Here is a 72,089-nt window from a genome sequence, read left to right as displayed (position 1 = left end):
GCTGTCTTTCACTTTGAGTCAGTGATTCAAAGAGCAATTTTGAACACGTTGAAAAAAGAGGCTGAAGCTTAAAATGTTTAACAGCAATATCAAAACTAATAACTGAATTCAGAATTGTCTGATTTATGAAAATTTGAAATCATAATCATGTTAGTATTAATGTATGACAAAAAATCTGAGTTCAAAATTGGAGAAAATATCTAACTATACTTTTTTTTTTAGAAAAAAGAAATACAAATAGCCAATAAATAAATTTTAAAATGTTCAGTATCACTAATCCTCAGGGAAATAAAAATCAAATCTACAATGTGATATAATCTTGCTTCAATTTGAATAAATTGCTATCATTGAAAAGACAAAAAAAAGTGCTGGTGAGGTTCCAGAGAACACTAAACTGTTAGATGCTGTTGGTGGGAAGGAAAATTACTGCAGCCACTATAGAAAACAACATGAGGTTTCCTCAAAATATTAATAATGGAACTGCCTAGGGATCCAGCAACCCCACTACTGGGTATTCAGGCAATAGAAAAGAAAACAGTAGATCACAAGGATACCTGTCCTCATAGGTTTATTGTAGCACTATTCACAATAGCTAATGTATGGAATCAACCTACATGTCCATCACCAAATGAACAGACAAAAAATTGTGGTACACATACACAATGGAATACCATTCACCGTATAAAGGAAATAAATCCTGTTATTCGTGGCCACATGGATCAGTCTGGAGGATCTTAAGTGCAGACACAGAAAGATAAATACTGCACACTTTCACTCCTGTGTGGGAGCTAAAGGAAAACTGAGGGCTGGGCAACATAGCTGATGCCTGTAATTTTCTAGCACTTTGAAAGACCAAGGCAGGAGAATCACTTGAGGCCAAAAGTTCCAGAGCACCTGGGCAACATAGGGAGATATCTCTACAAAGTCAAAATTCAGACAGGTGCAATGGGTGCATGCCCATAATCCTAGCTGCTCAGTAGGCAGAGGTGCGAGGATCACATGAGCCCAAGAGTTTGAGGCTGCAGTGAACTATGATCAAACCACTGTCTCCAGTCCGGGTGACAACAGTTGCCCAGAGCCCAGACTACACTAGCAAGATCCTGTCTCTTAAGAACAACACAAAAGCTCAAAGAACTAGGGGAAGGTAGTTTGGTTAATGGATCTAGAATTACAGTTAGATAAGAGGAATGAGTTCTGGTGTTCTGCGGCATTGTAGGGTGAATATGGTTAACTATGATTTATTGTATATTTTTTAAAAGCCAGAAGATTTTGAATGTTCACAAATCAAAGAAATGAAAATGGCTGAAGTAGTAAATGTGCTAGTTAGCTTGATCATTACACCCTATATACGTGTATCAAAATATCACTAACCCATAATTATGGATATATGCGTCAATTAAAACAAAAGAGAAGCTCTATTCATCCGATTTAAAAAACAGAATATGGGCCAACCTTACTGACTTCCTCCTAATGAAGAGAATGCAGTAAAAGGGATACCATGTGGCTTCTCTATCCCAGACTGCTTTCCCTTAGAACTCAGCCCCCTGATTGTGAGAGCGCTCAGGCCACAAAGAGAACCTGGCAGTGCCAGTGTCAGTGTTCGTGCTGCCTGCCCAAACCAAGGTTCCAGCCAATGGCCAGCATCAATCATCAAACATATGGGTGAGCAAAGCTTCAGATAATTCCATTTCCCCAACTGATCAGCTGTTCCTAGGGAAGCTGAGGGGAGCAGAGACAAGCTGCCCTGGCCAAACTTTTTCCAAACCACAGGTTCATTAACAAAATACATGTTTTCTTGTAGGCCACAAAACCGTGGGAAATTGTTAGAAAAATAAGTTTTAAAAAGAGACAACAGGAAACATAACATGCAGCAGAAAAGAGTCTCCTTTAAAGTAGGATCTAATAATGTTGAGGTTAATTTATTGATGGCAAACATTACTGAGAAGCAGCAGATAACCAGGAGAGAGACATAAGCTGCTGAGGAGGAACTTGTCCTAAAACTCCTTCATTTATGAACTCTGATAACAAGGCAAGGGTATCTCCTTACAAATTCCCCTCAAGTTAGGAAATAAGACTGGGAAGCAAGAAGACATGTGATTTGAAAAACAACTAGAAATACTTGGTTACATAATCAAAATCAGACAGTGACCTAATTTCAATTAACTAAAATTCTAAAAGATAAGCTTTGAGTATTTACTAATCAATCTAGTATTTAATTTTTATTTTCCTTTTTTCAATAAGGAAATAAGGAGAACATTATGGAATGATTTTTAGTCTTCGCAGAAGTAAAATAAACATAGTGTGCTTTGAGTGTTAAGAAATCAAATGCAATTTCTCCTTTACCTTACTCCAAGCTTGTTTGTATGGAGAAGACCATCCCATCTCTAGGTTATACCACAAGGCTTCTCTATAGCACACAACCTGGCTCTGAAATTTTGAAAGTCAAAATACTAATCTACTATGTGTCTCTGATAAACTGCCTGAACATTTACCTGATTTTTAACTGCTGGACTCCTAAGACTTTTTCTTGGAATCAGTTAAACTTTATATTCTAAGAATCCTCTACTGAGCTAGAAAGCAGAGCTGTGCATCTCTGTTTCAGTAAAAGGAGCTCAACACAGGGAACTGTGGTTTCTGAAAATGCAAGATCTGCACCAAGAAAAGGATTAGCCACACAGTGCTACACAAGAGAACCAGCTACCAGGTGGAAAGAGGATCTGCAAACTGAAAGATGATGACTTCACTGGATTTCCACTGAGGAAAGCTGGCAGCTTGGATTTAAACTTCTCCTTCCTGGATGGTAAATATCTATGGAAGATTCTATGAATTATAATGAGTTAGCAAAACATAATGCACTAAATATTAGACTGTGTCAGCAGATCCTGTGACCAAAACTTAATGAAAATAAAATGATAGCAGGAGGCAATGGAAAAGATACTAAAGGATTGAATGGAGAAAAAAAGAAATGAAGTATGTCTTGCAGGCCTGGCTTCCCATCACATCTTAGAATAAGTAAGGTATAAGCTGGCCAAAGACTCCTCTGACACACAAAAGGTGAAGTTAAAGATATTCCACTAAATTTAATTTTTATTATGACATGAGACAACTGGTAATTGCAACATGATTGAAAAAACTTCTCAGTAAATTCAATTTGACCTTGGCATAAGAATAGACATAAACAAACTAAGAGCTGATGATCTAAAAATAAACCTGCACATTTACAATCAGTTGATTTTATATAAGGTTAACAAAAGAACAAAATGGGAAAAGAATAGTCTTTTCAACAAATGGTGCTGGAACAACTGGGTATCCATATGCAAAAAATAAATAAATTTGGACAAAATATCTTGTTTAAAAATTAACTCAAAATAAAGCAGTTAACTGTACCAGCGAAAACTATAAAACCCTCAGAAGAAAACACTGGCATAAATCTTTGTGACTGCATTTGCCAGTGTTTTCTTACCTATGACTCCAAAGGAAAAATGGATTCAATGGACTTCAAAATTGAAAACTGCTGTGCCTGAGAAGACAGTATCAAGAAGTGAAAAGGCAAGACACTAAGTAGAAGAAAGTATTTGAAAAACATATATCTGATAAGTGACTTACATATATAAGACATGTAAAGAATCTTTGCAATTCATAAGTAACAAGATAACTCAATTTAAACAATGGGCAAAGATTTTGAACAGATACACCTGCAAAGAAGATACAAAGATGGATGATGAGCACCTTAATAGAGGCTTGATGTAATTAGTCTTTAGGAAAATGTAAATCAAAACCACATGTGGTATCACTTCACATCACAGGATAAAAATCTTTGTTCAATAAAATAAGAAAATAACTGTTAGGAACAACAGAAAGAAATTAAAACCCTTATCCAATGCTGCTGGGAATGTAAAGTGGTGCACCCACTTTGGAAAACAAACTGGTAGCTCCTCAAAAAGTTACGTGTGAAGTCACATATGACCCAGAAATTCCAGTCATAAGAATATGCTCCAGGAAAATAAAAACATATGCAAGCACAAAAACTCATACATAAATGTTTACAGCAGCATTATTCATAGCAGTCAAAAAGTGGAAAGAACGAAAACATCCATCACCTTTGGGTGGGAAAGAACCCAAAAGTCCATCACCTGGCGAATGGATAAATAAAATGTTTGATGTATCCATACAGTGGAATATTACTCAGCAATAAGAAGAAATTAAGTACTGATACTGTATTAGAAGGAGACAGCAAAATATCTAGGCAGATACGGAAGGGTCACCAGAGAATCTCCAACCAGCCCGTAAGTGTTTACACCAGATGTTATGTGCAGATAAGGGAACCTGGACTTATCTTGCCTATACATGCCGGCAGCGGACTGGAGGCCCACATGCATTGGGGGGATGGGGTGTAGCCACCAGGAATTCACGTCTTATGCAGGGGAGGAGCCTGGGCACTTCAGCTCATGTGCTCCTGGTATTCAATTGTGAGGTCGAAACCTGTTGGCAGGAACCCTCTCTTTGCTGAGAGCTTTCCTTTCACATAATAAATTCTGTCCTCCTCACCCTTCAGTGTGTCTGCATGCTTAATTTTTCCTGGTCATGAGAGAAGAACCCAGATTTAGCTGAACTAAGGAGAAAAACCCTGCATCAATACCTGCTACAACACAGATGCAGCATAAAAAATTATGCTAAGTGAAGTAAGCCAGTCACAGTAGACCACTTGCTTTTTATTTCAGAGGCTTATAGGCAAATCTATACAAAGAAGGTGGGTGGTTCCCTAGGGCTGTGGGAGGAAGGGAAAACTAGTGAAGATGGCTAAATGACGTGGGGTTTATTTTTAGGGTGATGAAAATGTTCTAAAATTGATTGTAATGATGACTGCATACCTGTCTGAAAATACTAAAATCAATGACTTTTAAATGAGTAAATTGCATGGTGTGCTCAATATTTCTCAATAAACCTGTTATGCACCACCCCCCTCCCACACAAATTAATTTGGTACTAGTGATCTGGAGACAGGTACTGCTTCGTTTCAGATCACTTGCCACAATTCAAGACATAAGAGAATCAACAGCATGTCCTTTTTATAGAAAAAAAAATTTGTATTTTAAAAACTATCCTTTTTATTAGTATCAAGTCTGTAAAATTAAATGAAAAATCTTTCTTTCACTGCTTAAAGCACTGAGAGATTTATATCGAGGAATAAGACCTTGTTTCCTTTGGCCCCAATTTCTATCTAAAGGGTCTAGGAATCACATGCTTCAAACTATAAAATCTCATCAGATGGTTTTATTAACTCTTATAATGTGGCTTACTTTCTAACCTGATTCTGGTACAGCATCACAGAGAGAAGCTGCTGAAGGAAATAAAGATATTTAACTCCAAATATATTTTTTTACATATTTTGAAATGGCTGCTGCAGGGCCAAAAGATTGAAATGGCCCTCATTAATGTAACCCAGTCTCTCCCCTTCTAGGTCTTCCCAGATATGGGGAAGATTAAGAGCCTGATGCATTTAAAGTCTGAAAAGATATATTTACCCTCTATTTTCTCAACATATTTGGGCAGAATTTGGGTTTTTCCATTACTAATATTTTCCCAAATTACGTGACTTTTAAGCCCAAAACTGATTTAAAATTACCGTACGTTGGAATATAAATTTTTCTATTACAAAGATACATGCGTTTGTATGTTCATTGCAGCACTATTCTCAATAGTCAAGACATGGAATCAACCCAGATGTCTATCAGTGACACATGGGATCAAGAAAATGTGACATAGATATACCATGGAGTCATAAACATGAATGAGATCATGCTCTTTGCAGGGACGTGGATGAACTCAAAGCTGTTATCCTCAGCAAACTAATGCAGGAACGAAAAACCAAACGCTACATTTTCTCACTTTTAAGTGGGAGCTGAACGACGAGAACACGTAGACTTGGGGAGGGGAACGACAAACACTGGGGCCTGTTGGGGTCAGGAGGGAGAGCATCGAGATCAATAGCTAATGCCTGCAGGGCTTAATATCTAGGTGATGGAATGATAGGTGCAGCAAAACATCATGGCACACGTTTACTTATGTAACAAACCTGCACATCTCACACACGTAATCTAGACCTTAAGATGAAATAAATTTTTTTTAAAAATTACCTTATGTTTTAGCTTCTTAATCAGAATATCCATTTTCAGTTGATCTGTTTTTAAGTCTCAATGGCAACCGAAGTCTTCGTTTCCAAATGCACTTAACATATTTATTGCCATTTCCAGAAGTTTCTTATATCTGCAGAAATGCACAGAATTAGTAAGTCAAGTATTTTTAAGAGTAAATATTTAATAATTGTTTAAACAGATATTATGTTATGGCATATCAAATAAACAAATCTATAAACTATAATCCTTTCAGTTTCAACTTAGCATAGTTTGGAAGCATTCTACATGAAATTATGATCTTAGATACATAATATGAAGAACGATTTTATGGCATATATGGCAGGTAAAGTGGTATTATAACCATACAGTTTTTTGTTTTTTGTTTTTTTGAGATGGAATTTCACTCTTGTTGGCCAGGCTGAAATGCAATGGTGTGATCTCAGCTCACTGCAACCTCTGCCTACTGGATCCAAATGATTCTCCTGCCTCAGCCTCCCAGGTAGCTGGGATTATAGGCATGTACCACACCTGGCTCATTTTGTATTTTTAGTAGAAATGGGGTTTCACCATGTTGGTCAGACTAGTCTTGACCGCCTGACCTCAAATGATCCACCCACCTTGGCCTCCCAAAATACTGGAATTACAAGTGTGAGCCACCACACCCGGCCTAACCATCTACTTTTTGTAAATAAACTGTTCATATCCATGTTGGTATGCTAAGATAAGATAATCTATTACTAAATATAAGCCATAACCCAGAGATTAGTGACCAAGATAATAAAGTAAAACACATAACGTTTGAAAAAGACACAAAAATAAATTTTGATACCCACTGACCACATTCCATAAGAAGAAAAAAACTACACACAAAAAGCTTCAAGGACATTATTCAATGTAGAAAAAGAGAAGTAAGAAAACATCTTTAATATCTGAGTTAAGGAGAAAAAGGAAACTGGCAGTTTTAGAAAAAAGGAAAGAGGCAGAGAGATGTGTGATGATTTAAAGACTTTGAAGAAGAGATCCAGAGATATTTGCTGACATCATGTCAACAAAATGAAAGAGATACAAAACCATATAGAGAAAGGCAATGACAGAAAAATGTAGATTAGAATCAGAAAACCAACTTAAGTGCTCAGTAAATAAACAGAAAAGTAGCTGTGTTCAGGGATTCAAAGACACATTCCATTTAAAAAATAATCTGCAATCAAAATATGAATGCTCATTTTACTTTTAAGTTATACATATATTTGTATACATATGAAATTCATTTCCATAAAACAGAAGTTTAATAACACATATACTTCATGTATAGAATGGAGGTATCTGTGTAAAATGAGTAAATTTCCATTGTTTTATATCTAAAAGAAAAAGAAGCAGAACAAAATATAAGTTACATATCAAGATAAATTTTGATGTTAAAGAACAACACAAATAGGTCTTCTTTAAAGATTTTGAATGCAGCAGAGGATACTACAAAAGGAAGAAAAGATGACCACAGACAGCAAAAGTATCTTCAGAAATAAAAATTCAAACTAGATAATGAAGAGTGCACTTGACGTTGTCCAAGGCTTTGTCATTGTTTTCAAAATCATTAAAGAATAAGTGGCCAGGCACGGTGGCTCATGCCACTTTGGGAGGCTGAGGCAGGCAGATAATAAGGTCAGGAGTTCAAGACCAGCCTGACCAGCTTGGCAAAACCCCGTCTCTACTAAAAATACAAAAATTAGCCAGGCGTGGTGGCACATGCCTGTAATCCCAGCTACTCAGGAGGCTGAGGCAGGAGAATTGCTTGGAGGCGTGGGTTGCAGTGAGCCGAGATGGCGTCATTGCAGTCTAGCCTGGGAGACAGAGCCACACTGTGTCTCAAATAAAAATAAAAATAAAAATAAAATAAGTATAATATTTTGGCATTCTAAAAAAATTTCAGATGTTTTTTCTCTTATATGGGTATTTTTAATATAAATTTTTTCATCCCAACCTTGCCCCAACAGCTCAGCTAACTCCCGCCCCCATGAGGCACATGCCTATAAAGTTGTGTTGTGAGTTTCTGAAATACATTTTAAAATAGAATTCGTTTAATTATGAAAATGCAGACATAAAATGAATTTGTATCTCGATTAGAGTCAAGTAAAATTATAGTTAAATCAATTAATAAAGGATTAACAAGTTCTACAATATTAAAATCAAACCCAGTTGCCTCTTCTTTTAATTCATGATTTTTCTTTCTTATTTGATTCACATTATACTCCAGTGATGATACTAACTCAAAAAGTTTCCTTAATCTTCATTTTTTCCTTCAGGCTTAAAAAAAGTGTTTAAAATTATTTTTGTAAAATCCAGAGACCCTCTTTTATCTTAAAAATATTATTTCTCATAAGTTGATGAGTAATATGTATTTAGGCAGGGCTATAAAGTGCATTTTATAAACCTGATGCCAATAAGGGCAGATTTCAAAACTAGTCACTTTTCTTAAAATGCTAAAAATGATTCATACTTTTGTCATTATCTTTTCTGAAATTTAAACTGCCAAAAATGTTTGTTACAAATGAGGGGTTTTACACACAAAATACTAAGAGTTAGTTAAAAAAAAAAAAAAAAAAGAGTAGTTATATTTACATTTTAGTTTTTAAAGATGTTCTAGAAACATTTTCATTACTAGTTTAAGATATTCCAACTTTTCTTAAATTACGTCTTACTAAGACGATTTTTAGAAAACTCTTGTCTAGTTCCCATTACATTTTTGGTCCTCATCTGTCTTCAGGTTGAGCTAAATACTGTCATTCTCTGTAAGTATTCACCCATAGGTTTCAGTTTTTCCCTTTCTCTTAACCATTTCTCTTTAAATAAAGTTTTTTTTTCTATAATAAACAAAAACACAACTTTTGTCTACTTTTTGCGGCTTTTCTATTATCCTGTTTCTCCCCTTCCATTGGACTCTATGACACATGGTCTCATCCAGAAATCTATTTTTCATCACTAATTGTTTTTAACACTGAAATATAATTTTAATAATTCCAATAAAAAAGTCCAAGGGTCATGAAGGACTTTATCCCGCTTTACTCAGCAGCAACCGTGAGCAGTGACCAAATGCTCCCTCTGCTCCTCTGACCCCACTTCATTTCTAAATGCAACAGCCTCTGTTGTTCGGCCCTGTTGTTGTTGTTGTTGTTGTTGTTTTTGAGATGGAGTCTCCCACTGTCACCCAGGCTGGAGTGCAGTGGCATGATCTCGGCTCAACACAACCTCTGCCTCCTGGGTTCAAGCAATTCTCCTGCCTCACCCTCCCAAGAAGATAGGATTACAGGTGTGTGCTACCATGCCTGGCAAATTTTTCATATCTTTAGTAGAGACAGGGTTTCACTATGTTGGCCAGACTGATCTTGAACTCCTAACCTCATGATCTGCCTGCCTTAGCCTCCCAAAGTGCTAGGATTACAGGACTGAGCCACCACGCCCAGCTACTATTCCACTTTTTAAATTCTCTCAGGACTCCTAAAATCTCAAAACTTTGACCTAGATTCTCTCATCTACATTTCCAGCTCTGACCTTTTTCTTGAGGCCTCTTCCTTCTAGTACACATATTATAGACAATATTCTCAACCACACACTCATACATTGCTACTTTGTGCAGACTACTTTTGCAGATAGTGAATCTTGTATATTCTATTCTTGTCTATTCTGTTGGTTCTTATTGATATTGCTTTGAGTATACTGTTATTTTCTAATCTCAAAGGGGGACAGTCTCACTGTTATGATATTGACCTTTTATGATATTGACTTTGTCCTTTTTTTCTTTCTTCTTTTTTGGACCAGTATACTTTGTCCCTTTTTTTCCCTTTTTTGAGATGGAGTCACACTGTGTCATCCAGGCTGGAGTGCAGTGGTGCCATCTCAGCTCACTGCAACTTCCACCTCCTGGGTTCAAGTGATTCTCCTGCCTCGGTCTCCCAAGTAGCTGGGACTACAGGTGCACACCACCAAGCCTGGCTAATTTTTATATTTTCAGTAGAGACAGGGTTTCACCATGTTGGCCAGGCTGTTTTTGAACTTCTGACCTCAGGTAATCCACCCACCTCAGCCTCCCAAAATATGGGGACTACAGCGCCCAGCCCTTTTTTTCCATCAGATTATCACTTGTTTGCCTTTGCTTTCTTTTAAAGAGTTTCCTTTTCCATAGAGATATAGCGTGATGAAAGTCTTGTTCTAAAGTTTCTTTCGGGGGACACTCAACTATATCATTGGGAAGCTCCAGTCAAGTAGAGGTCTCCCTTTCTCCTAATCAAGATACTTCATCTCAAAATGGTGTCCACCAAATGTCTTAATCCAGGTAGTCTCTTGCTTAGAAACTCATGAAATAAGAACCTTCTCAAGAAGTTAGAGGCTATTGATTGAGATGGTTTAATATTGTCCCTTATTATATGTTTTACTCCCAAGGCAGACAACAAAGTGGCTAATAACTCTAAGCCTGATGTCTAACTCACCTATATGGGAATCTATACAAAACCTTTTATTTGTGAGACAGAGTCTCGCTCTGTTTCCCAGGCTGGAGTGCACTGGCTTCATCACCACTCACTGCAGCCTCAATATTCCAAGCTCAAGTGACCCTCCTACCACAGCCTCCCAATGTAGCTGGGGCTACAGGCATGCACCACCATGCCTCAGCTAAGTGTTTAAATTTTTGTTTTTTTAGAGACAGGGTCTCACTATATTGCTCTGGCTGGTCTCAAACTCCTGGGCTCAAGCGATTCTCCCGCCTCAGCCTTCCAAAATGCTAGGATTACTGGCATGAGTCACCTCCCCCAACCAGGTGTTTAACTGGGCACTAACATGAAGCACTTAGAAGAGTACATGGAACATAGTGAGCTACAAAAATATTTCCTACTAGCATAATTATTTAATTGTATATCTGAACAAAAGTGTGTATGCTAGGCAGGTGGCATGCCAATGGAAGTGGTCTCCTATAACTGCATGCAATCTTCTTCTCCCCACTGAGAGTTGCAGCAAATCGGGGCATATAATTTATAACTTACTTTTCTCTCTGTGTGACTCAGTAGACAATGACTATGCATGTACTACAATGTAAGTAGCACCTCCTGGATTGAATAGTACATAACTGACATAACCAGCAGAGACAGGCTAAAGACACTGAGCCGAAAACCCTGGACGCTACTGCTAAATTGAAGTTCCTGAATCAGTTCCCTCTGAGCAACTGTTGCTGTGGTGCTGCCTTCATAAGCACTCTGCTGAGCACTCAGATTGAGGGGCTGTGCTATCATTCATCAGACAAGCTGCAGCCAGAACTGTTCAGCTGACAAACTGGTGGCAGTCCAGAAAGACAGTTCTGACTGCATAGTGAAAAAAGGCCAATTTAGATTCTTTCTCATAGTGAGAAAAACATAAACATGTGATTGACCGATTCTCCTCTATTAGACTAATTGGTTTAGATTTGATAGTTAATTGCTAAAAATACATTTAGAATATAAACTTTACTGTGTCGAGGTCTCAAACAAGAAATAATTGGTATGTTATAAAGTATTTAATTGTATGCTAAAAACTTCTAAGCTAAAATATTTTCAATTTATGCAAGGATAGGGGGCATACATATTATATATTATTCCCTGTTGAGCAAATTTATAATGAGAGAAAATTATCTTCCATTAAAAAAAAATGCCATGTAAAATTAAGGACTAAGTTCTTCTGCACAGACTAGACAACAACTGCTAACACATAAGGTCAACGAGAGTCAGAACGGTCAGAGAAAGCTTCAGGAAAACAAAAAAATTGTCTGCCAGGTCTGAATGAATGAGGCTAGATAAACAGAAACTAAGAAGGCAGAAAGGCTAGCATGAGCAAGACAAGTGCTGATATCTGCCCAATTAACTCTGAGGATAAAGTCCAATCAGCAGGGAAATAAAAACACATGTCCATATGGTATAGTAGCCTGTAAGTGAATGTTCGCAGCAGCATTTTTCATAATAGCTAGAAAGTGGAAACTAACCTAAAGGTCCATCAGCTGATGAATGAATGGAAAACAAGTATAGCCATGCAATACAATATCATTTAACTATAAGAAGAAATAAACTATCAATGTGTGCTAGAACATGCATGAATTCTGGAAACATTATGCTAAGTGAAAAAGCCAGTCACAAAGGACGACATATTGTAGAACTCTATGTATGTGAAATATGCAAAACAGGCAAACGTATGGAGATAAAAGTAGATGGCGGTTGCCTACAACAGGGGTAGGTGAAGGGACATGGAGGAAGGTTGCAGTCATGCCTAGGAGATGTGGGGTTGCTTTTCAGGGTGACAAAAATGCTGTGAATATACTAATAGATACTGAGTTGCACATTTTAAATGGCTGAACTGTCTGATATGTGAATTATATCTCAGTGAAACTGTTTTTAAAATCCAATGGCAGGATCAAGATAATTTTCTCAGCTCTCAATTTTTGATGTACATACTATATCAGATCTAAATATTTCTACATTTTTATAGTATATTTTAAATAAAAGATAAATAAAGAGAATGCCTAACTTTTCAAATAGTTTGTAAATTAACATAAAACATGTACATTTCAAAGAATAGTATAATGGCCTTTCTCTACAAGTTAACCTAGAATTTGTGAAATAGACACAAATCCTGTGTCCATTCACAAAAGTGAAGAAATAAGACAATCTTCTGGAACATTCCATTAAACATTCCCCTCTGATTTAATCTAGCCTGCCTCATCAGAGCAATACAAAAATTACTTGAAAATATGTTTAACAGGAAAAAAGTCAATTTTCTGTGAGGAAAGATTTATAATTCTTAATTTTTCCAAGGGTACATACTGTAAGAGAAAAGCTATGCAATGATTTTTCAAAATGGTAGAATGAAAGCCACAGTATAAAAAAAAGTACAGTATAAAGCTAGTAAAATGGAAATAATTAAAATGAAAATACAAAATCAAGCTTCTGCCAAAATTAGTATCCTAAAACATGTTATATAATTCAACCAGCTACAGAATAACTGTTGACATGTTAAATTCCATACATACTTGACTTTCCACTTGAAATAATTTTCTTTGAGGCCTGTGTCTTATCCAAATTAATGTGACAATGTGATGTACCTTCCAGTGGAGACTCTAACGTAGTTGATTTTTTAAGGGGATCAGCCATTTCTCATTGAAGTTGCCTCACAACCACCTGATAAAATATTTTTGTTACTGATTTTATAAATTGTCTTATTATGTTAATAATATTTAACTCTAATATACCTACTTTGAAAATTATCACCACACACATCAATTCACTTTCTTTTCATCACATGTACACACTTTTATTTATTACTGAATTCAGCGAGGGAGGCAGAATGTGTTACTTCCTGCCAAATTGGTATTCTCTTACTTAACACAACAGAGTCATCCCACCATTCGATCATCTTAGAAGCTCAACTCAACCTCAAAGTTCCTAACATATTCAATCACCTGTTCAAATCCTTCCAACAGATTCCTATCTCAGAATAAAAGTAAAATTCCAATGGCCTTTGAGGCCCCCGGTAAACAGGCCTCTACCTCCCTCTCTGACTTCAAGCTCCTACAACTCCCTCCTGTGCTCACTCAATTCCCACTGTACATAAGCCTGCCACCCCTCTTTAGTCTGAAAATGGGGATCTAATGCCTAACTCATAAATCACAGGCAGCTACAGTATCTTTGTACTGGACAAAGTTATATTCAAATGATAGTCATTGAGTCTTGAAATAAAAATTATGAGCTAATTATTAATACAAATATTCAAAGTCAATTATAAATACCAGTGGGAAGACCAAATCAAATATGGTTTTGCTAAAATCTACCACATTTATCCTAAATTATAATTTTATAACAAGTAGGTGCCTTTAAAACATTATGTGGTCATAAAAATACGTAATTTGAGACTGACATTTTCAGATTTAAGTTAAATTAATATGATAATAACAAAGCTATACCAACTAAAATACATAAAAAGCTACTTAAAGGAAGGTATTACAAGACACAGCGATACACTTCAGTTCATCTGGGGAATCTAGAATTAAGTGACGAAGCAAATCACTTAATTAAATTTTAATTTGAAAATACTTATTTCAGGTGTAAACATTTCCATTTATACCTTCATCATGGTCTTCACATGTGGCAACATAAAGACATTAAAATTACTGCGTCAGCAACACAGGCCTATCTACCTTAAAATATGACTCTGTGCCTAATAAAATTTCATAGGTGACACAATGTCTTTTCTCAAAGTAAATCATCTCTCAGCTCTACCTTTTATTTCCTGGAAGCAAGGTATGTTTCTAAGCTGATATAATAAACACATTTTTCCTTTTTTTAATTAGGCTTTGTTGAAATATAATTTACATACTATAGAATTTGTTTTAACATAAAGTTAAAAGATTTTTAGTAAATTTACTGACTTGTGCAGCCATCTCTACAACCCAACTTTCGAGCATTTCCATCACTGCACGATCCCTCATACCCATTAGCAGTCACTACCAGCTTTCAGCCCCACCCAGTTGTAAACATTAATCTACTTTCTGTTCCTATACATTTATCTTTTCTGATGTTTCATGTAAATGGAATTATACAGTATGGTAAACACACTTTTTATCTATTGATTTTTATATTCAACTGGGTTTGACATGTATCCAGAACCAAATGTTTAAATTATCTTTCCAGAAGTTTGAAAATATTTATCTTCCTTGACACTTACTACTCTTTGTTTTCTCTTTCTCATATTGAAAGACATTTTCTTTTAAATGATTACATTCATTCATTTGCTTATTTTTCTCTTGTAGCAGGAGGTCTTTCTTTCCACTCTCAATAGAGCCTCTATGGATATTAATCACTATCTCTTGATCACCCTCTTTCTGATGAACATCATCTAGTTGCTGTTCAAGCCACGGATTTTCACGTTGGAGTTGACATATCCTCTCTTCTACACAGTTCCACTTTCCAGTGGATTTACTCACTTTAGCTTCTGCATTTTGATACATCTCTTTCATTTCCTTTATGTGCTGCTGTGTTGGGCTTAGGTTGTTTTGTACAGTTTCTAAAGCCAATGACTTTTTTCTGAGAGTATCTCTTGTCTTACGGAACTTATCTTTTAAGGTAATTAATTTAATTTGCATTTTAGAAAGTTCAGTAAGAAACTCATTCTCATCTTCTACTTCAGAAATATCAGAAGTCATTTTTACTTGTAGAGAAACGTCTTGTGTTCTCTCTAAAGCAAGTCTTAGGTTTCTTTCTGTTTTCACACTTTCACTGTGTTTACTTATAGCAGCAGCCAGTCTAGCCTGATACGATTCAATTTCAGCTTCCAGTCTTGCCTTGCTTTCTTTTTCCTTCAACAGTTTGGAATTGAGTCCTGTATTCTCCGCCTTGAGATCATGAAGCTCTTGTTCATACTGGAATGTCGTTTTCGTTATTGTTTCCTCATTGAGTTTTACACTCTTTTCAAGGTAAGCATTTATTTCTTTAACAATTTTAATGTCAGTAAGACATTTATTTTCTTTTTCCAGGTTGTCACGTTTCATTGTACATATTTCCTGTCTGAGTATAGCAACACCTGTCTTTAAAATGCAATTTTCATCCATCAGATCTTTCATTTCTTCATGATTACGAAAATCCTAAATAAAACAAAAAAAAGTTTTAGCTAGTACTCAATAAAATAACGTATCATGATTATGATTACCTCTGAAGTGAATGAATAACCTGGACATTCATACACTAACAAGGTTACTGTAAGTGGATGTCCAACTGGAGAAAAAGTTGAAGCAAAACTGAACCTTATAGAGCATAAATTCCCAAAAGTTCAGAAATGTATTTAAAGTCAATGAATTTATAAAAGTAAACACACACACACACACACACATGCACACCAGAGAATTTTTAAGAATATCAGAATTGGAAGAGCCTTTCCCTGAATTACCACAAACCCAAAAGCAAAATTAATGCATTAACAAATTTGACTAAATTAAAATATATCCAAAAAATTGCATTTACACTTTGATATCTAACCCATTCACCACCCTATAGTAAGAACCTTAGTTCACATGGATTTGGACAGATAAAATTTCCCAAAGTTATTACAGTTCTGTTTCACTGACAATATTCTATTGCAATTTGACTCTTTTAACACTTTTAGAGTCAGTTGTAAGAATTACATTTACTAAATCATAAATCTAGACATTATACTAGTCACTCCTATATACATTCATTGATGAGCTCATCTAGTTACCACAATTTTGAAAAAGAAAGGTTAAAAATATAAGCAAGCTACAGGATTTTCCCCAGGACTTCTGACTCTACTTCTAGTTCTCCAACAGATCACAGTTACTTCTGCGATGTAAATATATCAATACAAAACTTTTATTTCAAAACACCAATAGTAAATAAGATAAAATGTATAGAACTCTTCTTAGACTATTATGAGATTATTTGTGATTGCAATAATTTCTGTTCCTTCTTTATAATATTAGGTACAGTAACCAGTATGAAATAGGGGAAAGAAAAAGGAACAATTTTACTGGGAACAAAATTTTTATCAATACGTTATCACTAAGTGCATATTATGGTATATAATTGTTTTCAAAAGCTCTTTGTAATAAAATAATATTCTATGTGGATGCCCAGATTTATAATAAATATTAATAATTGTACCTGTAAGTGTCATCATTCATTTTTAAAAATGAGATAACATTTCTGGTTTGTTTTAGACCTAAATAATATATATTAAATCAAGGGGATATTATAAGTAACATTGCTAAAATAAAGTTTAAAATACAGAATTTTTACCAAAGAGTGATTTACCTGATTTGGAGTATTTCTTACAGTCTTTGGTTTCATCTCTAGTGATTGAACAGTCGGTTCAAGTTGTTTGCTTCACCTTCTTTCTTACTTCTTCTTTCTTACAACTTCTTTCTTCAACTTCTTTCCTTTCTAATTCTTCTCTATTTTTTTTTTGTACAGCATATTAACATTTGCTTTTTCTTCATTTTCTTGTTTTAAGGTGTATCTGCAGATAAAGACATTTATCTTAAAATTCATTTATTATAAAATTCATTTTGTTAAAAAATAAAAAGTTCATCTTCTGATCTACCTCTTCATATGTTACTATCCTAACAAAATTTCTATGTTCTGGATTATTTTTCCTTTCTAGTTCTCAGATATTTAATTTCTCACTTCAACATCTTCAAAAGAATGCATATACTTGAAAAGTAGTAAGGAAAGAATATTCTGCTAAAGTTTGTGTTCCTAGTCCCTCTAGTATATATTATAAAAAAGGATACTGGAGATTATTCAGTAAACTTACAAGTTCAAAATTACCTTTTTAAATCACACAGTCATAATTACTCCCTAATTTAAAAAGATCATTTACAATTAACTAATTTTTTAAAGTTACTATTCATTGACAAGCATATAAGTTCACCAGAAATAAAGTTTAATCTTTATGAAATATTGCAGGTATCTCTCCACATGATTGACAGTGTAAGATGGCACCTTCAGATGTCTTTCACACAAACTATCCGCAGATTACTGTAATCCAAAACTAGGCTAAAGAGTCTAATATATCCATACTTTTTATATTTCTTTCTTAATACTTTCAATTCACCTTGCTATTACATATATTTTATATATTTATTGGCCTATTGTTCATTATGTGTAATATATAATTAATGCCCTTAATAAATGTGTATATGTTTACACAAGTTATGTTTTCCTGTGAAATCTAGTTCCAAAAGTGAAGTTGTCAAGTTCAAGGGATGTCAGGTTATTTGAAATTTTGATACATAGCACTAAGTTACCCTTCAGAAATAATTTACCTATTTCATATACCAACAGTGTGTGAGAATGCCTTTGTCCTCTCATTTGCCAACACTAGTAATTACTTTTTAAATATCAGCATGACTTTTAAAAAGTATCTTATTTTATGTTAATTTGCATTTTTCTGATTACCAGACAGGGCTAAATATCCCTGGTAAAAGTATAAAACTTGTTAATCATAAAGAATATTAGTCTAATTTTGAATTAGTTTATAGCACAATGACAATTATCTGCTGTTAAATACTGCAATAGGTGGCCAGGCACGGTGGCTCACTCCCGTAAACCCAGCATTTTGGGAGGCCGAGGTGGGCAGAACACCTGAGGTCAGGAGTTCGAGACCAGGCTGGCTAACATGGTGAAACCCCATGTCTACTAAAAATACAAACAATTAGCCGGGGCACGGTGGCACATGCCTGTAATCCCAGCTACTATGGAGGCTGAGGCAGGAGAATTGCTTGAAACCGGGAGGCAGAGTTTGCAGTGAGCCAAGATCACACCATTCCACTCCAGCTTGGGCAACAAGAGAGAAACTCCATCTCAAAAAAACAAAAACAAAAACCACCACTACAGGCTTACTTATCATGCTCTTCCTTCACCTCCTTGGGAAACTGCTGAGAATATGTTTTCCCAATCTTCCTTTGTTGGGTTAATCTGCCAGCAGCAGCAGCAGATGTGCAATCACATAGCCTTTCTGATAGTTGTATTTTTTCACTTTTGTTCGTATTATTTCCTTCTTTGACCTTTAATAAAATAATAAATAATAATTATTTTATTCAATAAAAATCACTTTTTCCCTGATTTTTTCACTTGATTCAGGTTGTCACCATTTTAATCATAAAAATATTTTGTGCTTAATTTAATTTTATCATTATACATAACTATTATAATTCTAAGATATTCTTATTTCATCACATTTTTGTAAAGTCTGTTCATTTCTGTTTGAGTGAATAGAAGAATTTTCCAAAATTTCAACAAGGGCTCTTCTCCACTTTGTGCTTTTATTCCCATCCACTGTTCGCTACCTGATATAAGTTTTTATGCTATCTGACTGGCAGAAACAGACAAATAAAAAGACACAGACATAACATATGTCTTCTGTCTTTATCACCTGGATTTTACATGAAATAGCCAGATTAAGAGGATGTGACATTGTAGGGCTTCGGGAACAGGGAAGAAGCTTAAAGAAGCTTTCCCTTTTCTGCACTAAGCTATTCTTTTCCCCACTGTCTTTCATCTCTCTTTTGTTTTTTCATTTGAATCCTGGGATATCAAAAAAGTAAAGGTGCTCTCTGAACTATGGGAACAAAAGTTTGCCACAACACAAAAAGCAGAGTGAAATTGCTGAGCTTCTAGTGCAGAATTCTGGAAAACAAGATGCTTCACAGATTTCACGTTCAATCACCACAAAAGTTTATAGGTGGAAAACATATGGTACAGTTACCTACTTTACCCCATTATCTACTGCTAATGGGAATCAAACCAATCAAGACATATTCAGTGTTTCATCCAAAGCTCCTAAGGTGGCATTCCCTAGCATTTCATGGCACCAAATAATATGATACAATGCCATATTCCTGAATTACATAAATCACCAGATAAATTTATCAAATTAGATATATTAAAAGTCTAACTGAAGCAAAGCAATTTAATGCCTCAGAGGGTGGAAAAAGGCCTCATCTGCTTTACTTGGAAAGAAGTAAATCTCCAGATTGTTGTCTATCTTTAGAACACAATCTACAGAACTCAACTTTCTACTAAAGAGTCAAATGCTAAATTTTTGGTTGAGAAGTTATGCTTCTTATATGATAAAAATCATGCATGTCAAAACTTACCATATTTTATTAAACAACATAATATAAAGGTCTGATTTAACAGAAATATTGGAGAGTGGTAATGTTTTAAAATATGTGGAAATACATATTTGTGTTCAAAAATATTTGAAATAACCATGATGGGACTGTAAGTTCAAACAGTTTGAGAGTTTGAGCTAAGCAGATAAACCTGCATGCATGAAAACACATTAAACAGACTCCTTTGGCTGGGAATATTCGTTGCAACTCTCAAGGCTAGATGTGTTTTTGTGGCTCTTCTCAGTCATCGCTTCCCTCCCATTGTATTCTCATTCTATCATTAAATAATGTAGTTCATCTCTAAATGAATACAGAAAAAAAATAGTCTAGAATCTAGACCTTGTTTCTTCAGCAATTTCTTTCTTTATCTAGTTCAGAAGGTCACATGGTACACGGCTGAATTAGTTTCCCAGTCCATATGCCACTTGGGAGACTGATAATGAGACTTAGGTTGATTAATGAACAAACATTATGAGAACATTCTCCAGAACCATTATTTAGATAGCAGAACTAATCTACTTTGACACATAATTACACATTCAGATAACCCCCTGTAACTGTACACATGAGATTTTCTTGAATAGAAAATTAGACTGAATCAAATAATTGATAAAGAGAAAAAAGAGAAGCATCAAGTGAACCTCTGTATTTTTGAAGTTGAACTGTCTCTTTCTCCAAAGTCAGGAACTCAACTTGTAACATGCCTGAAACCTTGGAATACCTTGCTGTAAGTCTTCTAGCTATACCTTTTATGTTCTCTCACTATGTGGTAGACAATAACTCACATTTTATAATTCAAGATTCACGCTTTTGTAGTTATTAGCACTGGGATTGTCATATAGTGGCTTCTGGAACAAACACTGTATTGGTTTTCCGTTTTTATATGTACCTGTAACAGCAGATTTACTGTGGCTTTCTATCTGAATCATGCTTCATTTCTTTGGGGTGGGTAAACCACAAATCAAAAAGACTTTCAGGATCTCTAGACTGAGGCCAATGCCTAACGTCTCATTTCCAATTAGTGGTATTTGGCTTTATATTTTTTGCCATTTGCATGTTAAACTCTTAATCTCTTTCTTTCAATCATAATTACTGGGTTCCTTAATTTTTCAGTTTCTTTATCATTACAAACGTTTTCTTCATCTGTGTTAGAAACAAGCTATGTGTCCGGTTTGTTATCATTTCTTAGTCTGATCTATTTTCATTTCAATCAAGCTTAGAAGATAACTGGTAACTGTATTTCAGGGACCTGGAGTGTGAATGGAATGAAAAGACATTTGACATGGACTTCCTCTGTCAGGCACTGCCTGGAATGCCACAGAGTTACACCCTCCAGATGCATCTTCCTCCTCAAAATCAGGGACATGATTCATCAGATTAGAGGGCACTCCCTTTAAGTTCATCCCTTTTTACAGTTACTATGGAGGAGCTCTTCCTCAGGGCAAGCAGTAATTTGGGAGTTTTCAAAACTTTCACCAATATTCAGCTTAAACTTGTTTGTAATGAATTTTAAAGGAAGTCCTGAATATACAGATATATTCCCTTTATCACAATTCCTACCCAGTTCTGGTTCCTGAGAAATTTTTTTTCCACAGGTGCACAAATGGGAAACTGATTTGCTTGTTTTGTTTCTCAGATGTCTTTTCTGTCAGAGTGCATGTTTTAAAATTAGCTTTAATCAAGTATAAACAAAGAAATACCAGAAAATAATTTAAATTTAACTGTGAAACTTAATCTATGTGTTGCTACTCTTAAATTATGGGATTGTAACTAAAAAGTGAAAAGTAATTTGCCTTGGCTTAACATAGGAGAAAAACATGAACCAGCAAGCTGAACTGTCAGTGTTTGTTTGGACTAAACTTATTATGTGTTAAATCTACCAGAAATGAATTCAAAGATGATACGTGGTATTATAAAAGCTTCCTCTCTTAAAAAGATGTTACGTCAGCATACTGGTGAGCCCCTACAGTGCATTTATATTTCTGAAGATTAGAAGATTAGAGACTAGGCAAACAAAAAATTATTAAGAGTCAAACTGAACACCAATCAGAAAGAGAAGCAAAATTTTAAGTTCTAATTCAAATGATAAACTATGATAGTGTTATGTATCTAGATAGATTTCTGCTTATATCCACTTCTAATATATTTTAAGTTCTGCTAGTGATAGCAGATGGATTTTTAAAATTTTAGTAATATTTACTATTTATTTATGCTGAAATAAAGTTATTGTTTGTACCCTGACACCAACGGAACCATTCTGCAAGGTATAATTCTCTTAACAGACAACTGGGTGGACTTTTATGACCCCATTCACTCCCTGAACACAAACACTGAAGTCAACTGGCAACCACAAAACAGAATAAATCTTTTAACTCGGCACTGGTGACCAGCAATATGAAACCGCAAAATTTGAAACACTAGCAATGATGACTCCTTTAACATTAGTTTAACTCAGTGGCCATCATTGTTAAATTGTTCATAATTTATATTCCTTAGTAATATGACTCAATATTTCATGTTACCTTCTGTATTATGAGTAAGGTTATAAAAATAAAAGAGTAAGATAATACTGGAAATTTCTTGCCTCGATTCCAAAGGTAAAGACAGTTATGAGTTACCACAGATGGTAGGAATATCTTAAGTTTCGTAAGTGGTTAAATGTTTTAAAAATTAAATATAAAATTATGATCTATTGGATTCTAAAGGTATAGTCTAAAAGGTCATGTCATTTGGACTACGCTTTGTTACTAAAGCAAAAAAAAAAAAACCCAATATTAAACAAGAAACTTAAATTTTTATATACCTGTGGTTGCTTCTTTTCACTTCTTTCAAGCCTTTCTCGCTCTTCCTCTGAAGCCACTAGTAAGTCTTCTTCTGTTGAAAAATTTGTAGGTTTAGTTCAAATGAACTAAGAACAGTTAAATAAACACTATAATCTTTATACAAATAGGGAATAAAATTTCTTTGTATTTTATATTTTGAGAGTTTAAATGAAATATTTACTTCTTTAAGAAATACTTCTAATTATCCAAAACTTTAACAAACTACTTGGGGAGACACTAGATACCACCAGGTTCAAGCCATACACAATTTCAGGGTCACTCACAAATTGTTCCACCCAACATAAATAAACAAAACTGTTGGAAACAAAACAAAATTTTAAAATACACTCAAAATATACAATGTAACACTTTACTGTACTTCATAACAGTATCTTTTTAACAGTTACTAATAATTTGCAAAATTATTGTTGTTTATACTGTAATTAGTGTGCACCCCATTTTTTACATCGCAAATGTTCTACAATTCTGAAAAATGTATTTTCATCTTTTAAGACTCAGAACGTAGGCTGGGCATAATAGCTCACATCTGTAATCCCAGCACTTTGGAAGGCCAAAGTGGGAGAACTGCAGAAGGCCAAGAGTTTAAGACCAGCCTGGGAACCATAGCTAACCTTGACTCGACAAAAAAAAAAAACCTAGGCATGTTGGTATGTGCCTGTAGTCCCAGCTACTCAAGAAGTTTAGGTGAGAAGATCCCTTGAGCCCAGGAGTTTGAGGTTGCACTGAGTCTCGATCATGTCATTGCACTCCACCCTGGGCGATAGAGTAAGAACTTGTCTCCAGTAACAGAAAAAGAAAAGAAAAAAAAAAAGGCTCAGAATGCTATGTGAAGTCTTCCTTGATTCTAGCTATCTTTCTCCATATACACAGGTTTCTGCTTCTTGGGGCTCCCTTAGTACTTTGTCAATTTTTCTAGTGTCACTTTACCACCTCAACTGCACATCATGTCTTTACATGTCGATCCCCTTTGTTGCTAGACTGTAGAAGACAATCTTCTGAATCATCTTTGTATAAACAGTCTTAACTTTGCCAAATAATTAGTTATTGAGTTCCTGTTAAGTGTTAGACACTGGGGTATAAGGAAGGAAAATAAAAGCTGTCAGGGATGGCTTTCCTAAAGATCATGCATGAGCTGAGTCTTAGAGGGTAAGGTTAGCCAGATTAAGTGAAGCAGAGGGCAGGAAAGGGTGAGCACATGCCAGGCAGCACCAAGAGACGGAGAGAAGCCTCCAAGAGCATATGTATTTCTCTGCAAAAGAGGAATGGTGAGAGGGGCATTACCAGCAGCTCAGTAATTCCAGAGAAAAAGGCAGATGGGGAAAGGGCTACAGATGGAGATTTGGGCAGAAGTCAGTTTCTTTTTCTTTTCTTTTTTTGAGACAAGGTCTTACTCTGTCTCCCAGACTGCAGTGTAGTGGCATGATCTCAGCTCACTGCAACCTGGCCTCCCAGGTTCAAGCAATTCTCCTGCCTCAGACTCCCAAAGAGCTGAGATTACCAGCGGGTGCCAGTACCACCTGCTAATTTTTATATTTTTAGTAGAGATGGGGTTTCACCATGTTGGCCAGGCTGGTCTCGAACTCCTGACCTCAAATCATCCACCCGCCTCAGCCTCCCAAAGTGCTGGGATTACAGACATGAGCCACCGTGCCCAATCCAGAAGTCAGTTTCTGAAAGCCTTATATAAACCTTTAATATGCCTGGACATTAGGTATTCAGGAGTGGTTCACAGATCTATTTACATTAGAGATAATTAACTCGAAATACTGTGAAGAGCATAAAATTCTGAGGCATATAAATAAATGAACAAAGATAAAATATAAGGCAATGTTGCAAAGATGATGCAGGCCTGAGGAGATGTTTTTAGAAATATTTAGAATATAAGTATCAGTGGCCATTGTAAGAATGAATTTTTATTGAATGAGTAAGTACATCTATCTGGGTCCCCAAAGAAATACATCCTGCTCATTACCTTACAAAAGTTATCAAATGAGAAGTAAAATAAAACACATAAACTGTTTCAGTTACTTGTATTTACTTTATACTTTTTCTGTTTCAGTTTCACTGTGCTAAGAAAATGCATTTGGGTTTTGTGGTGGTGGTGGTCGTGGTTGTTGTTGTTGTTAGAGATGGAGTTTCGCTCTTGCTGCCCAGGCTGAAGTGCAATGGTGCGATCTCAGCTCACTGCAACCTCTGCCTCTCGGGTTCAAGCTGTTATCCTGCCTCAGCCTCCCGAGTAACTGGGATTACAGGCATGTGCCATCATGCCCAGCTACTTTTGTATTTTTAGTAGAAATGGGTTACTCCATGTTGGTCAGGACAGTCTCAAACTCCCAAACTCAGGTTATCCGCCCACCTCGACCTCCCAAAGTGCTGGGATTACAGGCACAAGCCACCACGCCCCCCACATTTGGGGATTTTGTTTTAAAAGTTCTGCTTCCTGGATCTACCAAGCTCATGAGAAAATAGAAGCAAACAAGTCATTTGCATAGATAAGAAACTTTGGATTTATAGCTTGTCATCGCTACTCTAGAAGATTATCATCATGTTTTATAGAACAAAATGTTAATTCTAGACATAAAGAGAGAAAGAAATTAAAACTATAGGAGTGAAAAAATAATGCATAATTTATTACTGTTCACCTGATCTTATGACTAAGGGCACTGAATTTAACTTGTATGTCAAGTAGACCCCATAGTTCTGCAGTTAATCAATAGACTGAGTGTTCCGGCAGAATTAAATTTGATGCTCATGTGTTATCTTGAAATGATACAGCTCTGATGAAAACCCGTATTCCTAGTGCATGATTATCCATTAAGACAAGGTGATGGAATGTGTGAGTACAGCCGAGGAGACACTACAAGGCAAATGCTCAATGGTTCCCATTAATATTGGAAAAATCAACACTATAATACAGAAAGCCATAGACATCATTTAATATTTGGTTTGGGAAGGTATTTTTAGTGACACTGCATATAATTATACCTAATATTTGCAAAATTAGAGATATAAAAATGAATCAAAGCCACATTGTGTTTGAGTAGGAAATCTGTAGACATCTACTTCATTTTCCAATCCAGCCCCCAAATTCTAAATATAATCATGGTACCCACACTCAAATTTATGGTAAATACTAACCTCAATGAAATTCCTCTTTCTCCTCATTCTCTTTGTTATTTATATGTTGCTTTCCTTAAAGGAAGAATACAAATGCCTTGCTAAGAAGCATTATGTTTGGCTGGAGGCTGCATAAGGGGAGTAAACACAAAGTACATTTGACCACAAAATGACTTTACAAGTCAGAACTACGGTAGCATGAAGCCAACCAAGGGAATCTAGAATAAAATTTTCCATGCTTCTTTCCCTTCCTTGCTCTCTTTCTACTGTGATAGCTGTGATTCACACAGGTAATGAAGAGTATAACTCCCTGATAGAAACACAGCTTCAAGATTAATCCTTTCGTTAACTACGAAGTTCGTGTGTCCAAAGTTTGTGGTCGCTGTCTGATTTTTGATCACTGATGGTGATAGATATTTATCATCAACTCACAACTTCCCAAATTTTTGAAAAGTCTTACTATTGACGGTTCTAGTAGTAGAAATATAATCTAAAATATCTGAAAATAAAGTTTTCAGTTATTAGAATGTAAATAGTAATACAAATTGTAATAAAGTATAAAAATTCTTTCTTCACTGAGACAGTACCATATTGTCCTCTACCCCACAAACACACTACTCCTTCATGGTCTAATGTATTTTACAAGTCCTGCAATTGCTATTAACTCAGACAAGTTTACTTAACTAGAATCTCTCACTTTGTTCTGAGCTTTTGTTATTTACTACAATTTACTTGGAATCACTCAACAATGTCGATTATATATTTTGTTTTCCACGAGAAATTTTTTAATAATTAAGATTCTTCAGAGATAAGAAAATATTTGAATAACTAACTTTGTGCATAAACACATTAAGATTAAATACCCATGACATTATTTTGTGTTTCTGTGTACTAGAGATAAAAACTTCAAAAAACATTTCAATGAATATACATTAAATTAAAAACCGCTTTCATCTTCCCTCAACGCATGAATACCTTCATTATTCAGATATGAAGCCTTAAATATAGACCAAAGATTTGCATAAAATAGCCTTAAAAAATCTTATCTGTAGCCGGCACAGTGGAGGAGTAATCCCAGCACATTGGAAAGCTGAGGTGGGCAGATCACCTGAGGTCAGGAGTTGGAGAGCACCCTGGCCAACATGGTGAAATCCTCTAATAAAAATAGAAAAATTAGCAGAATGTGGTAGCATGTACATGTAGTATCAGCTACTCAGGGGGCTGAGGCAGGAGAATTGCTTGAACTTGAGAGGCAGAGGTTGTAATGAGGCAAGACTGAGCCACTGCACTCCAGCCTGGGTGACAGAGCAAGACTGTCTCAAAAACACAAACCAACAAACACACAAAAACTTAATTGTTCCCATATAAAAATAAGTCTAGTTCACACTAGATCTGAAGCATACACAATGCCGTGAGACAGGACAGAAATATATTTAACAAGTTCTATTCCCGGTTTCTGTATAAATAAAACTGTTGAATTTAAGCTTTTAAGACAAGTCAAGGAAAAGAGCAAAAAAATGTAAAAGCGAAACTTGAAAGTTCATTTCACCATCAAGGACTCATGATCACTAGACATTCATAAACTATATATATTGTTCAAAACATTAGTTCTGAGTTTTGATCTGAGTATCCCTGGAGTTTCAGTTTCACTCAAGGATGTCCAAGAGGTCAAATAAGACAATGCCATTTGCTCTTTTCAGTTTTCTTTTCTGAGAACAGCACAGCAAACTTCTTCAGAGAAATGAATTGTCCTAATTTCAGAGGCTAAAGGCTCATGAATCATAGTTCTAAGGGCATTTATAAACTATGGTGGTGCATGCTTGCATTCTGAACTTTTCAGCTTTAAACTCTCGTATAGTAAACATTAATAGATACAAACTGATTAAACAAAAGCCTTTTTAATCTGACATTATTTTTATTTTTCTTTCTTTCTTCATTTATCAGCAACAGGAGAGTCTAACTAAATGTGGTAAAGTGGTTTAAGGGAATACAATGAAAAGTGTAAAATGAATTAAACCAGAGATAATCATATCAATGTGGATGCATCTGGAAAATATAATACAAAATACACCAAAGAAAGTGGCAGAAAGGTATGTAAAGTGTAGAACCACTCACATACCATTTTAGGACACAAAGAAAAAATTCTGCATACTATTTCTGAGCATCACCATATAGTTAAAGATTTCAAAAGGGCATTGAAATGAAAAACAATCGATTTATGATGTCGGTAGCCTCTACGCAATCACGTTTCAAAAACCTTAACACTAAAAAGTCTCAAAATAACCCTTTTAGAAGACTCTACCAGCTATAAATGAATAAATACTTCCCTAATTTTTAATAATCAAAGATGCCATAACCACACACATACACACACCTATACATACACATACACACACAGTCTGCTCATTTGGAACATCTGATTGGCTTCAGATCATCAGTGTAATAACACTAGCAGCAAGTCACTAAAGTTAAAACAGAAACTGACATGTTAATAAGTAAAGCTTTCCTCTAGGTAAAGATCAGAACTCCAACTAGCATATAACTCACTGGAAATATCCTAGAGTCTCAAAATTCACTGCTTTGAATCCCTGACAAGTATAAAAATTTTATATTGAAAACTTTATGCTATTCAAAACATTGAAACAGAAACATCTGAGTTACAGCTTACATTTTTAAAATCTTTTTTATGCTTCTAAATTTATTTTTATTCAAATATAGATACCAACAATAACATTTATGTCAATGAATTAGGGGTTAGGAATAATGTGAGTACTTTCAATCACTTGATGTACTTATTCCAGCATTCCATTTGTATTCAAAACATACCTGCTCTCAATGTCTGAACATTCTCTTTGTACTGCTCCTTTCACAGCAGGATCCTCCATTTCAGTGCTAGGCTGAAAGGCTTTTAAAAGAAAATGATTCATAAATCATATATATTTTATACAATATGGAGTTAGTGATTCAAAAAATATACATAATTACTTACCTTTAAGGAAGGACGTTTTGCAGGAGGCCCTACAAAGCAAAGGGGATATGTCATCAATTACATGTAAGTATGACAAGGCCAACCAAACATTCATGCAGCATTACTATCAAGCTGAGTTCTCATGCCTGGCTATAAAAATAATTACTTAAGGTTTTGAGGTTCTTCTTGACATCTTCTTTTCATTGCCTAGGACAGCAACATGACAGAAATATGAGGAAAATAGGAATACAGGATTCCTAAAACGCAGTTTACATTTCAATAGTGAGATTATGTTTCTAATGCCTATACCTAAAATAGAAAACCATGGATAGCACCGTGAACACATGGGCTGATGAGGAGAAAAGAGACCATTTAACAGAGGACCAAATCAAACCTGAGGGAATCAATGTCAAAGCTGATGGTGAATGTACAGAGTATTTTCACTCAACACATCAGAGGCATTGCTGCCAGCACACCACAAACAAATTCCCCTGTCCCGTCACTGAGGAAATACACAGTTGAGATGACAGTTCGGATGAATGTGCAATTCACCTCTCATTAAAGAGAGTGTTCTAAATTGATCAGCTAGGGTACACACTTATGAAATGACAGCTAATCAAAATACTCATTTTTCCCATGACCGCATGGGCTACTGTAGCACCTACGTTTCTCCTATCTCCTCGTTTGGCCTTGAATTAGAGCTCCTTGATCCACTCATGCAAGGCAGTCCATAAAACACACCAAGCAAACCGTGTAGAATAAGCTTCCAATATCAAAACATTTATCAAAAAAGAAAACATTGAATTACCACAGACTTGCTGGATATGAATACACTTCCATATTGCAAAATTAGTGCAATATTTATTGAAAATGACAATTTTGGTATTCACAGAATGAATTTTACAATATTACTGCTTCTAAAATTAGCTAAGTTTGGTATATCATCTTACACTGTAAAGGACTTTTATGAAACACCTATCATATCAAAGAACTGACTGTTTCAAAAAAAAATTAGCCAACGCATCTATATGCAACTTAATCACAACTTATTCACTCATGTCAATGAGACTTCTCTCTCTGAGACCTGACAGTTATGAAGTGAGATGAGCTGCTGTGGTTTACCCCAATTCTAGCACTCCCTTCTGCCTCCAGTACTCCCCACAGCAATAACCTCTTTTGTGAGACTGGGTATATGCTGAAGCAACTGGAAGTGCATTGTCTCAAGTTTACTTAGCTTTAACTCCCAAGACCCCAGCAAATGTCTTTCTTTCCTCCGTCCTTGTCCTTTCACAATCCCTCTTTCTTTGAAAAAGTGATTTTTAGATCTGTCGTCCTGATGCTTCCCTTCCTAACTGCTTTTTATGGATAATTGTGACCACTGTTTTCATCTGTATTCAGCAACAGTATAAACCTGTAATCTCTCTTTTCATCTCATTCTCCTTCCCCTATGGCTAGAATTATGCTCAGAAATAAAAGGAAATTAATGCTTTCCCTTGATTCTGTTATTTTTAAAATTGCTGTCCAATGGTTCTTTTTCCAGATTTCTCTAAAGGAAGGCTATTCCCTTGCTATTCAGAGATATGTCCAAGGACCAGCACCAGCATCACCTGAGTATTCATGAGAAAGGCAGAATCGATCAGAATGTGCATTTTGCAGAAGCTCCTCAACTAATTCATGAAAATTTGAATGCCCTGTTCTATACTGATATGCTTCCATATTTGTTTACCCTAGTTGCCCTTTTTGGCCTAGCCTCCATTTCTTCCCTATTATGTCCCTGAATTTAATACTACATTATAAGCCATAGTGTTCCTAATGAACTTTTAATCAGGCAATACCTTCTCTAATTAATTTCTTCTCCATAAATCACTCTTCTTTTCAATTATGTTAACTTGACCTATATGATACTATCCCATGAGGTTACAACATTTTCTGTAAAACTAAATTATAGCCATACATGGCTGACCACTTTTGGTGATGCTCATCTATGGTAGATAAAACACAGGTCTGTGTAGTAAAGTACCTCAATCCTTCATGCCTTCCCAGTAGTGAGGATGACAGCAAGAGTAGGAAAATGTTACTCTAATTCTCTGACACATTTTGGTACTGGAAGCTCACTTTATCTTCTTTCCTATTTCTAACACCATGTTCTTCCCTCTTCTACAGAACGATTTGAGTTTACTACCCTCCATTACATACACCCACATATTTTTTTTTTATTTATTCCATGTACACTCTGCCCTCCTCATTCTTTCTCTTTTATTCATTTCCATTCCCTCTTTCCTGACTTGCCTCAGGTCTTAGAGTGTCTTAAAATGGAACTCATAACTCAGCTCCTTTAGTGGTACTCCCAATAGAATCAACTGCTGACCCTTGGTTAGAGACACAACTTATCACCATTTTACTTCTCCTTTACTTATTATACAGTTAACGGGACATTTTCTTTAGCTATTTGACTATATTAGTGCTTATATTTTAAAAGAAACATTCCATCAAATCACTTTTTAAATAAAATACGAATCTCACCTTCTCCTTTTCCATTGAGTACTCTGTTTCCTTTTTCATGGGAAAGTCCGGGTAAAGGCTCTGACACTTTCTCGAGGACACAATGCTAAGGTAATATCAAGAAAAAGTTTCCATTTTAAAAATTATAATACGTTGCATCAAGAGTTTCTTATCATTCTCTTTTTATGAAACTGGGTCTCACTCTGTCAAACCAGGGGTAGAATGCAGTGACATGATTATGGCTCACTACAGTTTCAACTTCCTGACTTCAAGCAATCTTCCCACCTCAACTTCCCGAACAGCTAGAACTACAGGTGCATACCATCATGTCAGGCTAACGTTTCTATTGTTATTTTTGTAGCGACAAAGCCTCATTATATTGCCCAGGCTGGTCTCAAACTCCTAGGCTCAAGGAAACCTTCTACTTCTGCCTCCCAAAGTGTTGAGATAACCAGTGTGCACCACCACACCCAGCCCTAATCAATTCTTTTAAATAAACCTCAATATTGCCCAGGCATGGTGATTCACACCTGTAATCCCAGCCCTTTGCCAGGCCAAGGTGGGTGGATTGCTTGAGTTCACGAGTTTGAGACCAGCCTGGACAACATAATGAGAACACATCTCTACACAAAAATACAAAAAGGAGTCAGGCTTTATGGTGTGTGCTTGTATCCCAGTTGCTTGGGAGGTTGATGTGGGCGGATCACTTGAGCTTTAGAGGCAGAGACTGTAGTGAGCCAAGATCATGCCACTACACTCCATCCTGGGAAACAGAACAAGACCCTGACTCCACAAAAATTTTGACTTAAAATGTGAGAACAAAGGGAGATACAAACAAAAAACAAGCCTAATTGGTCAATGAAATATGAGCTTAAGCCAAGAAAGAAAATAAACAACATGAAGTACAATAAAGTAAATGGAGAAACAGATCTATAACAGAGCCTTTTGGTCTTTCATATCCCTAATAATATTAATTAATATTTATGCTACAATTAGTTTTTTGTAAGTACTTCTGTGATAGAGTTTATTACTCTAAGATATTCAATTACTTAAATATGGTCAGCTACCACTGAAAGAACATTATTATAACAAAGAGAGAAACCTGGAACTTTCAACTTTCCACCTAGAAAAAGAATTGGTCACCAGAATTCTAAAGAGTCATGTATGGCTTGAAAAGGTAAATTTCATAGAACATGAGTTGGGGCTAATAAAAAGCACAAGAAATGTTAATCTAAAATCACAATGTTAAGATTCCAGTTCAATGATACTTGAAAATACATTGTAATCCTCATTGCTACTGATGACCTATTTCTAATTTATTTCCTTTTTATGTATGGCATAATTTCTCAACATGACACATCAAAACTTACACATCCTTAAATATTAAAAAATAATGCAAATGTAAGCAATATTTTAAAAGTTTAATCGTTAGATACATGAGGTATATTATATTACTTATAACCTTCCATTATATAAAAATTCATTTGTCTATTCAGATTAAGCAACTATTAAGGCTGAATGTCTCATGCCAGTAACCCCAGCACTTTGAGAGACTGAGGCAGACAGAACACTTGAGCCCAACAGTTAAAGATCAGCCTGGGCAACAAGGCAAAACCCTGTCTCTACAAAAACTACAAAAATCAGCTGAGCATGGTGACACAGGTCTATAGTCCTAACTACTTGGATGGCTGAGGTGTGAGGATCACCTAAGCCCAGGAAATGGAGATTGGAGTGAGCCAAGATCTTACCACCGCACTCCCGCCTGGGTTACAGAGTGAATCCCCATCTCAAAAAACAACAATTAAAATGCTTCTTACATGGAAGACTGTATTCTACGTACTCCAGGATACATGCAAATATGTTTACTGACCTCCAGTAGCTCATGGTATTCAGGAGTTTCCAATGATTACTTAAACAACTAAATATAAAAACTTCTGAAACTCGAAATTTCAGAATGTGATATAAGGACTTTGAGTGGTTATTTTATTTCATTTTTTAAGATGTAGTCTTGCTATGTCACCCTGGATGGAGTGCAATGGTGTAATCTTGGCTTGCTGCAACCTCTGCCTCCCGGGTTCAAGCAATTCTCCCTCCTCAGCCTCCTGAGCAGCTGAGAATACAGGCATTCGCCATCATGCCCAGCTAAGTTTTGTGTGTGTGTTTTTTTTTTTTTGAGACAAGCTTTCACCATGTTGGCCAGACTGATCTCGAACTCCTGACCTCAGGTGATCCCCCACCTCGGTCTCCCAAAGTGCTGGGATTACAGGCATGAGCCACTGCCCCTGGCCAAGTAAATATTTTAAATAAACTACAATGACAAAATTATGATGTTAAAAGTCTTACCATATTGGTATAACAAGTCTCTGCTTCTAGAACTGTTTATTTGCAGCAAAATACATATTATTCGATTAGATGAAGTGTTTTATATAAACTCTTCATGGACAACTTACAAAACACAGAAAAATCCCTTTGTGATACAAATTTTGAGAGCATAAATTTAAATTTTTACATTTCCACAATTTATATTTTTAAGACAGATAGTCTTGTTATGTTGCCCAGGCTTTTCTCAAACTCCTGGGCTCAAGCAATCTTCCTGCCTCAAACTTCCAAGTAGCAGGGACCACAAGTCTATACCACCACACTCAGTGATTTTTTTCTGCAATTTTTAATACTATTTTAGTCTCATTACAGAACCAATAATATAAGTAGAGAAACAATCTCTCCTAAAACCTATATGATACCAAAATTGTCAGTTTCCAAGAAAAAAAAGCTCTTGCTATGTGCTCAACAATTTTACAACTAAAACGTCCTGGGGGAGTCCATGATTACTGCAAAATAATTTGATCCACTGAAGATTTATACAGGCATAAATATTATGAAAGTCACTCTCATGTGATTTAAAAGTCAAAGTGTTAGTATTTATCCAAATAAACCTTAATCACATTTCATGTTTCCTCTATTGGAGAAAGCATTTCCTAATGTGATTTTCCTGTCACTACTTACTTTCCAGTTCATTTTTTTCAGCTCACACCCTGTCACAGGACTTATCAATCTTTGTTAGTTACCAAAGTTAAACAAATGCTTTGAATCAACTAGCCACGTGTATGTTTTTCTCTGACCAACTTTCCATTACCACCATAAAACTATGATAGGTATACCACTGCTAAGTTTTAAAAGTAAATACTATGCAAAACTAGATTCAGAGTGAGAAAATTAATTTTACAAGAGACCACTTTACCTTAGTAGCAACACTTAAGTCTTCATCATCTGATGCAGGCAATGAATCCACACACAGATCATGGAAAATGCTTGAGAGCAAAAATGTACAATGAAAATGAGCAAGCTGATTTCTTTACAATTTTTTAAACTGCCAGTTTATATCCAGCTTCCCCTTCAAAAAAGGAAAAGATAACCTGGGGAAAGGTCAGTGATCTACATATTAAATAATGATTTTTGATACAATTAAAATATGTCCTCTGTAGTAAAAGATTTTAGTTACCTATTTCTGCCTCCACCTGTCTAAATCTATAAAATATTCAATGAAAACTGACTTTGAGCTCTATAACAAACAGTGACAGTCAATATGTTGGCAGAGCCTGACAATAATTTACCCTCACAAATTATCTCTCCTGAAGCTGAACTTAAAATTCAATTAATGGATGACATACATTTTGTTACCTAATCTGGAAGAAAACCGATGACCTAAAACAAGGTAGAGCGATCCACTGTCTCTTGTCCATGATCTACCTCTGGTTAAAAGACTCATCTGCATCACTTCAAAATGGCAGTCTTGAGTCCTCAGCAAGGAAACCACTTAGAGATTTTTTTTTTTTTTTTTTTTTTTTTTTTTTTTTTTTTTTTTTTTGAGACGGAGTCTCGCTCTGTCACCCAGGCTGGAGTGCTGTGGCCGGATCTCAGCTCACTGCAAGCTCCGCCTCCCGGGTTCACGCCATTCTCCTGCCTCAGCCTCCCGGGTAGCGGGGACTACAGGCGCCGCCACGTCGTCCGGCTAGTTTTTTTTGTATTTTTTAGTAGAGACGGGGTTTCACCGTGTTAGCCAGGATGGTCTCGATCTCCTGACCTCGTGATCCGCCCGTCTCGGCCTCCCAAAGTGCTGGGATTACAGGCTTGAGCCACCGCACCCGGCCAGGAAACCACTTAGGAAGGTCCTATTGCTTTCCTTTGCCCTAAATCAGTACAGGGCATCCCCTGCAATATTTGAAATGTATGAAAGCTAAATGTACAAAAATCAAATAACAAAAGTGTATATTCTTACTGAGAATACTTTGCCCAGAAAGACTAAAACATTAACAATAATAAAATTCCATTATTTCCACTCTATAGGTCCTGCCTTATTCAGATCCACATAAACTAACAAGCCCTTAAAGATTTTCATAGGTGCTCACACACCCAAGGAGAGAGCCTGCTGGAAAAACAGAGTCCTGCTAGTTGTGTCTCTATTTCCCTAAGTACTATCTAAATATCTGCCTTCCTATGGGCTCCCGCTTCCAGATTCCACTTCTGCAAGGCTCCACAGAAGTTTCCAATCTTCAAATCTTCAGTCTATGAAAGCACAGATTCCTGAAAGGATGGCCTCAAATGACCAAGTGTAGGAGCCCTCTATATCCCTGCTCCTGAAAAACAAGCTAGCTGGAATCTCCATCACCTGCCCCCAGCACAGACACACTACCAAAGTCCCAACTGAACTCCATGAATGATTTGCCAGCCAATCATGCCCCTGACCCAGCCTACATGAATAAGGGAAGGACATCAATGAATTGGGAGAAGAGGCAGAGGTGAGGAGACCACCTGTCCTGGGCCACAGATCTGTGTAGTTCAGCAGTCTCCAGTCCCTTAGTATTCCAGGGGCTCTAAGGAGCTCTGTAAGTCAGGATGGAAGTAGATGATACCACATTTCTATCTGCTGTAGACACTGCTCCCAGTGTCTCAAAATGTTTTAGCATCTTTCAGTAAAAATCTTCCAAGTTTGTCAGTCCTTGATAAATAAAAAAAGCAGCAAATTTTTTAGAGCTCCTTTGAATCTTCTATTTTAATGTGCCTTTGTAGATAATTCCCAACATCTTGTGTGTCCGTCATCTTTATAATTTATTGATAAGTGTTTCTCTTCAAACTTGGCCTTCCTCTGCTCATTCCATTCTTACCCAATTTCATTGGGTTCACTAGCTAATTCCACCTTCATTCTATCCACTGGGTGCAAGAGACTCACTCCTGTTTGTATTATTAAACACACGCCAATAGGATATGAAAAGAAGGAAGAGTACTGGGCTTTAAAATGAGTACGAATCTCATTTCTGCCAATTCCTATGTTTAAAAAAAAAAAACCATCCTAATCTTTTTGAGTCTCAAGTTCTCTATCTAAAGAATCACTTCACCAGAATATTCAACACACGTGAAAATACTACAAGGTATTTTAATTCATTCTAAGATTCCTTAAAATTCTGTAATTCTATGTGCTTTTGATTCTGTCTATAGGAAAACTGGGAATACATAGCAGAATTTGAAAAAAATAATAGAATAAAAGAAACACCAAAAAAAAGCAGAGAAGAAAGTTTTAAAAATCAATACAAGACTATAGAAAATTCATGGAAAAAGAAACAAGACTAAAAAAGTATTATGGAAGTAAGCAAAAATACTAGCCTAAATGGAAAACAAAACCGGGAAATCAAATAATTTCTAAGGCTTGCCTAAATTTGATTTTGTAAAACTTATAGTCCTATGGTCATAGCTAAGTAAGACCTGCCCTAAAGCCTTTGATGGTAAAAGTAAGATACTGGTTACCACTGAAATTGTCAAACTTATCAGGACAAACTCTTGGACTAACCACATTCTAATGATAACCTTAAATGAGAGTTGAAGGTATTTAAACTCTCATTAATTTAGACATTAAATTAATGAATTGGATTAATCTGATTCAGACCTATGCCTTGATCCAAGTGCTACACAGATGTATATTGATCTATGCTGAGGAGCAAGAGAAGGGATTTGGAAGGCAGGTAGGCTGATGATCAAAGTGGGCCAGCGACTTTGTTAACTATGGATGGGATCATGAGCCAATTAATCAACTGCTCTAATCCATAGTTGTTTATTTAATAAACAGTAGCTTACAGAAACACAGATGTTGTGATGGCTTTATGAGATGATAAATGCATAGACCATAATAGGATGTCCAGCCCAGACTACGACACTCAACAGATACTAGTTTCTTCCATCTATATTTCCTTAGTTAACATAATTTTTAAATCTATAAAATCCTACCTGACTGCAGATTCATCAGAACTTCCAACATCTATTAAAGAAAAAGGCAAAATGCATTTTAAATCAATAATAAATATACAGAATATTAAAAGCAAAATAATGCACAGTGATGCACGCCTGTAATCAAAACTACTTGAGAGGCTGAGGCAGGAGGATCACCTGAGGAAGCCAGAAGTTTGAGACCAGCTTGGGAAACATAGTAAGACTCTACCTTCATTAAAAAAATTGTGCACACTTGTGTGTATGCTTTAGATCCTGTTGTTGTTGTTTTGTTTTGGTTTGTTTTTGTAAAGCATAGGACTGATGCTTTGTTACAAAGAATTCCTTTGGGAGCATGCCAGGGACCTTATTAGAATTAACATTAATTATACCTATTGGTAGGTAATTAATGCATTAAGAACTGCTACTTCCCTTTGTATTTATTAAAAGCAAAGAAGAATAAATTTATTAAAATTTGGTATCTACAAGTGAACTGCAGTATACAAGTCATCCTAGTCAAACCGTATGAGATTGAGTAAAAATGTTATTGTTAGCAGAACAGGTGTGATGAGTCAACAGTGCCAAAGAGCATGATTTCTGGACCAAAACATGAGGGGCAGTTAAAACAGAGTATACAGTAGTACCCCTTATCCATTATATGTGCAGAAAGACATACTTGACATGGTTTTCTCTGCTGTTACACCACAGCAACAATCATCAACAAAGAAGGCTTCTGTGACCAAATATGTGGAGAGTTTTTCCCCACCAACAAGCAAGCAATCATTTCTGCTGATGACACAATTCAATTTTCACACTCTGTCTGCAGATAACATCAGATTTATTTTAATTTATAAATTAAAGTTTACCCTAGATATGTATGTATAGGAAAAAACAGTTTGTGATTCAGTACTATTCGTAGTTCCATGCATCCACTGGGGGCACTGGAATGTATCTCCTGTAGTTAACGGGGAACTACTGTACTTATTTTGTTATAATGCAACACAGCCTCTCTAGCTCTTCAGTTCAAACTGTTCAGTTTAGGATAAAACACCCTATCACCAGAAGCCAGCAAAACATAGGAATCAGATCAGAAACAGGAATCCTTGCAAAGACTTTCCAGCTGCTAGTGGAAAAGAGATCAGAAAAGATCAACGTGTTACTCTGGCTACTACTCTTTGGGGAAGGTGCTGGGTGGTTTACTTTGTTATAGCTATTTGCTCTGCCTTATGTATAACAAGGCCCAAATTCACCTGCCATTTTACCTCCCACAGAAAAACCACTGGAAATATTACTCCTTTAAGAGCTTATCCACTACAAACCACACCTCACATTCAGAGAGAAGCTTAAGAAACACTGGGGAGGTGTGGCAGGCTGCCAGGCAGTACTATATGATGTTAAAATATGTAGAAAGAAAACCATATCAATGCCCTTTTACTACCAGAATGTTCCAATGCTTGCCCTTCTCCCTAGTAAGGGAAAAAATTCTTTTTCACCTTACATAAAGCAAAACTCTCTTGCCATCCCTCATGACAGAATCTAGCTGTAGGTGAGTCATGTCATTATAATAGCCTGTTGTCAAACTTATCCCTCAAAGGAAGAGGATCAGTGAGGAACCTATGTATTTAGCTACAGCATTCACTGTCTGCTCTTATTTCTAACCGAAGGTAAGTAAGAAAAACATTGTGATTCCAGTTTTATAAAGTACAACCCCTGGAACTTCTCCCCTTTCACTGCTAGAGAGTCTATCTGGACCCACCTCATACAGCAAGAGGCCCCAGTTTGTGCTGTGTGGTACTGCATGGTGTCCTTTTCCTCAACCCTTTCCATTATGTGGCAAATACCTATACAAATCATTTTTCTAAGTATGTAAAGCATATGTCATCAGCATATATCATTCTTTATAATGATAAAGAAGCAAAGGAAAAACAAAAGGACAAAGTACATCTTAAATGACTACTTTCAATTACGACGGAGCTTTTTTTAACTATTCAAAAAGATACCCAATGTATTATTCCAACTATATGACTCTTCTGAAAAAAGTAAAATCATGACGACAGAGTAAAGATCAATGGTTGCCAGGAGTTGCCAGGGAGAAAGTGAGAGATGAACAGGCATATTATAGAGAATTTTTAGGGCAGTGAAACTGTTCTGTCAATAATATTACAATAATAGATACATATCATCATACATTTGTCCAAATTCACAGAACGTACAGCATCAAGAGTGAAGCCTGAAGTAAACTATGAACTTTGAGTGATTAGAATGTGTCAATGTAGGTTCATCAGTTGTAACAAATGTACCACTCTGGTGGAAAATAGTAATAATAGGGGAGGCTACGCATGTGTGGGAGGCATGGAGCATATGAGAAATCTCTGTACCTTCCTCTCAATTTTGCTGTGAACCTAAAACTGCTCTAAGAAATAAAGTTACTGACTTAAAAAAGATATTAACAGGTGGGCACGGTGGCTCATGCCTGTAATCTCGGCACTTTGGAAGGCAGAGGTGGGTGGATCACCTGAGGTCAGGAGTTCAAGACCAGCCTGGCCAACATGGTGAAACCTCGTCTCTACTAAAAATACAAAAATTAGCCAGGCATGGTGGCAGGCTCCTGTAATTTCAGCTACTCAGGAGGCTGAGACAGGAGAATCGCTTGAACCCAGGAAGTGGAGGTTGCAGTTAGCCAACATCCTGCTACTGCACTCCAGCCTGGGTGACAGTGAGATTCCGTCTCAAAACAAACAAACAAACAAGCACACAAACAAACAAAAAAGGATATTCATTGTCTATGCATCCCAGGATCTCCACAGCAAAAATTAAAAAAAAAAAAGATGGCCAGTTGCAGTGGCTCATGCCTGTAATCCCAGCCCTTTGGGAGGCCAAGGCGGGTGGATCACCTGAGGTCAAGAGTTTGAGACCAGACTGACCAACATGGTGAAACCTCATCTCTACTAAATACAAAAAATTAGCCGAGCATGGTGGTGCATGCCTGTAGTCCCAGGTACTTGGGAGGCCGAAGCAGGAGAATCGCTTGAACCCAGGAGATGGAGGTTACAGTGAGCTGAGATTGTGTCATTGCACTGCAGCCTGGGCAATGAGAGCTAAACTCTGTCTCAAAAATAAAAACAAAAAATAAAGGATATTCACTGAACCTGTTGTTATAATATATTTAAGCAAGACACAGTGACCCTAAAAATTAGAGATCATTGAAGATGAAAGTAACAGCATGTCGTCATTATTTTACAAGTATATATGATAAATAAATAAATTTAATTGCATGCATAGGCAAGAAAATATTGATAAAATGATTGAATATTTTATCTTATTTCATAATTCTAAACAGGGATTTAGCACAATATGAAAACTAGATTATTCATGTAATCAAAATAAAAGACCATTTTTATTCTAATTTTAACTCGGAAATTATGCTTATTTAACATTTTACTGAAAGATTAATGAGTTAAAAAGGACAGATTATAATTACCTAACATTGCTATGGTAACTTACATACAAATACCTATTAGTCACCAAAAGTCAAAAAAGCAACTAGCTTTACAACTTCAGATGGATCATACAACAGAAACTAGTACCAAGTTACCTTATCTTATAATATTGAGTGTTACTAAAATGAAATTTTAAAACAACACCAAAGTTTAAGTTGGGGTTATAAGTGTTGTGCAGAAAAGATTTCATGTAGCAGGCAAGAGACTGCCATCCTTAGAAAGGCCTGCATGCCAGGCTGGCCCTTGGCTGGTGTTTAGGAAATTGGAATTGGGAGGGTTTCCACCATTCCCTGAGAAGAGTGGCCCACTGTGTTTAAAGTGTTTATAGAAACTGTGGTTACTCTGAACAGCTGTTTTCCTTCTAGAAGTCTGGAATTTGGATACACGTGAGGGAGAGTAACCTCTATATAAAAACTCGGGTACTTAAGTCTCTAATGAGACTCTGGTACTGACAGACATCACTGCACATATGTTGTCAAAATATGAGCCTGGGAGAATTAAGCAGATACTGGGAACTCCACAGGAGAGAAGTCCTGGAGGCTTGTGCCTGGTTTCCTCCAGACTTGACCACATGCACACCTTTTTACTCTACTAATTTTACTTGTCCCCTTTCTTGTAATCAGTTAAAGATCTGAGTATGACTATTTGCTGAGTCCTGTGAGTCCTTCTAGTGAACCACCAAACCTGGGGGTGGTCTTGGGAAACCCTGACACATATGCATTGTATAAGATTTTTATTAAGTTGATATGATACATGTAACTGTAATCAGATGGCTATTTCACAGAATAACTTTCCCTAATCTGTTTTTCTTTTTTTGCCTTGATATTTGACTTGGAGATTCTTGTATTTCTATATCTATCCAATTGAATAAAGCCATAAAAGGAATAAAGGAAACAATAATGTCACAAAGTAATGTGAAATAAGCAGCAATCCTATTTTAACCAAATAAAAAATAGAGGATCTGGGTGATTGACAATATGTCCTATAATACGAATGTTTCTAGAAAAAAAATGAAAAGGTGGTCAATTTTCTGCAACACAACTGGGCTTCATTCCTTTACATAATAATTGTGCAGGCCATGTGCAGTGGCTCACGCTTGTAAATTTCAGCATTTTGGGAAGCTGAGGCAGGAGGATCACTCGAGCCCAGAAGTTCCAGACCAGCCTGGGCAATATAGTGAGACCTCATCTATTAAACAAACAAACAAAAAAAAAACCTTAAAAAGAAAATTAGCCAAGTGTGGTGGTGCATGCCTGTTTAGTCCTAGCTATGTGGGAGGCTAAGGTTAAACATGAAAGGCTCATTTAAGGCCAGGAAGCAGAAGTTGCAGTGAGTCAAGATGGCACCACTGCACTCCAGTACCAGCAACAGAGGGAGACCCTGTATCAAAAATAAATAAATAAATAAATAACTGTGTATCAGACCAGATGTAACTGCACAAGACTGTAGGTCCCAGGTACTCAGGAGGATGAGGTAGGAGGACTGCCTGAACCCAGGAGTTCAAGGCTACAGTGAGCTATGATTGTACTGCTGAATAGACACTGTAATTCTAGCCTAGACAACATAGAGAGACCCCATCTCTTATAATAATAATTGATTCATTGTGCATCATTCAAGTAAATTGTATAACTGGAGAAAAACATATAACTATTGAATATACTGTAATAGTCTACTACTGATCATAGAGTTCCTGTTTACTGCTTCTAATCTTTTTCTTTGTTTCTTATATAACTAAAAACATGATTCACCCATTAAAGGCAGTTCATCACAAAACAAGTCAAAAAGTCCAAAGAATTGCATCCAAACTATAGGATGTGTTATCCACTGCTCCCTGCGAACAGTTGGATTTGGTCACTAAGAATCAGCAGGACTTTTAACTTTGTGTGTGTGTATATGTGCATGTGTGTATGTGTGTGTGTGTGTAAAGTATGACAGATAAAACCACTTTGCTTGTGTAAGAATATGTAATATAACTTGTGCTTCTCAAGAAGGAATTGCTTTTTCTGTCTTCTGTGCTCAGTAGCTATCTTCAAAAAATAATCTCCTATTTGTATGGATACATGCTGTTCAGTTTTACATTTCTTATTGCCATTTATTTATGATACCAGAAAGGGATTGCTGAGTTCCCATTTCTAAGATAGTTACTTTCTTAGTGACACAAATCAATATGTAATACAGTTCACCCTTCAACAGCAAGGGTTTCAACTGCAGGGATTCACTTATATGCAGATTTTCTTCTGCCTCTGCAACCCAGAGACAGCAAGATCCACCTCTCCTCCTCCTCCTCAGCCTAATCAACCTGATGATGATGAAGACCTTTGTCAGGATCTACTTATGCTTTATGAAAGGTCGGTATGCTTTTCCTGATTTTCTTTCTAACAGCTTCATTTCTCCAGCTTACTTTATTGTATGAACACAGTGTATAATAATGCAGTACAAACAAAACAAATGTTCATCAACTGTTTACGTTATCAGGAAGCCTTCCAGCCAGTGGTGAAATATTAGTAGCTAAGGTGAAGGAATCAAAAGTTATACTCAGATCTTCAACTGCACAGGGATCAGAGTCCCTCACTCCCACATTATTCATGGGTCAACTGTAATTCTTTATTTACTAAATATAAAAAATTTATTATAAAAATGAAATAGAAGATCCATTTGTATAACAACTTCAATTTGTTATAATGTGACTATAGAGGAAACCTACAACATACTAACTTAAAAATCTTTTTTCTTATTTATGCAAAAATATTATATAGAATTGTAGGGATCATGATTAAATAAATGAATTTTTTCAGACAATAATGTTTGAGCTTATAAACTAGCTACAACTACCTTCTTAAATAAATCTGAATTTCAAACTAAATAAGTTAAATTTAAAAAATTAATTTACTTATGTAAATACACATATACACATGCAATTCATACATATTTTTAAACTGGCCTTTTTTGATTAACACTAACTACCTTAATCTTGTATCTTACTTTTCATTTTCTTATCAAGAGTAGGATCACCAAGAGAAATAAGAAATTCACTATCAGAAGTCTTACCTGGATTGCCACTTTTAAACATCTTCTTTTTATGTTCTGAAATTTGTTGTTTAATTCTATGTATACAAAATTAATAAATAAAATTGCTATTTTAATACTGAAATAAAAAATATTTACCAAACATATTAAATTCTAAAACAATTTCAGGCAGTATCAGACCTATTATCAGAATTTTAATGTCCCATACATTTCAAATTTTTTAACCTTATAAGCTGATTAAGCTTATAATTAAAGAAGAAAAAAAGTGAAGTACTCATAAATAGAGGAAGCACAGCTCAGTAAATTAACTCTAGTTAGCAGGACCTCAAGCAAAGTGTCCTGCACTCAGAATAAGTCCTCGCTCTGTAACCAATAGGTATTTTGTTTACAGACAAGTTGCTTCTCTTAGGCTCCATGGTTTCTTCTAAAAAACAAGGATTTTGCTACCTTACCTCACTAGGTTGTTAGGAAGATGTAATGAGATTACATGTTTAAATGTTCAGAGAAATAGTAAAGCAATGGAATAATTTACTCTTGAACGTTATTGCTGAAACCATTTTGGAATCCCAAATAAAGCTCGGTGTGTGTTTTTCTATAAGTCCTAATATTCAAATGTTGCAGTTTTCAGAAAATGTTATTAAGTGCTCATTTTGGTTATTAGTTGGATTTATTGTGGCTTGTAATTCAGGGCATTTTACCTAATTAATAACTTATTACTAAAATATATATATATATATATATATATATAAATGTCTCATTAAAATAGATTGTCTCCTATCACTGAGCTCATCAATCACACCAAGGGCAGAAAATTAATAGGTATCAAAACCTGGCTTGGACAACTACCACTCCTTCTCTACCTCCTCAAACTCTGAGCCAGCAGATCTGTGCTAGGATGCTGGATCTCCATGGTCCCCTCCAACTAACAGACAAGACAAAACCCTGCTTTGATTGTTTTTCAGATCCATGAAGGAAACGCAAGTTGACATTTTCTCATTCCCAAGACATGTACTAACAACATGTAACATCCCCTTACTACTCAGCTCTGTTCTCTCCAACAACAACAAAATAAGTAAATAAAGCTCATCACAGATATATAGTGTAATGACTCAGAGAGTTCAAAAGACATCGCTGGGCCAGGCGCGGTGGCTCACGCCTCTAACTCCAGCACTTTGGGTGGCCGAGGTGGGTGGATCACCTGAGGTCAGGAGTTCAAGACCAGCCTGGCCAACATGGCAAAACCCTGTTTCTACTAAAAACATAAAAAGTAACCAGGCGTGGTGGTGGGTGCCTGTAATTCCAGCTACTTGGGAAGCTGATGGAGACTGCAATGAGCTCAGATCACACCACTGCACTCCAGTCTGGGCGACAAAGCTAGACTCTGCCTCAAAAAAACAAACAAAAAAAGACATTACTGAATTAATTATCACTCTGGTTCACTAATTTATGCCCATGTGCCTAGCCCATGGAACGGGGGTAGTCTCCTCAAAGGATGTGGGCCTTCAGGGGCAGCATTACTCTGTGTGTCTGTTGCTTGCTGAAAGATACAAGAACTCCACATTACCCAGGCATACCTTTAATCCAGTTGGGCACCAATCCACAAACTGGATGGTGCGCTTGGTCTTGATGGTGGCGATGGCCGCGTTGACATCTTTCGGGACCACATCCCCCCGTACAACATGCAGCATGCTATGTACTTGCCATGGCGAGGGTCACACTTGACCATCTGATTGGCTGGCTCAAAGCAGGCATTGGTGATCTCGGCCACGGACAGCTGCTCATGGTAGGCCTTCTCGGCTGAGATGACTGGGGCGTAGGTGGCCAGGGGGAAGTGGATGCGGGGATACGGCACTAGGTTGGTCTGGAATTCCGTCAAGTCCACATTCAAGGCCCCATCAAATCGCAGAGAGGCCGTGATGGAGGACACGATCTGCCCAATCAGACCATTAAGGTTGGTGTACGTGGGACGCTCAATGTCCAGGTTGCGCCGACATATGTCATAGATGGCTTCATTGTCGACCATGAAGGCGCAGTCAGAATGTTTCAGGGTCGTGTGGGTGGTCAGGATGGAGTTGTAGGGTTCCACCATGGCCGTGGAGACCTGAGGAGCCGGGTTAATGGCAAACTCTAGCTTGGACTTCTTGCCATAATCCACTGAGAGCCGCTCCATGAGCAGATATGCAAACCCAGAGCCAGTGCCGCCCCCGAAGCTGTGGAAGATGAGGAAGCCCTGCAGTCCCATGCACAGATCCGCCTGAGAGAAACCAGACAACATGAGCCAATGCCCGTGGAAGCCACGCCACCAACCTCCACCAAGCCAGGGCCACTTCTCTTTGCCTCTGAAGACTTGATATGGATTCAAATCATCCATAATAAACACACAGTACACTTTGAAGCAAAGAAAAGCAGACAAAGATCTACAGACAAATCACCATGCATGCCTCAGACTAAGACCATTGCAGACTCAATCGGACTCAAGATGCTGGTCTAAGTTTTTTCTTTCTCTTTTTTTTTTTTTTTTTTTTTGAGATAGAGTCTCACTCTGTTGCTCCGGCTGGAGTGCAATGCCATGAGCTCGGCTCAGTGCAACCTCTGTCTCCTGGGCTCAAGCCATTCTCCTGCCTCAGCTTCCTGAGTAGCTGGGACTACAGGCAGGCACCACCATGCCTCACTAATCTGTGTATTTTTAGTAAAGACAGGGTTTCACCATGTTGGCCAGGCTGGTCTCAAACTCTTGACTTCAGGTGACTGCCCACCTTAGTCTCCCAAAGTGTTGGGATTACAGGCGTGAGTCACCAGATCCAGCCAAAGTGCTGGTCTAAGTTTTGACAAAATGACCTCCCCTTCACAATCCAAGATCTACCCTCCTGTGCAGGACAATGGTCACATGAAGCCTTCTCTTCTTACCAGTTTGCGGATCCGGTCCAGGACCAGGTCGACAATCTCCTTGCCGATGGTGTAATGGCCTCTGGCGTAATTATTGGCCGCATCTTCCTTCCCGGTGATCAGCTGCTCTGGGTGGGAGAGCTGCCTGTAGGTTCCTGTGCGCACTTCATCTACAAAAGAGACCGAATGTACTGTGAATCTTTAAGGCCTGTAGTCACCAAGATGAACACATTCCAGGACTGTTCACTTCTACAAAGTACATGCTATTCAAAGTACATGACCTACATGTTGCAGCTCAACAGTGGCAGTGTCTGGTAGAAAATATCTCTGTGTGATAACCAAAGTGCAAATGTGTGATAATCAAACTGCAATTTATGAGTCTAGGAAGTTAAACTCAGCTTGCAGTAAATGTCAGCACTACCAGTTCCCAGTGAAGGGAAATAAGCTGTAGCACCCACACACAGGTAAATTCTACAGGTACATAATTCTTTCCTACATGTAGCTACATCAAAGGCTGTAAATTAAAACTCTTACAAACTGGGAAGTCACCAGGTCAATGTGACTTCTGCAGCAGTCCCATCAGGGCACCCTGTGTGGCCTGGGCCCCACAGGCTTTCAGGTGACACTGTCATCTCATATGGGGCCACTGAAAGGGGCTGTCTCTTTGCAGTTCTTCTTGGAAACCACCTTGGGCTGCTAATCTGGAGGAAGCAAATGACTGTGCTGTACTTAACCTTCTATGCCTAAGATGCAGGTCAAGACTCTCGTGCACCACCATAAGAGAGTGCACAGCATTCAGGAGGGAACCAATGCCACTGTGCCCTGCAGGCAGGGCCACCTGAGCAGGGCTGAGGCAGCCAGAGGGAATGTCTCCACAGCCCATCTTATTGCTGCCAAAGCAGCTTTTCTCTGTAGCTCAGGTTTTCCTAAATGAGGAGCTGAGTCTCACAGACACTTTAATCATGAACCTTTCAGTTTCTCTCTTTTTTTTTTTTTTTTTTTTTTTTTTTATTATACTTTAAGTTCTAGGGTACATGTGCATAACGTGCAGGTTTGTTACATATGTATACTTATGCCATGTTGGTGTGCTGCACCCATCAACTCGTCAGCACCCATCAATTCATCATTTATATCATGTATAACTCCCCAATGCAATCCCTCCCTCCTCCCCCCTCCCCCCTCCCCATGATAGGCCCCAGTGCGTGATGTTCCCCTTCCCGAGTCCAAGTGATCTCATTGTTCAGTTCCCACCTATGAGTGAGAACATGCAGTGTTTGGTTTTCTGTTCTTGTGATAGTTTGCTAAGAATGATGGTTTCCAGCTGCATCCATGTCCCTACAAAGGACGCAAACTCATCCTTTTTGATGGCTGCATAGTATAATCAAAACCGCTCAACTACATGGAAACTGAACAACCTGCTCCTGAATGACTACTGGGTACATAACGAAATGAAAGCGGAAATAAAGATGTTCTTTGAAACCAATGAGAACAAAGATACAACATACCAGAATCTCTGGGACACATTTAAAGCAGTGTGTAGAGGGAAATTTATAGCACTAAATGCCCACAAGAGAAAGCAGGAAAGATCTAAAATTGACACTCTAACATCACAATTAAAAGAACTAGAGAGGCAAGAGCAAACACATTCAAAAGCTAGCAGAAGGCAAGAAATAACTAAGATCAGAGCCGAACTGAAGGAGATAGAGACACAAAAAACCCTCCAAAAAATCAATGAATCCAGGAGTTGGTTTTTTGAAAAGATCAACAAAATTGACAGACCGCTAGCAAGGCTAATAAAGAAGAAAAGAGAGAGGAATCAAATAGATGCAATAAAAAATGATAAAGGGGATATCACCACTGACCCCACAGAAATACAAACTACCATCAGAGAATACTATAAACGCCTCTACGCAAATCAACTAGAAAATCTAGAAGAAATGGATAATTTCCTGGACACTTACACTCTCCCAAGGCTAAACCAGTTTCTCTCTTAACAACACCATAGGCATATGCTTGTCTATCTCATACCTTCTGCAGGAGGATTCAAAGGAGCCCACATGGGGCTTTACCGATGATGCTCTCCCACCCTCCCAGGAAAGCTGCCATCCAGAGCCCGAGCACCTACTAACCACAGTGGGCTCCAGGTCCACAAACACTGCTCTGGGCACGTGCTTGCCAGCCCCAGTCTCACTGAAGAACATGTTGAAGGAGTCGTCCCCGCCACCAATGGTTTTATCACTTGGCATCTGACCATCGGGCTGAATTCCATGTTCAAGGCAGTACAGTTCCCAGCAGGGACTGCCGATCTGGACACCTGCCTGCCCTACATGGATAGAGATACACTCGCGCTGTGAACCAGAACATAAATGTAGACCCATTCATTTCAAGGCAACTTGAAGCTATACGGCACGCAAAATATTCTAATTTAATATTTGTATAGTGCTTCAGTATCTGGTGCTTTCACAATTGATATTTCCTAGGAGGGTTAGGTGACTGACCCCTTAATCCCTGTGAAAACTTACTTGCTCTAAACCATCCTAGCTGCTAAGTTCCAGAGGTAGCCCTAGAACCTAACGTTTGCCACTACACAAAAATTAGATTATGTTAAAACTTGGAAGCCATATAATGCCAATAATCAACCCCACATTATAGCCAGTCACAGTAATGCTCTGAAGAGTACACAGCAGTTTTTGATTATGTCCTGATCAAAGGATAAGGTAATTGGGTTGGGTAAAGAAATAGAGAGTAGGTCCCAGGTCACTGTGGTCCAAGCCCAGGTGTTCAGTCTGTGTCCTCTCTCTGCCCCCCCAGATCTACCCTCCATCATTCACCACCTGCTCTTTGCTCCCAGAGGCTGACCCATGAGGACAGTGTCAGAGGCCCATCTTGCCCTCTGGCTTCGTGCTGATTTGTTCAATGACAGGCAACAGCAGGAGACCAGGAGGCTGGAGGAGGCATCAGGGTACTCTCCCCTTGGCCCCTTCCTGCTCAGCTTTCATGGGTGATCCAAATCCCTCCATCAAGGCCACACTTTTGGCAGGTGGCCCTCTTCATAAAGTTACCCTCTCAAGTTTTTGTAAACACTCCCTCCCCTCCACCCCTTGAAGCCTAGGAGTGTAATGGCTCCCAGACGTCATCAGTGCTGGGACACTGCACTGTCCTTTGGTGGTTTCTTTAAACCCTGCCAAGGCGGGTGTGGTGGCTCATGCCTGTAATTCCAGCACTCTGGGAGGCTGAGCTGAGATCGCTTGGGACCAGTTTGAGAACAGCCTGGGCAACTATGAAAAAAAAAATTATTATTTTTTTGAAACAAGAGTCTCACTCTGTCACCCAGGCTGGAGTGCAGTGGCACAATCTCAGCTCACTGCAGCCTCTGCCTCCCGGGTTCAAGCAATTCTCTTGCCTCAGCCTCCCAAGTAGCTGGGACTACAGACCACTATGCCCAGCTGATTTTTTGTATTTTTAGTAGAGACGGGGTTTCACCGTGGTAGCCAGGATAGTCTTGAGCTCCTGGCCTTGTGATATGCCCGCCTCAGCCTCCCAAAGTGCTGGGATTACAGGCATGAGCCACCGCACCGACCTGAAAAATTTCAACATTAGCCAGGTGTGGTGGCACCTGTAGTCCCAGCTACTCAGGAGGCTGAGGCAGGAGGATCACTGGAGCTCAGGGGTTCAAGACTGCAGTGAGCTGTGATCCTGCAACTGTGCTCCAGCCTGGGCAACAGAGCTGTTGAGCCGTCTCAAAAAAAAAAGGATACTTGACAGACCATGGCCATAGCTATTCAGACTTGGGACTTGCAAATCTGTTCTTTATGTTAATGTGTTGGTTGCTTTTTTTTTTTTTTTTTTTTTTTTTTTTGAGGCACAGTGTCTCTCTTGTCACCCAAACTGGAGTGCAGTGGCACCACCATGACTCACTGCAGCCTGGAAGTCAGTCCTGGGGCCAGCTGATCCTCCCACCTCAGCCTCCCGAGTAGCTGGAACCACAGATCCACGCCACCACCCTGGGAATTTTTGTATTTTTAGTAGAGAAGGGTTTCCGCCATATTGGCCAGGCTGGTGCGGAGCCCCCGACCTCAGGGGATCCCCCGCCTCCACCTCCCCAACGGCTGGGATTCCAGGCGTGAGCCACTGTGCCCACCCACTGTGTTGCTTTTAGGTGAATGACGCAATGTTTCAGCAGCGTCTGGGCTTTAATTGCTGATCTGACCAATGTCCACAGCCCCAGCCTCCATCAGCTAAGGCTCCTGGGGTTCCTCAGTGGTTTCCAGTAGCACTGAGCCGTTTGGAGACCGGAAAGCGGGAGCAGCGCCCTCGTCTTCAGGGGGTGACACCACTGTTTGCTTTCTGGGGGACGGGACGCCGTTAATGCTCCCCGTCCACCGACTCAAGGCCGGCAGCTTCCTCTAAAACAAAAGCTGCCGTCCCTGCCCTGGAGCCTGCAGACCCAGTATACGACCCCGTGTCCTGCCCTGGGCCCCGCGTCCTTCTCTGGCCTCCTCTCTGCACCCGCAACAGCATCCCTCCGTCCAGCCACCTCAAGAGGCCAACTTCGTCCACCCTCCAGCCTGGACATCTGTGGGTCAGGAGTGACCAGGCCAGGCCTTACCATGTTCAGCTCCACCGCTGCTGCAGTCCGACGCTACTACTTGACAGCAACGGCCGCTGCAGCTGCACACGCGCAACTACAGCCTCCCACCGCACGCTGTCTGGGATTGGCCCGCTCGTGCCAGGCCACCATTGGTCCAGAGCTCTGGGGAGGCGGGCCAAGGCTCGGATCCCAGTTTCAATTGGCTGTTGCTCAATAAACGTAGTGCAGACGCCCTCTGATTGGATGCAGGATTGGCGGGAAGGCAGCAGTCTCAGAGGGGGCCCTCTGATTGGATGCAGGAGCGGGGAGAAGGCCGTGCGGTCAGAGGGCAGTGCCTGGGCTGAGACGTTTCTGGGGGTCCTCTGAGCTGGGTTGGAGCAGCTACTGCGCCTTTGTGGGTCCAGGAACATTGCTTTTTAAGTAAGCTCTCAGCCTGGCAGTGGCTTAACCAAGAACTTGTGCCGCTGCCTCCTCCCCAGTTGCCCCAGACTGGCTCCTCTGGAGGTGCCTTATTCAGATCTTTGCAAACAGGGCCACCTTTGAGAGGCCTTCTGGGCATCTACCCAACTCTCAGCAGCATTGCAATCACCCCACCTTCCCACGCGGCACCCGGGAAGTGGCGGGATTCGATCACTTTTGTGATCTGAAAGGAAAAAGTGGGTGGGTCTCGGTGGCTCAGGCCTGTAATCCCATCACTTCGGAGGCAGAGGCGGGTAGATCACCTGAGGTCAGGAGTTCGAGACCAGCCTGACCAACATGGTGAAATCCCATCTCTACTAAAAATACAAAAACTAGCCGGGCATGGTGGGCGCGCCTGTAATCCCAGCTACTCAGGACGCTGAGGCAGGGGAATTGCGTGAACCCGGGAGGCAGAGGTTGCAGTGAGCTGAGATCACACTGCATCCTGGGCGAGACTCCGTCTCAAAAAACCAAACAAACAAACAAAAAATTATATATTCAGCTACTCAGGAGGTTGAGGCAGAAGAATGGCTTGAACCCAGGAGGTAAGAGGTTGCAGGGAGCTGAGATTGCACCATTGTACACCAGCTTGGGCAACAAGATTGAGACTCCATCTCAAAAAAAAAAAAAGAATATAGTATATAATACACTGAGCCTACAAACTATGTGTTCATTGACTGTTTATGTTATGAATACGGCTTCTGGTCAACAGTTGGCTATCAGTAGTTAAGTTTTGTGGGAGTCCAAATTTATATGTGAATTTTCTACTATGCCCCTACACCCCACATTGTTCAAGAGGAAAGGAAAGGAAAACATTAGAATGAACCATGTGGGACTGGACTGAAATGGAGAGTGTCAGTAAGAACTTGGGATTTTCAACATATTTTGATACTGAAATTTGGATTAATGTAAGCAGGTATGTATGTGTATTTATGTATATGCATATATTTCTCTGCTCTGTTCCAGGAGGAAGCCTGAGAGCACTGAGAACCCCATAGCCATATACACATCTGCTTCAACTAGTGGCCAGATCTTGGTTTCTACATATCATTCTCCCCTAAAAAAAATTTGGTCTGCCAGAAAAATGGCTGATTTCAGGGCTGGGGAAGAGAGAGTAGATGATAAGCTTGGAAGACTGTGTGGCATAAAATAAAGAAAAGCTTAAAGAATAATGGCAAAGCATCAAAAGGACACGAAGTCAGCCTGAAATGGCTATCACTGGCCAAGTCTGGGGGTATCTGAACACCAAAATAATGTTTTCCCTTCTCCCCTGTTTGTCTGTTTGTTTTGTTTTGTTTCATTTTTTAATCCATGTAGAAGGCATTAAATAAGAAAATCATCATGCAGCCACCATCAGGCCAGCATCACTCATCATAATTAAATTCAAGCAAGAACCATCAATGCAGCCAGGTGTGGTGGCTCATGCCTGTAATTCCAGAACTTTGGGAAACTGAGGCTGGGCGGATCCTTTGAGCCCAGGAGCTTGAGACCAGCCTAGGCAAATAGCAATGCCCTAGCTGCTTGGGAGGCTGAATAAGAGGATCGCTTGGGCCCAGGAGGGAGTCTGAGGCTGCAGTGAGCTGTGTTTGTGCCACTGCACTCTAATCTAGGGTACAGAGCATGACCCTGTCTCAAAAAAAAAAAAAAAAGAACAGGAAAGAAAAAGAAAAAAAAAATCATCAATGCAATACTAAATCTAGTGGGTGAAATTTTGAGGTGTAACTAGACATTTATAGAGCCACCAAGTATTGTCACACAAGATATCAGTGAAATACAAAAGGTAAACAGTAACTTTACCATGGACAAACCTGACAGACACTCCTTAACCAAAGAAGCAAAGTCAACACTGTCCAGCAATGAAACCAACTGACAGCCTCCAGATATGCTGCATAAGTCTCCAGATAAATTGTATTGGGAAGAAGTCAGCATCACCTATGTGACATTCCTGCCTGAATGATATAATCTGAATCTAATAATGAGGAAACATCACATGAACACAAACAGAGAGAAAATCCATAAATAATTGACCCATACTCTTCAAAAGCGTGAATGTTATGAAAATCAAAGAAAGGCTCAAAAACAGTTCCAGATTAAAGGAGAACAAAGAAAGAGGACAATTGGACCCAACACATCATTGAATGTGAAAATCCCCCATCTTGGATTTTCTTTGGCTATAAAGGATATTATGGGGGAAACTGGCAAAATCTTAATAAGGTCTGTCAATTAGATATTAATATTGAATCAATTTTAATTTTCTGATTTTGATAATGATAATCCTAGTTATGTAAGAAAATTTCTTCTTTTTAGGAAATAGATAGTAAAGTATTTAGAAATAAAGAGGCATCATGTCTGACTAACAAATGGTTCAGGAAAAGGAATACATATTGTGTACCTAAATTTATATTTATTTAGAAAGAGAAGAAGAAAAGTGGGTGAAGAAGCAAATGCAGTAAAATGTTAACATTTGGGGAATGAGACCCAAGGATTCTTTGTACTATTTTTATAATTTTTCCTTAAGTCTGAAATTGTCAAAACAAAACATGTCAAAGAAGAAAAACAAATTTTTTAAAATATCAACAAATTATATCCCATTGCATGAAATAAACCATGCATCCATGTTGATCTAAGTAAATGAATAAACTGAAGATTTTATGAGGAACAGAGATATTTACATAGTCTTAAATTACCTCCCCACAATATATCAATTAATTACAAGATGAAAAAGCAACACTGCAGAAAAGAAATCCAGCAGATACCATCATTAATTGTCAATGCTAATCTCATCAGTAATAAGACAAATCAAAATTATAGGTTATATGGCAGGATGCAATGAGAAGATCCCAGGATCATCGCTGAGATACTCTTGCCAAAAATAATACAATCTAAATCTCATCATAATGAAACATGAGGAAAAGACAACTGAGAGATATTCTATACCCTGAAATTTACTCTTGAAAAGATTCAAAGTCATGAAGTCAAGGAAACCTGAGGAACTGTTCCAGACTGAAGGAGTGTAAGAGACACACATCTAAATGCAACCCATGGGTCTGAATGGGATCCATCTGCTATAAAGGACATGACAGACAATTAATCAAAGGTCAAAAGAAGTCTATCTATAATGTTATTTTCACAAAAAAAGTTATAGAAAACTGTCTCTCAAACTATTCCTAAACCTGTTAGTCAGAAAAATGTCTTTACACCCCAAATTTGTGAAGGCATTGGCTATCATGTTATCATTATCATTATCACTGTGGGAGAAAAGAGTCAAACTGTGTAAAATATTTGAAGAGATTTATTGTGAGCCAAATTTGAGTGACTGTGGCCTATGACACCCTCAGGAGCTCCTGAGAACATGTGCCCAAGGTGGTTGGGGTGCAGCTTGGTTTTATATATTTTAGGAAGGCATGAAACATCAAATACATTTAAGAAATACATAGGTTTGGCTTAGGAAGGCAGGACAACTGAAAGCGGGGACTTCCAGGCTATAGGTGAATTTAAACGTTTCTAGTTGACAATTGGTTGAGTTTGTCTAAAGATCTGGGATCAATAGAAAGGAATGTTGGGTTAAAGATAACCTAGATTGTGGATGGCCTAGATAGATAAGCTAAAGATAACCAGGATTGTATAGAACATATACAACTGACATAACAAAAGGTTAATCAAACACTATCTTTGTATCCAGAATAGACAGCATAACTATTATGATAGTTTCATTGGAGTTAAAATTCAGAGTAGACAGGCACTGCCTTAATGATGCAAACAGGCCTCTTTTTAGTCAGGAAGAAACGCAACTCACTCAGTTGAGACACAATGCTCCACCATGAAAAAAAATCAAAGATTTAGAAATGTTGTTTTAGCTTGGATGTACCCGTATAACCACATTTAGCTAAATAGAAAGCATCTTTGAGAAATAGAGAAATTACTTAAATAAGCATTTCTGAATGTGTCTGTAGTGCACCCAAAATCCAAAACCAATCAATGTAAACGAGTCTTCCTATTTAAAACATTAAAAGAAAACATTTACTCAGTGTCTACTGCGGGCTTTGCATTCTGTTAGGCACACAAGACTTAAATAATGCTTGAACATACATAATTTTTAAACCAGGTAAGTTTTATCTTCTATAAAACTGGAATCATTTTTTAAGAGTCCAGTGATCAGAAAATTATTGTATGTGCAAAAAAGTCCCACAGTGAAGTAGCTGTTCAGGCTACTTTTAAGTTTCCTTTTTATAACAATATAATTAAAAGAGAAACCAATCGAATTTTAAAATTACTTCTGATGTATAAAACAAAGCACACCAGAATTAAACTAGAATGTACAAACTGAAAGTAAAAATTAGCAGAGTATATGTGTAGGAATCTCTAATCACTCCATCGCTAATCGATTAGTGGCGAAGCTAGACTGCACGGAATAGTGAGAGATGCCTTTAAGGCTAAACATTATGAACATAGAAAAAAACTGCTTCAACCACCAGTACAACTGAAATCATATACTAGAGAAATAAGTCATTACATAATCTTCCTTAAAGTTAGGGAAAATGCAATCCACAGACCAGGAGGTTCCCTCATGTGCCTACACCACCAGGGCCCTGGGTTTCAAGCACAAAACTGGGCAGTGGTTTGGGCAGACACTGAGCTAGCTACAGGATTTTTTTTTTTTCATACCCCAGTTTCACCTGAAACCCCAGAGAGATAGAACTGGTTTTCCACTCCCATGGAAAGGGGGCTGAGGCCAGGGAGCCAAGTGGTCTCGTTCAGCAGGTCCCCCTCCTATGGAGCCCAGCAAGCTTTGAACCACTGGCTTGAAATTCTCGCTGCCAGCAGAGCAGTCTGAAGTTGACCTGGGATGCTCGAACTTGGTGAGAGGAGGGGCGTCTGCCATTACTGAGGCCTGAGTAGGCAGTTTTCCCATGACATTGCTTAGGAAGCTAGGAAGTTTGGACTGGGGGGACCTCACCACAGCACAGCAAAGCGGCTGTGGCCAGACTGCCTCTCTGGATTCCTCCTCTCTGGGCAGGGCACCTCTGAAAGAAAGGCAGCCCATCTCCCTGGGAAAGAGCATGGGGAAGCGGCAGCTGCAGGCACAGCTTCAGCAGATTTAAACGTTCCTGCCTGCCGGCTCTGAAGAGAGCAGTGGATCCTGACAAGGAAGATTCCCCCAGCACAGTGCTCAAGCTCTGCTAAGGGGCAGACTGCCTCCACAAGTGTGTCCCTGACCCCCATGACTCTTGACTGGGAGAGACCTCCTAGCAGAGTTCTCAGACACCTCATACAGTAGAGATCTGGCTGGTATCAGGCCAGTGACCCTCTGGGATGAAACTTCCAGAGGAAGAAATAGGCAGCAATCTTTGCTGTTCTGCAGCCTCCGCTGGTGCTACCCAGGCAAATGGGTCTGGAGTGAACCTCCAGCGAACTGCATCAGACCTACAGAAGAGGGGCCTGTTAGAAGGAAAACTAACAAACAGAAAGCAATAACATCAACATAAAAAAAGGGACCCCCCACACTAAAAGCTCATCCAAAGGTCATCAGCTTCAAAGATCAATGGTATATAAATCTGTGAAGATGAGGAAAAACCAGCACAAAAATGTTGAAAATTCCCAAAACCAGAATGCCTCTTCTCCTCCAAATGATCACAACTCCTCTCCAGCAAGGGCACTGCACGGAGAATGAGATTGACAAACTGACAGTAGTGGGCTTCAGAAGGTGGGTAATAACAAACCTCTCTGATCTAAAGGAGCATGCTGTAACCCAGTGCAAGGAAGCTAACTAAGAACCTTGATAAAAGGTTACAGGAACTGCTAGCTAGAATAAACAGTTGAGAGAAGAACATAAATGACTTTATGGAGCTGAAAAACATAGCATGAGAACTTTGTGAAGTATACAGAAGTATCAATAGCTGAATCAATCAAGTGGAAGAAAGGATATCAGAGATTGAAGATCAACTTACTGAAATAAGGCATAAAGACAAGATTAGAGAAAAAAGAATTAAAAGGAACAAAACAAAGCCTCCAAGAAATATGGGACTCTGTGAAAAGACCAAACCTATGATAGATTGGTGTACCTGAAAGTGATGGGGAGAATGGAACCAAGTTGGAAAACATTCTTCAGGATATTATCCAGGAGAACATCCCCAATCTAGGAAGACAGGCCAACATTCAAATTCAGGAAATACAGGCAACGCCACTAAGATACTCCTCGAGAAGAGCAACCACAAGACACATAATCATAAGATTCTCCAAGGTTGAAAGGAAGGAAAAAATGTTAAGGGCAGCCAGAGAGAAAGGTCAGGTTACCTACAAAGGGAAGCCCATCAGACTCACAGCGGATCTCACTGTAGAAGCCCTACAAGCCAGAAAAGAGTGGGGGACAATAATCAACATTCTTAAAGAAAGTAATTTTCAACCCAGAATTTCTTTCTTTATTTTTGATTATACTTTAAGTTCTAGGGTACATATGCACAACGTTCAGGTTTGTCACATAGGTATACATGTGCCATGTTGGTTTGCTGCACCCATCAACTCGTCATTTACATTAGGTATTTCTCCTAATGCTATCCCTCCCGTAGTCTCCCACCATGCAAAAGGCCCTGGTGTGTAATGTTCCCCGCCCTGTGTCCAAGTATTCTCATTGTTCAAATCCCACTTATGAGTGAGAACATGCGGTGTTTGGTTTTCTGTCCTTGTGATAGTTTGCTGAGAAGGATGTGAACCCAGAATTTCATATCCAGCCAAACTAAGCTTCATAATTGAGGGAGAAATAAAATCCTTTACAGACAAGGAAATGCTGAGAGATTTTGTCACCACCAGGCCTGCCTTACAAGAGCTCCTGATGGAAGTACTCAATATGAAAAGGAACAACCGGTACCAGCTACTGCAAAAACATACCAAATTGCAAAGGCCATTGACACTATGAAGAAACTGCATTAACTAGCAGGCAAAATAACCAGCTAGCGTCATGATGACAGGATCAAATTCACACAAAACAATATTAACATTAAATGTAAATGGGCTAAATGCCACAATTAAAAGATACAGATTGGCAAATTGGATAGAGTTAAGACCCATAGGGGTGCTGTATTCAGGAGACCCATCTCACATGCAAAGACACACATAGGCTCAAAATAAAGGGATGGGGGAATATGTACCAAGCAAATGGAAAGCAAAAAAAAGCAGGGGTTGCAATCCTAGTCTCTGATAAAACAGACTTTATACTAACAAAGATCAAAAAGGACAAAGAAAGGCATTAAACAATGGTAAAGGGATCAATGCAACAAGAAGAGCTAACTATTCTAAATTTATATGCACCCAATACAGAGGCACTGAGATTCATAAAGCAAGTTCTTAGAGACCTACAAAGAGACTTAGACTCCCACACAATAATAGTGGGAGACTTTTAACACCCCACTGTCAGTATTAGACAAATCAGTGAGACAGAAAATTAACAAGGATATTGAGGACTTGAACTCTGCTCTGGACCAAGCAGACCTAATACGTATCTATAGAAGTCTCCACCAACAGAATATACATTCTCCTCAGTGCCACATAGCACATATTCTAAAATCAACCACATAATTGGAAGTAGAACATTCCTCAGAAAATGCAAAAGAACTGAAATCATAACAACAGTCTCTCAGACCACAGTGCAATCAAATCTTAGAACTCAGAATTAAGAAACTCACTCAAAACCACACAATTACATGGAAATTGAACAACCTCCTCCTGAATGACTAGTGGGTAAATAACGAAATTCAGGCAGAAATAAATAAGTTCTTTGAAACCAATGAGAACAAAAACACAATGACCAGAATCTCTGGGACACATTTAAAGGAGTGTGTAGAGGGAAATTTATAGCACTAAATACCCACAAGAGAAAGCAGGAAAGATCTAAAATCAACACCCTAACATCACAATTAAAAGAAGTAGAGAAGCAAGAGCAAATAAATTCAAAAGCTAGTAGAAGACAAGAAACAACTAAGATCAGAGTGGAACTGAAGGAGACAGAGACACGAAAAACCCTTTAAAACATCAATGAATCCAGGAGCTGGTTTTCTGAAACGATTAACAAAATAGAAGGACCACTAGCTAGATTAATAAAGAAGAAAAGAGAGAAGAATCAAATAGACACGATAAAAATGATAAAGGGGATATCATCACTGATCCCACAGAAATACAAACTACCATCAGAGAATACTATAAACACCTCTACACAAATAAACTAGAAAATCTAGAAGAAATGGATAAATTCCTGGACACATACACCCTCCTAAGACTAAACCAGGAAGAAGTTGAATCCCCAAATAGACCAACAACAAGTTCTGAAATTGAGGCAGTAATTAATAGCCTACCAACCAAAAAAGCCCAAGACCAGACAGATTCACAGTGGAATTCTACCAGTGTTACAAAGACGAGTTGGTACCATTCCTTCTGAAATTATTCCAAACAATAGAAAAAGGACTCCTCCCTAACTTATTTTATGAGGCCACCATCATACTGATACCAAAACCTGGCAGAGACACAACAAAAAAAGAAAATTTCGGGCTGATATCCCTGATGAACATTGATGCAAAAATCCTCAATAAAATACTGGCAAACTGAATCCAGCAGCAAATCAAAAAGCTTCTCCACCACAATCAAGTCAGTTTCATCCCTGGGATGCAAGGCTGGTTCAACATACACAAATCAATAAATGTAATTCATCACATAAACAGAATCAATGACAAAAACCACATGATTATCTTAACAGATGTAGAAAAGGCCTTTGAAAAAATTCAACACCCTTCATGCTAAAAACTCTCAAAAAACTAGGTAGTGATGGAACGTATCTCAAAATAATAAAAGCTATTTATGACAAACTCATAGCCAATATCATACTGAATGGGCAAAAGCTGGAAGCATTCCCATTGAAAACCAGCACAAGACAAAGATGCCCTCTTTCACCACTCCTATTCAACATAGTATTGGAAGTTCTGTCCAGGACAATCAGGCAAGATAAATAAAGGGTATTCAAGCAGGAGAAGAGAAAGTCAAGTTGTCCCTGTTTGCAGACGACATGATTCTATATTTAGAAAACCCCATCGTCTCAGCCAAAAAACTCCTTAAGCTGATAAGCAACTTCAGCAAAGTCTCAGGATACAAAATCAATGTGCAAAAATCACAATCATTCTTACACACAAATAGACAAGCAGAGAGCCAAATCACGAGTGAATTCCCTTTCACAATTGCTACAAAAAAAAATACCTAGTAATACAACTTACAAGGGATGTGACGGGCCTCTTCAAGAAGAACTACAAACCACTGCTCAAGGAAATAAGAGAGGACACAAACAAATGGAAAAACATTCCATGCTCATGGATAGGAAGAATCAATATCGTGAAAATGGCCATACTGCCCAACATAATTAATAGATTCAATACTATTCCCATCAAGCTACTATTGACTTTCTAGACAGAATTATAATAAACTACTTTAAATTTCATATGGAACCAAAAAAGAGCTTGTATAGCCAAGACAATCCTAAGCAAAAGAACAAAGCTGAAGACATCACACTACCTGACTTCAACCTATACTACAAGGCTTCAGTAACCAAAACAGCATGGTACTGGTGCCAAAACAGATATATAGACCAATGGAACAGAACAGAAGCCTTGGAAATAACACCACACATCTACAACCATCTGATCTTCAACAAACCTGACAAAAACAAGCAATGGGGAAAGGATTCCCTATTTAATAAATAATGCTGGGAAAACTGACTAACCATATGCAGAAAACAGAAACTGGACTCCTTCCTTACACTTTATACAAAAATTAACTCAAGATGGATTATAGACTTAAACATAAAACCTAAAACCATAAAATCCCTAGAAGAAAATCTAGGCAATACTATTCAGGGCATAGGCATGGGCAAAGACTTCATAATTAAAACACCAAAAGCAATTGCAACAAAAGCCAAAATTGACAAATGGGATCTAATTAAACTAAAGAGCTTCTGCACAGAAAAAGAAACTATCATTAGACCAGAAAACCTACACAATGGGAGAAAATTTCTGCAATCTATCCATCTGGCAAAGGTGTAATATCCAGAATCTACAAGGAACTTAAACAAATTTACAAGAAAAAAAAACCCAATCAAAAAGTGGGTGAAGGATATGAACAGACACCTCTCAAAAGAAGATATTCATGTGGCTGACAAACATAAGAAAAAAAGCTCATCATCACTGGTCATTAGAGAAATGCAAATCAAAACTACAATGAGATACCACCTCACTCCAGTTAGAATGGCAATCATTAAAAAGTCAGGAAACAACAGATGCTGGAGAGGATATGGAGAAATAGGAACGCTTTTACACTGTTGGTGGGAGTGTAAATTAGTTCAACTATTGTGGAAGACAGTGTGGCAATTCCTCAAGCCTCTAGAACCAGAAATATCATTTGACCCAGCAATCCCATTACTGGGTATATACCTAAAGGATTATAAATCATTTATTATACAGACACACACACACACATACACGTATGTTTATTGCAGCGCTATTCACAATAGCAAAGACTTTGAACCAACCCAAATGCCCATCAATGATAGACTGGATAAAGAAAATGTGGCCCATATACACCATGAAATATTATGCAGCCATAAAAAAGAATGAGTTCATGGTGCAGGGACATGAATGAAGCTGAAAACAATCATCCTCAGCAAATTAACACAGAACAGAAAACCAAAAACCACATGTTCTCACTTATAAGTGCGAGTTAAACAATGAGAACACATGGACACAGGGAGGGGAACATCACACACCGGGGCCTGCCGGGAGTGGGGGGCAAGGGGAGGGAGAGCATTAGGGCAAATACCTAATCCATGCAGGGCTTAAAACTTAGATGACGGGTTGATAGGTGCAGCAAACCACCATGGCACAATTATACCTATGTAACAAACCTGCATGTTCTGCACATTTATCCCAGAATCTAAACTTTAAAAAAATCTTCCCTTGAACCACATCTGCATTTACACACATCATCCTTTGGTAAAATGACAGATACACGACCTCATTTTTCTGGTAGGAACTAAGGAGAACATTTTATATTTGCCTCATCCTTAACAATTTACAGAGGTATACAACATTTATCTTTTCATGCCGAGTAGTACAATTTCATGACTCTGAAGCACTTAGTCTTCAATCATCTCATATTTTCAGAAAAACAAAATAAGCTAGCAAAATGATGAAAATAAAATCATCTAGCTAGAATTTCATAATATATGTACAAAACCAATCATTTTCTTTGTTCCCGTTTAAGCTCTTTGGCTGCAATGCTGTCCAAGAAACCCTCAGTTTGCTCTTCTATGATCTGTTAGGATATAAAGCCAAGAAAAGAAACAAGGTCGAGTCCTCATTTAACATGGGCCTATGCTGCTTTTCTCTGCATTAAGGAGTTCACAAAAACCCCACCAAAATTATAAGCCAGTGTTCAATGGTTGAAATGATTATTTTAGTAACAATGATACATAAAGAAAACTAGTTGCTGTTTGTTTATTTTTGTTCAACCAATGCTTTAAGGGGCCAGCCATGGTGGTTCACACCTGTAATTCTGGCACTTCTGGAGGCTGAGGACAGAGAACTGCTTGATGCCAGGAGTTTGAGACCAGCATGGGCAACACAATGAGACTCCATCTCTACCAAAAAAAAATGGTCAGGCATGGTGGCACGTGCCTGTAGTCCCAGCTACTCAGGAGGTTGAGGTGGGAAAATTGCTTGAGCCTAGGAGGCTGAATCCACAGTAAGCCATGATTGTGCCACTATAAGCCAGCCTGGGTGACAGAGTAAGATCCTGTCTTAAAAAAATGTTTTATGGTTTCTGTGATTTTTTTAAGAGACAGGGTCTCACTACATGATCCAGGTTGGAGTGCAGTGGCTATAAACATGCAGAATCATGGCATGTAACAACCTTGAACTCTTGGGCTCAAGTGATCTTCCTGCCTCAATGTCTGGAATAGCAAGGACGTTTAAGCACGTGCCACTGTGACTGGCTTTTGTAATTTTCCCCCACTTGAAAAATGGTCAAATGTTACACAAGTATCTTAAACTGAGTCAAGCATCATTGAACTATCTTTTCCCTTACAATCTCCACAATTGCTGTAGCTTGTCATTGTTGGATTTATTTTTAGATTCCCAGAAATGGACTCTTACTATGAGTGAAATCATGTGGTTGAACTGGAAGGTTCCTGTCACATCTCCAGGGCAGACAGTGACCATGTGTGGCTTTTCATGGAATTCTGGGAAGGAAGAATATAATTAATTCTGTTTGGTGTATTTGCGATTTAATGACTTTATATCACTACCATATTAGTTGCCAATCATTCGAGTGATGACAAGATAGACATCTGTGAACTTTATTTTAAAAATTCAAATATTTGCTTGACTTAACTACTTAAAAGTTGTTGTACAATTGCCCAGCAATAGACATATTTTGCAAAAATTGAGATATGAAAATGTTATAAGTACAACAGCAACTAACGATGTACTCTTACATAAGAAAATGACAAAACTTTTAACTTAAAAACATAAATTAATCTTTTATAGTGTTATGGGTTTATTTCATTCATAAAAACTATTTATCTTAGACTCCTTTAAATAATAAACAACCATTTGCGATTAAATGTTAAGGTACCAATTATTTACACAAGATTAGGAGTGGAAAGCTTTACAAGTCTTGTGAACAACAGCCGTATTAACATCACTTAGAAAGTAAGCCAAAGCATCTCTAAGTGTACCTCTAGTTATTAGGGAATAACATTCAATTTCTAAAACCTAACAAATACAGCTTTTAAAGGATTTAAATGCATTCATTTACTTACAGTTATTGAATAGAATTAGCAAATGGGTTGCTCCTGAGAATGAGAGCTCCAGGGACTTAAACTGTAAAATTTTTTCCTCTTTTTATTAACACAGATAATTAGGACCTTTACTTAACTATTGTGAGGCAATTAAGCAACTCAATATGGCCCTGCCAGCCTCACCTCTCCTTTCTTCTGCAGCTCCCGCCGAAGCCGCACGTCCGGCCCGGATCCCAGCACCATGAGCTTCGGCTCGGAGCACTACTTGTGCTCCTCCTCCTCCTCCTACCGCAAGGTGTTCGGGGATGGCTCTCGCCTGTCCGCCCGCCTCTCCGGAGCCGACGGCGCGGGCGGCTTCAGCTCGCAGTCGCTGTCCCGCAGCAATGTGGCCTCCTCGGCCGCCTGCTCCTCGGCCTCGTCGCTCGGCCTCGGGCTGGCCTATCACCGGCCGCCGGCGTCGGATGGGCTGGACCTGAGCCAGGCGGCGGCGCGCACCAACGAGTACAAGACCATCCGCACCAACGAGAAGGAGCAGCTGCAGGGCCTCAACGACCGCCTCACCGTGTTCATCGAGAAGGTGCATCAGCTGGAGACGCAGAACCGCGCACTGGAGGCCGAGCTGGCCGCGCTGCGACAGCGCCACGCCGAGCCGTCGCGCGTCGGCGAGCTCTTCCAGCGCCAGCTGCGCGACCTACGCGCGCAGCTGGAGGAGGCCAGCTCGGCGCGCGCGCAGGCCCTGCTGGAGCGCGACTGGCTGGCAGAGGAGGTGCAGCGGCTGCGGGCGCGCTGCTAGTAGGAGAGCCGCGGACGCGAAGGCGCCGAGCGCGCCCCGAAGGCGCAGCAGCGCGACGTGGACGGCACCACGCTGGCCCGCCTGGACCTGGAAAAGAAGGTGGAGTCGCTGCTGGACGAGCTGGCCTTCGTGCGCCAGGTGCACGACGAGGAGGTAGCTGAGCTGCTGGCCACGCTTCAGGCGTCGTCGCAAGCGGCGGCCGAGGTGGACGTGGCTGTGGCTAAACCAGATCAGACCTCGGCGCTGAGGGAGATCCGTGCCCAGTATGAGGCCTTGGCCGCTAAGAACCTGCAGTCCGCGGAAGAATGGTACAAGGCCAAGTTCGCCAACCTGAACGAGCAGGAGGCGCGCAGCACCGAGGCCATCCGGGCGAGCCGCGAGGAGATCCACGAGTACCGGCGCCAGCTGCAGGCGCGCACCATCGAGATCGAGGGCCTGGGCGGGGCCAACGAGTCCTTGGAGAGGCAGATCCTGGAGCTGGAGGAACGGCACAGTGCCAAGGTGGCTGGCTACCAGGATAGCATTGGGCAGCTGGAGAATGATCTGAGGAACACCAAGAGTGAGATGGCACGCCACCTACGGGAATACCAGGACTTGCTCTATGTCAAAATGGCTCTTGACATTGAGATAGCAGCTTACAGGAAACTGCTGGAAGGCGAGGAGACACGTTTTAGCACCAGTGGGTTAAGCATTTCGGGGCTGAATCCACTTCCCAATCCAAGTTATCTGCTCCCACCTAGAATCCTCAGTTCTGCAACCTCCAAAGTCTCATCCACTGGGCTATCACTTAAGAAAGAGGAGGAGGAGGAGGAGGAGGGGGAGGGAGAAGGGGAGGTGGAGGGGGAGGAGGAGGAGGCATCTAAGGTAGCCTCTAAGAAAACCTCCCAGATAGGGGAAAGTTTTGAAGAAATATTAGAGGAGACAGTGATATCTACTAAGAAAACCGAGAAATCAAATATAGAAGAAACCACCATTTCAAGCCAAAAAATATAATTCCATTGCTTCGAAAAACTTAATGCTTAAGAGGGAATGATATGCATTTGACTTGTTAAACAGCCTATTCCTGAACCATAACACCTGCCACCACTATAAAATATCTTCAAGGCTTCAGTCTTATATTTAGTATTGAATACTTACCTTCTATAATAAGAAAACCACCCCTTAGACTGAAGTAAACCGCAGTCCTGGAGCAATCACAGATGAGTTATCTAAGAATACAGCTTTTTGACCTTCAGCTCACGCTTCACAGTGATTGATGATTCAGGTGCAGAGGAAGTACAAACTAAGGTGCTAAATCTGTGATCATCGTCATTTGCTGTGAACTGAAATTAAAACTATTCACACTACCCAGCCATTATCCAGCTAAATAATCTTACTCTAGATACCTAAAACGTAAGATCACTGCCAAAGATAAACTAATGGTCCACACCCAATTCCACTCTGATAGAACTATTTCACAAATAATAGGCGTTTGTTTAATGGACACCTTCCACCTCCCTCAATTGCATATATCCTTTTCTTCCATGTAGGAAAAACATAGTCTAGTGTAGTATTCTTCCCATTTAAACATATTTCGGTTCTTCTCAAAATAACTTACCCCCATTTGCTCTCTTTGCTCAGTGGGTAAAATTAGATGCATGTTGACCATGTCTATGATTCGTGTAATTACTTATCCCTGCCCATTTCATATTCTTTCAATTCTGTAGGTTAAAAAAATGGCAGTGATGAATTTTAAGGGTTTCTCCCAACATATAAAATAATGAAAAGAATCCCTAGACTTTAGGCTTTCAGCTTACACAAATCCATTTAATTAGGATAAAAAAACTATTAAGGATGTAGCTTTTCACCTTTCCTTTAGAAGCACAGTAAATAGTTATTCCAAACTGTGATGAAACTGACCTTAGATTTAGTAGTATAAGCTAGAGGAAGTGAGTGTTTCTATGAGTGGAAAAAGCCGAGGTGTCATTTCCGTGTCAGTTCATTTGTGGTGATATAGAATTAGCACTTAGAATCCCCGTATTCCCCTTCCCACTAATCTAGGTCCTAAAAAGGCCTCGCTTTCACTCTCCTATGCCTTTTACAAGTGCTAAGTATAGGATATTTTGTCACCAGAACACAATGCTACCGTCCCAAAGTTACAAAAAAACAACAACCACCACTTCTGGTCAATCAACACCACCAGCAAATATAAGAAAGAAATCTTTCTCTTTTCTAAAAGACTTCCCCAACACTTACCCCATGGCTGCACAGTTGGTGGGGTCCTGCCAGAGAGGAAGAGACACCCAGACCAGAGAAGGGGTGTGCATGCGCCTACTTGCTCGCTAGAAGTAGATTCTGGACAGTCAGCTCTTCATCTGCCCAACTGTGTAGCATCTGCGTTGCCCAGTCTTTCATGTGCACCAAGGCTGATGCAGGATTCGTTCTCTGTCCAGCAGTCACTTCTGCCAGAGCTGAAGAGTTGCCCCGTCTCTGTTCCATGTCTCCTTTAAGAGCTCTGGTGATAAGGACATGATGCTTTTACTGAACTTTCTTATCCTGGCACATGCATCAATAGTTCAAGGAACTTGAAAGATACTTTTCTCTTCTTCCTTACTTTTACCCCATCCCTCTCTTTACTCCTCACACTTACTGTAAGACATTAGTAAAATAAGAAATTAAGTCACACGACTCCCACCAACAACAACAACAAAAAAAAGCAACTCAATATATTTCACTAAATGAACTGCAAGAATTACATCAGAAATCTGAAAGCTAAAGAAAAAAAGATTATATAACTAAGCTTAAAAAAGTAGTCATCTACATTAAACAAGTAGTCATCTACACTGTTACTTGAAGTTCATGAGCATAAGGTAGGGATCCTTACATTTTCTCTTGAAATATGATTTCTGTTGAGATCTAAACCATCATTAACGTTCCACATACAAGGTGACTCTAGGACTGGCCTTGTACTATGAGCAGTGGATAAAGATCTGGTCCTCCCTCTCTATATCAGAGGCTTGGTCACCTCTACTACCCTCTCATGAGTTCTGTGAAGAGTATAAGAGACGAATGCTTAGTATTTCTTTTTTTTTTTCCTAAATAATTCCTCCATAATTTGCATTTTGATGGCATTCCCAGCAACAGTGTTTTAACTATGAAAATAGGTCAGAACATGACTACTGTATGCAATTATAGCTTTGAAGTTGTCCTAAAGAAGTATGTATACTTCTAGGGGGATTTCTAACAAATAGGTCATTCAAAAAAGTGGGGAGTGGGGAGAAATGACTATCAATGATATATGGCTTAACAGATAACACTTGCTGCCTTCTGGTTCTGAGAATGCCATTAGAAATACTGATATATAAAGGAGAACTACATGAGATGATGAATAGATTAATTTGCTTGACTATAACCACTTCACTGTCTACAAACATATCAAAATATCATGTTGTATTCCTTAAATATACGCAATAAAATAAATTAAATGAAAATAAGCTAGAGATACTCGTATTTAGTAAACCAGTGTAGAGATTTAAAAAATAAAACCCCTCAAAGACATTTTCAAGCATTTACTTTTACCATGTTTGTACATTTCACTCATTATGTGGGAAAAATTATGCATTTGGCACTGAGGTAGAATTCACAGCAACACCTCCTAGGGGAGGATGAGATAGCGGAGCTGGTGACCAAAGAGATCTAAAGCAGCTCCAAAGGCAATTAGCTCCTAACATTGTGAGCAAGCGATTGGAGGTGGGGCCTGCCCATTCTGGCTTCCATACATCCCCTCAGGCTGACTGAGGTGTTATTTTTAGCCATTTGTGAATTATACTTCCCTTTATTCCTATGTTAATCATTCCCTATTTCACAAGTATATCTTTATGTAGAATGGCAAAACTAGACAAGATATTTTGTCTCCAGGTGCCCTCTTGTGATAATACCAAAGATCACAATCAAGGAAAGTTAATTTACCAAGTGCCAGAATGTGCCAAGAGTAGCAAGACTTGACCCTTTCAGTTTAAGTTGTAATCATTCAGAAAACAGTAAATTAATATTTATATTTAGGGGAATGCTAACTAGCAAATTTATAACAATATCACTGTCTGAATGATAAAGCTTCAAAATATACTTAGCCGAGAGACTAATTAGTCAGGTTATCAACAATCTGGGGGAGAGACATCAACTGTCCTGGCGTAACATTTGAAAGGTAAATTCATTTAACAATATCATTTCCCAGAATTGTATAATCTAGTTAGCTTTCAGTTCCCAGTAATCTCATAAATCCATCTCACTAAAAATTATGCTTTGGAGGCAAATTAATGAGCTTAAGTTACTTTCCATGATTCTATGTTTTGACTTACTTGTTTAGTTCATTGGACAAGGATTCTCTAACTTGTAATTCTTCAAAATACAGTTGCTTGTGTTTTTTCAATTCTGTTTTATCAAAGTATCCTTGAGTTTTCATTTTGGAGAGTTCGGATTCTAGATTTTTAATTTTCAGTTCCCTCTCATATCGTATGGATGCAATATTATGTGCTGTTTACTGCTCTAACTCTTCTTGAGAGGCTGTTTGTGTCTAAAACAAAGTAAAGAGACACAATTTTAAAATAATTATGACCGGAATGATTACTGTATGTTTGTTTACTTTAGTTCTGCATCAGCAACTCAGAGAGCAGTTTTAAATACGTGAAAAAAGAAGCTGAAATGTAAGATATTTATCATCACTATCAACCAAATTGATAATTTAATCTGAATTATTAAAAAATTGAATCATTCTTAGGTGAGTACTCATGTAATCTCATGATTCAAAGACCAACAGAATCAATTTAAAATGTAAACAACTGAACAATGTGACTGGCTTAAGAGCAATTCAAAGGTATGGTCTAATTTCTAAATAACAATTTTTTTCCTCATAATCCTCTTTTGTGCCAACTCTTCTTAATAAGCAAATGGTTTTCTAATGAGAATCATTATTCTGAAAGATCAGTTTGTTGTAATAATGATGGAAATGAAGAAACTGAAACAGAGAAACAGGTGCTAGCTTCCTTCTAGAAATCTACAAAACAAATTGCTCTAAGAGAAATAGAGGACATACATTCAATATACATATCCAAAATATAATCTGCAGTGAAATGAATGAAAGAACATTAAAGATAAATAAACTAATCTTTAAGAATAGATTCAGTTCTTTTAATTTTTTTTATCTCCTGTGTTGCTTGTTCTTTTGTCTCCCTTTTATAATGTTCAAATTGTACACCTTCCACCATATTTCTTTCCATATGACTTTTAAGATTTATTGCTACTTGCTCCAACTTCTTTTTATGCTTCTGAAGTTTCTCACATTTCTTTTGTATTGTTTTCATAGATAATGAATTCTGTTGAAGAATGTGATTTTACAAAGGTGAGGAGAGAAAGTGATGGTTTTAAAACACATCTACTAATTGGTTGACATATTTCTCCCATGAATTTCCCCATTGAATACAAGCTGGCCTTCATAACTAGCTTCTAGTGAATATAATGTAATGGAACTATGGTGTCACTTCGAAGGTTAGGTTAGAAAATGTAATACAGCTTCCAGCTGACTTTCTCTCTCTAGAGAAGCTTACCCTTAGAATCCAACCACCATATACCCTGAGGAAGCCCAAGGCACACGGTGAATCCTTATGTAGCTGTTCCACTGACTGTCCCAGCTAAAGTCTCAGCCAAAAACCAGTTTCAACTGTCACACAGGTAAATAAACAAGTCCTGATAATTCTAGTCCTCAGCTTCAAGTCACCTTAGCTGTTGCCAACTGGAATAGAAATGAGTTGGCCCCACTGAACTTTGCCTAAAACTGCAGATTCTGAACAAACGTTTGAGGTAGTACAGACACAAAATAAAAGTTATTGTCATTAAAGAAACAATAATAATAACTACTAAAACATGTAGGATACCTTTGCGCCAGCAGGTAGGTAGAGGCTGAAAGAAAAGATCTAGAGATGAACGAAAGTGGAAATCCAAAGGGCTTCGAAGAGACTGTTAGTAGAAGCCTGATGGCCCTTGAGCAGAAACCTTTATTGTCATGAGAAAAGTAGATGATGCATTCAATGTGCTGAAAGAAAATTGTGAGCCTGAATATGATACCCAGCAAAGCTACCTTTGAAAAATGTATGAGAAATAAAGTTTTTCTCAGACAAGCAAACACTGAGGGCATTCATCACCCCAAACCAGCCATAGAAGAAATGCTTCTGGGAGTCCTAAACCTGAAAGTGAAAAGACAATATCTACCATCATAAAAACACAAAAAAGTCTAAAATTCACTGGTAGAACAGATACACAATTGAGAGACAGGAATCCAATATTACCACTACAGAAAACCACTAACTCATATAGGTAAATAATAAAAAGAAAGAAAGGACCAAAGGATATGCAAGACAAACATTAAACAATGAACAAAATGACAACAGCAATAATTCTTCAGCTGTCAATACAACCTTGAGTATAAATGGCTTAAATTGTCCAATTAAAAGATAA

At 38.4% G+C, this 72,089-nt stretch overlaps 3 pseudogenes; 1 reads left to right on the top strand and 2 right to left on the bottom strand.

Annotated features, from left to right (window-relative positions):
- Window positions 1-14,816: 14,816 nt before the first annotated feature.
- On the bottom strand, window positions 14,817-39,342 carry LOC104654411 (annotated as a pseudogene).
- Window positions 39,343-45,556: 6,214 nt separating this feature from the next.
- On the bottom strand, window positions 45,557-51,929 carry LOC104654412 (annotated as a pseudogene).
- A 13,119-nt stretch (window positions 51,930-65,048) lies between these two features.
- LOC104678395 lies at window positions 65,049-66,593 on the top strand (annotated as a pseudogene).
- Window positions 66,594-72,089: the final 5,496 nt, after the last annotated feature.

Source organism: Rhinopithecus roxellana, chromosome 13 (assembly GCF_007565055.1).
Source record: "Rhinopithecus roxellana isolate Shanxi Qingling chromosome 13, ASM756505v1, whole genome shotgun sequence".
Taxonomy (NCBI): Eukaryota; Metazoa; Chordata; class Mammalia; order Primates; family Cercopithecidae; genus Rhinopithecus; species Rhinopithecus roxellana.
This window is presented reverse-complemented; position numbering and strand designations above follow the sequence as displayed.